Source organism: Dipodomys spectabilis, unplaced genomic scaffold, assembly GCF_019054845.1.
Source record: "Dipodomys spectabilis isolate Male_0828 unplaced genomic scaffold, ASM1905484v1 ptg000325l, whole genome shotgun sequence".
NCBI lineage: Eukaryota > Metazoa > Chordata > Mammalia > Rodentia > Heteromyidae > Dipodomys > Dipodomys spectabilis.
In genome coordinates, this window is record NW_024871002.1 from 288,804 (window position 1) to 358,256 (window position 69,453).

The window sequence follows — 69,453 nt, forward strand, 5'->3', positions numbered from 1 at the left end:
AAAGAAATGCCTCTGATAAATGCAGTCATGGTATTCAATATACACTATGTAAAGAATGAACTATGTAACTTGGGGGCAGGAATGGGAAGGAGAAACTGGGGGAAAGTGAAAGAAGAGGCAACATTGTTCAAGAAGCAATGTACTCATTACCTGATTTATGGAATTATAACCCTCTGTATAACAACTTAATAATAAAAAAAGAAATGCCTCTGATATTATGCTTCTGATGTTTATTTATTTGTTAAGCATTACATAGAATAATGCATAACCATTTAGCAAGAGCTGATGACTATAACTGAGTCATTTTTGCATCAATCAGGAAACTGCTTCCTTAATCAATGTTCTCCAAGCCCTGAAAAAGTTTAAAAAGGAGATTGTGAAAATGCTGTTCCTGTTAGATATATCATATTCTTTATTTCCAGTGTCATAGAACAATTTTTCTATTAGAGAAAATAATTTCATATCTCACGTTTCTCTAACAGAAACAATATGCAATTTAACTTAATTTTATAATCACTAAAGAATCTATAATGATTCCACTTTACATTTCTTAACATATTGCTTTGTACAAAAAGACCCTCCCCCACCACAATCAAAATTAAAGTCAAGCAACTATTTACCAGCTGGTCCCTTATACAAAGTTCCCTAAAAAAATCAGGAAAAAAATCTGTTTGACAAGGTAACTTCTAATAAGCTGGGCACCAGTGTCTCATGCCTATAATCCTAGCTACTCAGGAGGCTGAGATCTGAAGATCAAGGTTCAAAGCCAGTCCAGGCAGAAAAGTACCCATAAGATTCTTATCTTCTATTAGCTACTCAAAAACTAAAAGTGGAGCTGTGGCTCAAAGTGGGTAGAATGCTAGCCTTGTGCAAAAGAGCGCAGGGACAACACCCAGGCCCTGAATTCAAGCCCCACGACAAACACCCCCGGCTTCCCCCAAAAAAGCAACTGCCAATAAACAGTACACACTATTATTCTCATTCCATTTTTTTACAAATGGAAAAACAGAGGATCTAAAAATTACTTGCTTATATTGTGTTAAAACAAAAATCATTTCCTTAGGTTGGTAAGGAAGTAAAAGAGCCAGAATTCAAGTACAGAGACTAAATTTCATAACTTTTGCCCAGTAAGCACTACACACTACTCATTCATTCAAAAGGCCTACTGGGGCTGGGAAGGTGGCTCAGTGGTAGAGCGCTTGCCATGCATGCATGAGGCCCTGGGTTTGATTCCTCAGCACCACATAAGCAGGAAAAAAAAAGCTGGAAGTGGTGCTATGACTCAAGTGGTAGAGCGCTAGTCTTGAGCTGAAGAGCTGAGGGACAGTGCCCAGGCCCAGAGTTCAGGCCCTACGACTGGACCCAAAAAAAAAAACAAAAACAAAAAAGTTCACAATCAAAATACTTCAGAATCTACAATAGTGACGTTTCTTCCAGGTTATTAAAGTAAGTTTAGGGGTGACATTGTCCAAAAAGAAATGCACTCTTTATCTGACTTACGTCACTGTAAGTCCTCTGTACATTACCTTTATAATAACAATAAAAAAAATTTTTTAAAGTTTGGTACTGCAGGAAGAATCAACTTGAGAGGAGAAGTCTTTACATGCCAAGTGATTCTGATAGTTATGTGGGACTTTACTATGAGAAACACAGCTCTAGATAAGTATATGTGGTCATCCCCCATTATGTGCACAGGTATGTTCTAAAACTCCCAAAAGATATCTGTACCCATAGAGATTACCAAACCCTGTATGCACTATTTTTAACAATGGGTACTGAAATCACTGAAAGAAAAACTGCAACTAAGGGGTCTATTTAGTATCTGTGTTCATTAAATTTGGTTCTCAATGGCACTATGCTAAGAGACAAGTTACCTAGGCTGAACCTTTATAGTATTATTCATTCACTCTGACCCTCTGAATTCTCATCTGTAAAATATCTGCCATACACAAGACTTTTTGAAAACAATCCAGATTATAAAAAGAGCAACCACAAACCAAAAAGGAGGAAAAACCCCAAAACTAGAAAAGGTAAAGGAAGGCAAATATTTCACAAAATAAAAATACAAAAGATGGGGCTGGGAATCTGGCTTACTGGTAGAGTGCTTGCCTAGCATGCATGAAGCCCTGTATTTGATTCCTTAGTACCACATAAACATAAAAAGCCAGAAGTGGTGCTGTGGCTCAAGTGCTAGAATGCTTGTCTTGAGCAAAAGAAGCTCAGGGACAGTGCCCAGGCCCTGAATTCAAGCCTCAGGATTGGCAAAAAAAAAAAAAGAAAGAAAGAAAGGCATCATATATGTAAGGGTGCTCACTTCACTATCAGAAAATGAAAAGTAAGTACTATGAAAGCTGGGAAGGTGGTCGGTGGTAGAGTGCTTGCCTAGCATGCATGAGGCCCTGGGTTCAATTCCTCATCAACACATAAGCAGAAAAAGCAGAAAAAAAAGTACTGTATTATTTTTCCCAAGGCATCACCAGAGCCCACCATAATCCTGGTAGATAACAACCATCAGAGTCATCTTACCTTGGACACATAGTAACGGTTGACTCCAGAGACACGTCTATCTCTTTCCATTACAGCCCAGTGGTAAGGAAAATAGGTCATCCTTTTTTCCTTCAAATAGAAGACAAGTATTGCAGTTTATAAAGATGGCCTAGAAGTTGGATTTCACAACTTTCTTTCTTTCTTTCTTTTTCTTTCTTTCTTTTTGGTTGGTCGTGGGGCCTGAATTCTGGGCCTGGGCAGCACTGTCTCTCAGCTCTTTAGATCAAGGCTAGCACTCTACCACTTGAGCCACAGTGCCACTTCTGGCTTTTTCTGCTTATGTGGTGCTAAGGAATCAAACCCGGGGCCTCATGGATGCAAGGTAAGCATCTACCCCTGAACCACCTTCCCAGCCCAGGATTTTACGACTTTCAAGAAGTGACAAGCCAGATGTTGGTGGCTCATGCCTATACTCCTAGCTACTCAGGAGGCTGAAATCTGAGGATGGTAGCTTTATGCCAGCCCTGGGAGGAAAATCCATGAGAACGTTATCTCTAGTTAACCACCTCCCAACCAGAAGTGAGCACTAGCCTTGTGCAACAAGAGCTCAGGGTCAGTGTACAGGACCTGAATTCAAGCCTCAGGACCACTCCCCCTCCCAAAAAAAGATGACAAACTAGAAAAACAGAATCATCATCACTGTAATAAAAGCCAATACTAGACTAGAATAAAAGCCAATGTATAACCAAAATCTAACAAATAAAACTAGACCACTAAAATTTAGGATTAACTTTAAAAATCCTGGGGCTAAGCTTATGGCTCTGGGGTAGAGCACCTGCTTAGTAAGTGTGAGGCCTTGGGTTTAAACCCTAATACTGCCGAGAAAAAAAAAAATGTGGTAGCTGTCTTCTTACAGTTCTTATTTTTACAAACATCATTTTTTTTTCCTTTCTTGTGTTTTTTTTTGAACCTTTTAAAAAATTATTTTATTATGAAAATGCCCTATAGAGGGGCTACAATTACATGGGCAAGATAATGAGTACATTTCTTTTTTGTTGTCGGTCATGGGGCTTGAACTCTGGGTCTGCGCGCTGTCCCTCAGCTCTTCAGCTCAAGGCGAGCGCTCTACCACTTGAGCCACAGCGCCACTTCCGATTTTCTAGTTATTTATTGGAAATAAGAGTCTCACGCTGGCTTTGAACCGCGATCCTCAGATCTCAGCCTCCAGAGTAGCTAGGATTACAGGCGTGAGCCACCGGCACCCAGCTGTGAGTACATTTCTTATCAAGCATTGTAGCCTCCTGTTTTGTCTCCCCTTCCCATCCCTTCCCATCCTCCCCCCTGTCCCCCCCCCATTTTCTTGTGTTTTAATACGTGTAAATTGCTGCCTTTTGTGATCCTAAGGAACAATAAAGGTAGATTACACTGAAGAGCAATGCCAAATCCAAAAAGCAAACCAACGTAAAACTAGACCATAATGAGTGGAAAGGAAAAATCCTTCCGTGATTTCCCTACAGAATAAAGTAGGGGGAAAATTTAGGTGTGTGTGGAGGTATAGGAGAAATAGATGTAGTGTACACTTGTAATCCCAGCACTTGAGAGACTGAGACCATAAAATTTGCTAGCCCGGGCTAGGACCATAAGTCTAGAAAAGGGGAGGAGCTAAGGGTAGGAAAAAAAGGAAGAAACGTATAGACATGTAGATGTGAGAAATTAAAACCCAAGTCAACAATAACGGAGATCTGAGGTCAGAAGCAGCGACAAGATTCTCGTTGGCCTAGGAATTTGGACCTACGTCAAATCTACCGTTCCAGATTCCGAGTCGTTAGTCAGCTCGGCGCCCGGTCTTTCCAAGCCCCAAACTAGCTGTTTCTGGCTAAAGGATGTGGTTTCCTCCGGGCACCTTGGAGAGCGCCTGCGCAGCCGGTCGCCCCACCCCCACTACCGGCAGCGGAGTCGGCCCCGCGCCCGTAAACCGCCTTACCTTGCCTCCGTTACTGAACTTATGTATGTAAGAAGTGGACACTCCCGGAATGGCCAGGCACACGCCCATGATGAGCAGTCCCGGGACAATCTCGAACCACATCCCGGACCAGTTATTTAGATCCAAATCCTTTCCTCCAACGCCTTAAAGGTGACCGAACTACGGTTACCTTCTCCGCAAACCCCGCGACACCACGCGAGAGGGGCGGTGCCACGTACGTCTTCGCGAGAAGAGACGGGGGCCGCGAAGGCTCAAAAAGGTACTGTCGCTCGCGCAGCTGCACTCGCTTTCCGGCATTTCATAGATCAGCTTCTTTTCGCTCCGCTCTGATTTACGACAAAGCAGACGGCATTTAGGGAAGGGGCTCGGGGCCACCTTGCACTCCGCATCCGTTTCAAAGCTCTGAGAATCGCAAATGGCAGAGCAACTTTCACCAGGCAAGTCGACAGACCGGGTCTGTACCTTCCTTTTCAAAAAGCCGGTGCGGAAAGGAGCTGCAGGCCGCAGAAAGCGGCGGATCTGTGAGCCGGAACCCGGAGAAAGTAGCAGCAGCAGCGATGAAGGCAGCACTGTGGTTCGACCGGAGAAGAAGCGGGCGACCCACAATCCAATGATCCAGAAAACCCGGGGCAGCGGCAAACCCAAAGCAGCCTACGGTACACTAAGTAGCGAGGAAGAAGAGGAAAATGCGCCCGAGAGCCTCGGCGTGGTCTACAAGTCCACCCGCTCTGCGAAACCCGTGGGGCCAGAAGATATGGGAGCGACAGCTGTATACGAGCTGGACACAGAGAAGGAACGTGACGCACAGTCTATCTTTGAGCGTAGCCAGAAGATCCAGGAGGAGCTGAGGGGCAAGGAAGATGACAAGATCTATCGGGGAATCAATAACTACCAGAAATTCATGAAACCCAAGGATACATCCATGGGCAATGCCTCCTCCGGCATGGTGAGGAAGGGCCCCATCCGAGCGCCCGAGCACCTACGTGCCACGGTACGCTGGGATTACCAGCCCGACATCTGTAAAGACTACAAAGAGACTGGCTTCTGCGGCTTCGGAGATAGCTGCAAATTCCTCCACGACCGTTCAGATTACAAGCACGGGTGGCAGATCGAACGTGAGCTTGATGAGGGTCGCTATGGTATCTACGAGGACGAAAACTACGAAGTGGGAAGCGATGATGACGAAATACCATTCAAGTGTTTCATCTGTCGCCAGACCTTCCAAAACCCAGTTGTCACCAAGTGCAGGCATTATTTCTGCGAGAGCTGTGCACTGCAGCATTTCCGCACGACCCCACGCTGTTATGTCTGTGACCAGCAGACCAATGGCGTCTTCAATCCTGCCAAAGAATTGATTGCTAAACTGGGAAAACATCGAGCGACGGCGGAGGATGATGCTTCTGATTTCCCAGAAGACCCCGAGGAAGGTCCGATTCCCATCACTTAGGTTTAACATTATTCTCAAATGTCAAAATAAATATTTCGCTGTTCATTTTGGACTCCGTGTCCTTTCTGTTTTAGAAAACTAACAGAGAAGATAGGTAGTAATGGAGGGTCGTGGATTAAATGCTTCGAGGTGGGTGTTACCTGAATTTTAGTTTTGGGATAAATACTTGCTCTATGTTTATTTTTAGAAGCATCTTCCATAAATGATGAGGGTGGGAGAAGTTGGAGAAAAGAGCTAGTATATGTGTGAAGTAACGAATTCTCTCATGTAAGCAATAACTGAACCGTTTGGGTGTGAGTATGGGTGTGCACGCGTATGCTCCTACTGGAGCTTGAACTCGGCCTAGACGCTGTTCCTTGGCTTTTGTGCACAATGCTTGTGCTCTACCACTTGAGCCACACTTCCACTTACGACTTTTTGCTGATGATCAAACTGCGATCATCAGATATCAGCCTCCTGAGTACCTCGGATTACAGACGTGAGCCACCGGTGCCCAGCTCTGAACCTACTTTTTTTAATTAATTTACGGTATTGTTCTTATTAGAGGTGATGTGCAGAGGGATTACAATTACGAGTCAAGTAATGAGTATATTTCCTTTTGTACAGTATATATGTATATATATACACACACATATGTATGTTTATATGATAAGTCTTGAAGTTTAGGTGAATATTCTAAATTTGATAGGTTTTTATTTAATTTTATTTAAATTTTATTGTAGACATACAGAGAAGTTACAATTACATAAGTCAGGTAATGAGTACATTTCTTTTTGAACAGTGTTACCCCCTCACTTTCTCCCACTTTTTTCCTCCCAATCACCCCTCATGCAGTGTCTTCTGTCCCCTTGACTCTTTTTTTTTTTTTTTGTCGGTTGTGGGGCTTGAACTCTGGACTTGGGCATTGTCCCTGCACTAGCGCTCTACTTCTTGAGCCACTGGTTTACTGGAGACCAGAGTCTCATGGACTTTCCTGCTCAGGCTGGCTTTGAACCGTGCTCCTCAGATCTTAGCTTCCTGAGTAGCTAGGATTACAGGGAGCCACTGGCACCCAGCAAACCTATTTATTATATCACTTTGTTTAGCATAGTTTAAACTTCTTTACAGCATAATCTCTTTAAAATACATCTGACAGTAGAGGTGTGGCTCACTGGTAAATTGCTTCCTTAGCAAATATGAGACACTGAATACAAACTTCAGTACAGCCAAAAAATAAAATAAATAAATAAAAATAAGAAGCATCAGAGTCCAGGAGTTAGGTGATTGGAGGACAGGAGCCAACACCACAATGCATATGTAGAGAGTGGTCCTTGCTCTGTTTGGGGGTGGTCTTTGCTTTCTTTGAAGTACTTGTAGGGAATCCCCATTTCTATGGATGATAAAAGTGCTCTGTACTGTGCTGTGCAGTATAATAGCATCTTACCTTACATGGAGGTTGAGTGCAAGAAATGGGGCTAGAGGCTAAGGTTTTGAGTGTTCACAGTCCAGACTGAACTTTCGAACTTGAGGGGACAAAAGCTTATTTTATAATCCAGTGTCCATTTTGTAATCCATGGAACTAACACCATGTTCCAACAGACTCTTAATAGAGTGGTCCATACCCTCTTTTTAAAATTTTTTATTTTTTAATTTTTATTAATATTTTTTATTTTTTAATCTTATTGTTATAAAGGTGATGTACAGGGGGGTAACAGTTACATAAGTCAGGTAATGAGTATACTTTTTTTTTTTTTTGTCGATAGTGGGGCTTGAACTCTGGGCTTGGGGGCTGTCCCTCAGCTCTTCAGCTCAAGGCAAGCGCTCTACCACTTGAGCCAGAGTGCCACTTCTGGTTTTGTAGTGGTTTATTGGAGATAAGAGTCTCACAGACTTTCCTGCCCGCGCTGGCTTTGAGCTGTGATCCTCAGATCTCTGCCTCCTGAGTAGCTAGGATTACAGTGAGCCACCGGCGCCCGGCCAAGTATACTTCTTTTTGGACCCTTTCCCTTGCTCTCTCTCAGTTTTTCTCTTGTCCCCAAGACCCTCTTAAAGTTAGTCACTATTCCTAGTACTTGACATGTAGAAATATAATAAGACCAGGAGATTTAAGAAGGGAGATTGAGGACTGGGAATGTGGCTTAGTGGTAGAGTTTAGCATGCATGCAGCCCTGGGTTTGATTCCTCAGTATCACATACACAGAAAAAGCTGGAAGTGGTGCTGTGGCTCAAGTGGTTGGGTGCTAGCCTAGCAAAAGGAGTTCAGGGACACCCCAGGCCCTGAGTTCAAGCTCCGGGACTGCTAAATAATAATAATAATTAATAAATTTAAATGAACCACAGGAAAGTAAAATAGGCTTCATTGGGAATCAGGTATCAGCCATCAGGAGTGAGGAAGACCAACAGAGAGGGTGGATATGGTCCAAGTATTTTATATCCATATATGAAAACAGAGCAATGATGCCTGTTGAAATGTTTTAAGTAACAATGAGATGTACAAGTCGTTACGTCAAAAAACGAACTTTACAACTTTGGCGAGGGGGGGATGGGAAGGGATAGGAAGGAGAAACAAAGGAGGAAGCAATAACGCTTGATAAGAAATATACTCATTATCTTGCCCATATAATTGTAACTCCTGTACGGTATTTCTTTTTTTTGGGGGGGTCCGGTCGTGGGGCCTGAACTCTGGGCCTGGGCGCTGTCCCTCAGCTCTTCAGCTCAAGGCTAGCGCTCTACCACTTGAGCCACAGCACCACTTCCGGCTTTTTTCTTTTTGCTTATGTGGTGCTGAGGAATGGAACCCAGGGCCTCAGGCATGCAAGGCAAGCGCTCTACCACTGAGCCACCTTCCCAGCCCCCTGTACGGTATTTTCATAATAAAAAATTTTTTAAAAAGAAACGGGGAGGGCCAGGCACTGGTGGCTCATACCTGTAATCCTAGTTACTCAGGAGGATGAGATGTAAGGATTGCAGTTCAAAGCCAGCCCAGACAGGAAAATCCACGAAAGTCTTATCTCCAATTAACCACCAAAAAACTGGAATCGGCACTGTGGCTCAAGTTGTAGAGTGCTTGCCTTGAGCTTCTCCAGGAGAGAAATTGTAAAAATTAAGGCTCATATGTCTGTGTAGGTAGTTTAGGTGTTTTCTGCTTTTCTAGCATGTATTCCTAGCACTTGAGAGGCTGGAGCAGAAACATCTTCAGTTCAAGGACAGCTTGGCCTACACATCAAGACCCTGTTTTTTGTTTTTTAAAGATGTTCAGGTTACTAGCTTTCTGTTTATTTTCGTGTTTTCACTGATGGGGATGGTACCCAGGGCCTCATGCATGCTAGGCAAGTGTTCTATCACTGAGCTTCATCCCCAGCCTTCTTTTCCTTTAATTTGGTTTAATAAACACTTTTTAAATGGTGGTCTATTTTTTTTTTTGGGGGGGGGGGTCTGGTCGTGGGGCCTGAACTCTGGGCCTGGGCACTGTCCCTCAGCTCTTCAGCTCAAGGCTAGCGCTCTACCACTTGAGCCACAGCGCCACTTCCGGCGTTTTTCTTTTTGCGTATGTGGTGCTGAGGAATCGAACCCAGGGCCTCATGCATGCAAGGCAAGTGCTCTACCATGAGCCACCTTCCCAGCCCCAATGGTGGTCTATTATAACCAACTTTTTTTCTTTCTTTATTGGGATATAAATAGTGGTGGTGCTATATTTAATAATATCTGAAATTTGATGTAATGCAAATGCTTTCTCATTTGGGAAGATTTAAAAATGTAGGGCTGATATATTCATGTAAAATAATAGTTCACAATTTAAGCTGGGCACTGGTAGCTCACGCCTGTAATCCTAGCTATTCAGGAGGCTGAGATCTAAGGACTGCAGTTTGAACTAATCCCAGGCAGAAAAGTCTGTGAGACTCATCTCCAATTAACCATTCCAAAAACTGGAGCTGTGGCTCAAAGTGGTAGAGCACTAGCCTTGAGCACAAAAGCTCAGGGACAGCACCCAAGCCCTGAATTCAAGTCCCATGACCCATCATCAACAAGAACAAAAATTTACCAATTTGATTTGTACAAGTCAGTGAATTTCCACAAATGTGTGAGGACATTCAACTGCCACCAAAATTGTGACAAAGCACTTTTTAATCCATCATGGCCTGAAGTCTGGGCCTGGGCGCTCTCCCTGCACTCTTCAGCTCAAGGCTAGCACTCTACCACTTGAACCACAGTGCCATTTCTAGCTTTTTCTGCTGATGTGGTGCTGAGGAATCAAACCCAGGGCTTCATGCATACAAGGCAAGCATTCTACCACTGAGCCACCTTCTCAGCCCTGAATCTATTGCTTTTGCCTGTCTTGTCATTGTGTGATCATTGATTCACTTTCTATTACTATAGTTTTATGTTTTCTAGAGTCTCATATAAATGGAATCATAGAACATGTTTTCTGTCTGAGTTCTTTCATTTTCACTTATTTTCAGGTAGATATCATTGTTTTTGTTTTGTATTTGTGGGGGTGGGGGGGGAGACAGGAGGTGAGACAAGGTCTCACTAGCAGAGGCTAGTCTTGAACTCAAAATCCCCTGGAGTGCTGGAATTATAGGCATGAACCAGTATAACCACTACAGTTAAAAACGAAGTGAACTAGTGGTTCATTTGTATTGTTCATACTTATGACATGCATCATTAGTTCATTTTTATTGCATAATATTTCATTTGATATAGGTATCACATATTTTTTATAAAAAATTTTATTTTAGGGGCTGGGAAGGTGACTCATTGGTAGAGCGCTTGCCTTGCATGCATGAGGCCCTGGGTTTGATTCCTCAGTACCACATAAGCAAAAAGAAAAAAGCCAGAAGTGGCGCTGTGGCTCAAGTGGTAGAGTGCTAGCCTTGAGCTGAAGAGCTGAGGGACAGCGCCCAGGTCCAGAGTTCAGGCCCCACGACCGGAGCCCCCCCCAAAAAATTTATTTTATTGTAAAGATGTTGTCCAGAGGGGTTACAGTTACATGAGTAAAGCAATGAGTACATTCTTCCCTCCCTTGTTGTTATCCCACTATCCCTTCCCTCCCCCTGTGTCACATATTCTTTTCCACTCTCCTGTTGATGGGCATTTGAATGATCTCCAGTTTCAAGTAATTTATGTAAGTAATGTGCAATTGGCATTTTGTAAAATAGGAAGGATATTCCCAAGTAAACCAAAATGGGCTTGGTGTTTTTTCCCCCTTCCTATGGGGCACTAGTCCCAGAAGAGAATCCTTTCGCTTAGGAAAAAAGAAAGGATGATAAAAAAGGAAATCTCATATGTCTGGGTGATATGACATCTTTAAAATTAGTATCTTTGCCAGGCGCAGGTGGCACACACCTGTCATCCTAGCTACTCAGAAGGCAAAGATCTGAGGATCACGGTTCAAAGCCAGCCTGGGCAGGAAAGTGAGATTCTTCTCTCCACTTAACCACCAGAAAACTGAAAGTGGCGCTGTGGTTCAAGCAGTAGAGTGCTCACCTTGAACTAAAGAGCTCAGGGACAGCACCCAGGTCCAGAGTTCAAACCCCAGGACACCCTCCCCCAAAAAAGTAACTTGTATTTTGCCTGTGGATTCTGATCTAAACATGGAAAACTATGGTCTAATGCCTCTGAAGATACACTTTAGATTCAATTATAGAAAAGATCTCTCGGTGGCTTACACCTGTAATCCTGGCTACTCTGGAGGCCATGACCTGGAGGAAGGCAATTCAAGGCCAGGGCACACCAGGCACTGGTGGCTCATACCTGTAATCCTAGCCACTCAGGAGGCTGAGATCTGAGGATAGTGGTTTGAAGGCCACCTGGGAAAGTCCATTAGACTCTTATCTCCAATTAATCACAGAAAAAGACGAAAAAGCTGTGGCTCCAATGGTAGAGTGGTAGCCTTGAGCAAAAGAAGCTCAGGGACAGCGCCTGGGCAATGAATTCAAGCCCCAGGACCGGCAAAAAAATAAAAATAAAAAATAACAGAAATAAACCACCAGGGCAGGCAGGAAAGCCCAAAGGACTAACTCTAACTAGCAGGAAAGCTGAGCTGGATCAAGTAGTAGAGTGCATCCTTGAGCAAACAAACCAAGCAAACATGAAGGTCTGAGTCTAAGATCCTTGCCTGCACCAAAAAAGAAAGAAATAAATAAAATACCTCCCACTGCAGTAGTATAGTTTAATTGTTGAGCCAAGGGAATAATGAAGAGATCAACCTGGGCAAAGATGTGTGTGTGTGTGTGCGTGTGTGTGTGCGCGCGCGAACGCGAGAATGCGCGCGCGGGCACACACACACACACAATTTATTCTCCTAATGAGGCAAAATTTGTATAACACTGAGTTCATTTGAGGAAAACTAAATACATTGAAGTGACACTAACTTTTCCAAAGACACAATTAACTTAAAATATGGACGTTTAGAAATGTAGAATTCCTGCACTCTTGACTAGAAAAAAGACGCTTTGTATGCTGGGATGATTTGTAGTCCTCAGCAGAGTCTTTTCCAGTCAAGATGGCGGAGTTGCTAATGACGCGCTCAGGGGCGGGTCCCTGAGGGAGTTTGCGCCGCTAGGGGATTGGGCGGTGCGGGAATTCTGCAAACTGGGAGTACAGACCAGGTATTAAACCTTTCCAGTTAGTGAAGCTGGGCATCCTGAAATCTCGCGAGATCTCGGGGGACCCAATGGAACGTGGGGCTCAGCTTATCACTAGGAGCATTTGTTGGGGGCGGAGCTCCGGCGCGAGCTGCCAGAGAACCGGAGGTGCCCGGTTTAACGGCTGTCCACACTGAGCTGTCGCTCTGAGAAGCGTCGTAGTAGCCATGAAGGAAGACAAGGAGCACAGGCCCAAGGAGAAGCGAGTCACCCTGATAATGCCTCAGGGGGCCTCCGGCGGCGGCGGCGGCAGCAGCGGCAGCGGCGGCGGCGGCAGCGGCTGCGGCGGCGGCGGCGGGACTTCAGGGGAAGGTGGTAAAGGAGAAGATCGACAGGATCGCAATCGGGACAGGAAAGAAGCAATGAGCAAGGTACCTGGTGGGCAGATGGCCGGGGAGAGGGCGTGGAGAGCTCGCCGCTCTTTGTGGGGCCGGGTGAATGACTGGGAATGGGGTTATCCTCTTCCTTTCCTAGATTCTCTTTCTATCTGTGCCTCAATGAAAATTATTTCATCCGATCTCAAACGATCGCCCCCAAACGGGGGAGGATCCCCTCCCTGTCTAGGGTTAGGGTGAGGGAGACTGGGGGATTTCCAGACGTTACAGGGCTCAAACCCTCGGTTGAGATTGATGCGCCGGGAGATAAGCAGCGAGCGACTTGCTCAGCCCAGAATGAGGAATTCCGTTTAGTGCGAGTGGGACATTATAAAATAGTGAATGGACGGACACCTGGGAGTGGGTGGGAGTAGTTTGTAGTAGGAATATTATTGGACGCGAGTTGGGGGGGGGGGAGCGTGTAGAAGAATTATGGTCTGGACGGACAGATCGAGGCCATAGAATTTTCAGAGCAGTGGGTGAATTGAATTTCTTACCGGTTGCGGAGTTTGACCTCGGTCTTCCACACGTTTGGCTTGTTTACTTGCCTGGGGCTCTCTACGTGAGCCACAGCACTGACTGAAAAATATTTTTTGCCAGTCTTGGGCACTGTCCCTCAGCTTTTGTACTCAAAGCTAGCGCTCTATCACTTGAGCCACTTCTACCTTTTTTTTTTTTACATAAATTCTAATTTTTATCCCCCTTTTTTTTCCATATAAATGCTTTTTATTAAGAAACAAGTACTCCCCCAAGGTATAACCCCTGTTTTCACTGTATTTGATGTTGGTATAATTTGTGGAGGGGAAAGGAAAAAACAAATCGTTTAAATAGGGATACAGGCGGACCCATTGCAACAATGAGATGTTCAAGAGGTCATGTCGAAAACGAACTTTACAACTTTGGCGCGCGGGGGAGGGGGGGAGGATGGGAAGGGATGGTAGGGGAAACAAAGGAGGAGGCATCAGTGCTTGATAAGAAATGTGCTCATAAGCCGGGCGCTGGTGGCTCACGCCTGTAATCCTAGCTACTCAGGAGGCTGAGATCTGAGGATCGCGGTTCAAAGCCAGCCCGGGCAGGAGAGACCGTGAGACTCCTATCTCCAATAAACCACCAGAAAACCGGAAGTGGCGCTGTAGCTCAAGTGGTAGAGCGCTCGCCTTGAGCTGAAGAGCTGAGGGACAGCGCCCAGGCCCAGAGTTCAAGCCCCACGACCGACAAAAAAAAAAAAAAAAAAAAAAAGAAATGTGCTCATTACCTTGCTCATGTAATTGTAACCCCTCTGTACGGTATTTTCACAATTAAAAAAAAAGAAACAAATAGTAACATGAACAAATTGTGTAGTATAACCAGTTAGCAGCAAAGTGAATCCCAGAATCATCATTGTCTTTCTTCAGTCTTGGCAATGGAAATAGAAACTTTAATTTTTGTTTATTTCTTATTTCCATTTCTCGGACACATCTGGCTCTTTGATGGATAATTGGAGATAAGGGTCTCACCATGGGGGTTGGCTTCAAGTTGTGATCCTGAGATCTCAGCTGCCCCAGTAGCTAGGATTACAAGCACCAGCCACTAGTGCCCAACTTGGGTGAATGTTTTATATAGATTAAACTGAATGGGCAGGGTTTCTGTTTTAGGATTTGTTGGAAGTGGGAGTTACTACTGAATTGTGGCAGCTACAAAAGTCCAGCATTAGCCTGCTAGTTCCCTTAAAAAAATGGTAGAGTAATAGAAAATGACTCACCAACTTGGTGAACTCTGGGGCTTTGGGTAAAGAACAGAGATTTTTTTTCCCTGTCCCAGGAAGTTCTCATTTCTAAGAGTCTTATTGGAGGGGAATAAGTCACATTACTATTATGTTTGACTAGTTAAGAGCTTTCGTCTTCAGAAGAATGTAGGCTCCTAGGTTTATTTTTTTCCTCTATATTTTAAAGCCAATATTCTGAAACCACAATTCTTTGAGGTGACAGAAAATTGATTTGTACTCATTTTATTTTCCTTATTTGTTTCTTAAGGTGGTAATTCGAAGATTACCTCCCACTTTGACCAAGGAGCAGCTTCAGGAAAATCTTCAACCTATGCCTGAGCATGATTATTTTGAGTTTTTTTCTAATGATACTAGGTAAAAAAAAAAAAAAAAAAAAAAGTGTGTGTGTGTGTGTAATGTAAAAAGTCTCCTTCCTTTTATTCTACTATAATCCCTTTGATTTGTTGAGCTAGTCTCCTTTAGTGTGACCATATTTGTAATACAGCTGGACTCATGCAAATACATTTACCTAATTGCTTTCCTCTCTGCAGTCTCTATCCTCATATGTATGCCAGAGCATATATCAACTTTAAAAACCAAGAGGACATTATTTTATTCAGGGATCGCTTTGATGGTTATGTGTTCCTTGACAATAAAGGTGAGTATAACTAGAAGAGTAGTTTGTTACTTTTATGTTTAAGAGACTGTGTATCACAATGTTTGCTCCATGCCTTTGTAACTAAGTAGGTCTTCTAAAACTCCTAGGTAATAAAATGTACAATATGTTGGGTTTTTTTTTTTCATGTTTAGCTTGTTCTTTATTTTATAATTTTTAGTTTTTGCTGGTCCTGGGACTTAAACTCAGGGCCTGGTCCCTGAGCCTCTTTGTGCTCAAGGCTAGCAGTCTACCACTTGAGCCATAGTGCCACTTCTGGCTTTTTTGAGTAGTTTATTGGGATAAGAGTCTCATGGTGACTTTTCTGTCTGGGCTGGCTTCAAACTGCAATCCCCAGATCTCAGCCTCCTCAGTAGCTAAAGGGCTAGAGGCATGAGCCACTGGCTATTTATAAATAAAATTATTGTCATAATTGATGTACAGAGGGGTGACAGTTACTTAAGTCAGGTAAAGAGTACATTTCTTTTTAATTTTTGTTGTTGTTGGTGGTGGTGGTCATGGGGCTTGACCTCTGGGCCTGGGCACTATCCTTGAGCTCTTCAGCTCAAGGCCAGCATTCTACCACTTGAGCCATAATGCCACTTCTGGTTTTCTGGCGGTTAATTGGAGATAAGAATCTCTCAGACTTTCTTGCCTGGGCTGGCTTTGAACCGTGATCCTCAGATTTCAGTCTCCTGAATACTAGGATTGCAGGTGTGAGTCACTGGCACCTGGCTTCTTTTTAAAATTTTATTTAGTTATTTATTTTACCAGTCCTCGGGCTTGAACTTGGCCTGAGGGCACATTCCTAATGCTCAAGGCTAGCACTCTACTACTTGAGCCAGAGCACCACTTCCAGCTTTCTCTGTTTATGTGGTGCTGAGGAATCAAACCCAGGGCTTCATGCATGTTAGTCAAGCACACTACCACTAAGTCACATTCCCAGCCCTACATTTCTTTTTGAGCAATGTCACCTCTTCCCTCATTATCTAAAGCTACATTCCCAGCCAGTCTTGGGTATTTTTATTAAACCATTATTTCTTTAGTTTGTTAAACAATAAAATTGCCACTATTTTCTTCTTGTGTTACTTTTTTTTGGCCCTGGATTAGCTCTGCTCTTTTGATTATTTAGTTTCAGCAGCAATACCGATAATGCTTTAAACTTGTATGGCAGGTTTTAAATATTTGCTTCTCATTGTGCTTCAAGGGTATAATTATTTAATTCCTATCTTTTAAGCTAACAGTTCTCAGTTGGTATACTGTTTAACATTCTCACAATATCTAGATCTCCCATTATGTGTCTATAGTGAAAAACAATTTCTATTTTATTTACTTATTTTTGTCAGTCATGGGACTTGAACTCAGGGCCTGGGTGCCATCCTTGAGCTCTGTTGCTCAAGGCTAGCACTCTACACTTGAAGCCACAGCACCACTTCTGGTTTTCTGGTGGTTAATTGGAGATAAGAGTCTCAGAGACTTTCTTACCCAGGCTGGCTTCCAACTGTGATCCTCAGATCTCCACCCCCTGAGTAGCTAGGATTGCAGGCATGAGTCACCAGTGCCAGGCTAAAAATTTCTATTTTAACTCACTATTTAATATCTGCTGCCTGCAGTATTTAGCCAGAGAATGTCTGGTAGGTGTGCTTTTTTTGTTTTGGTTTGTTTTCTCAGTAATTAGTTCTGTGAGGTCAAAATTAACTCTTGGTTAGGGAGTGTGCCATTAAAAGCTAAAAGATTGCCAGCTGTTTGTCCAACTTTTGGGATGTCTAGGGATTGAGTGTAGGGCCTCTTGAATGTTATTTGCCCTCTACTACAGAGCTATACCTATAACCCCAGGTTTAGTTCCTCTCAAACCAGTTATTTTACTATTTCCACGTTTAAAATTCCAGTAGGTAGCAATGGTTTCCTAGTTACTAAGTCATAAAATCAGAGGTGTGTTTACTTTTTGCATTTTTTATCCCTTACACAATATAAGTAATCTTATTGATTTATTGCTTTTATTGTCTTGTTCTCCTAGACTTAACTATATTTTCAGTACTTTATGTCCTTATTAGGTAATGTTTAGACAACTACTATTTCTTAACGAACAAGATTTTTCATTTCTGTATAATCCAGTCTGTTGCCGTGTGTGTGTGTGTGTGTGTGTGTGTGTGTGTGTGTGTGTGTGTGTGTGTGTGTGTGTGTGTTGTTGTTGTTGTTGTTGTTGTTGTTGTTGTTGTTGTTGGGGAATTGGGCAAGAGTCTACTACTGAGCTGCATCCTTAGCTTAATTTTTTTTTTTTTTTTGGTGACAGTACCAAGCTTTAACTTGGGGCCTTGAATTCTCAGAATTTTTTTTAAGTCACAGCTGGTACTCTACCACTTGAACCAGGCCTCCATCCCAGCTTTTTTCAGTTTGGAAGTAGAATTTCATGGACTTTGCTTTCTGGGCAGGCTTCCAACTGAGATTCTCCAGGTCTCATCTTCCTTAGTAGCTAGGATTACAGGTTTGAGCCACCAGCACCCAGCCAAAATTCTTTTATTTTGCCAGTTCTGGGGCTTGAACTCAGGGCCTGAGCACTGTCCCTAATGCTCTTTTTGCTCAAGGCTAGCACTCTACCACTTGAGCTACAGCACCCCTTCCAGCTTTCTCTGTTTATGTGGTGCTAGCCAAGCATTCTACCTCTAAGCCACATTCTCAGCCCAAAATTAACTCTTTTAAATGTACAGTTTGGGATTAAAAAAAACATTCATAGTTGTGTAAACATCACCATAATCTAGTTTTATAATATCACCCCAAAGAGAATCCCATACTTTTTTTTTGGGGGGGGGGTCCGGTCGTGGGGCCTGAACTCTGGGCCTGGGCATTGTCCCTCAGCTCTTCAGCTCAAGGCTAGCGCTCTACCACCTGAGCCACAGCACCACTTCCGGCTTTTTTCTTTTTTCTTATGTGGTGCTGAGGAATCGAACCCAAGGCCTCAGGCATGCAAGGCAAGCGCTCTACCACTGAGCCACCTTCCCAGCCCTGAGAATCCCATACTTATTAGTTGTCACTTCCATTTTCCAGCTCCAACTCTGGGCTACCACTAATCACCTTTTATGTATTTCTTCAGATTAGCACATTCTAGATATTTTAGTCTTTTTGTTCTTTCAGGTTGTTGTTATTTTGTTTGTTTGGGTTTTTTGTAGCATTGTGTTTTGAACTCAGACAGAACCTTGTGCTGGGTTTTTGGTTGTTTTTTTTTTTTTTGTCAGTCTTGGGGCTTGAACTGTGGGTCTGGGCACGGTCCCTCAGCTCTACAGCTCAAGGCTAGTACTCTACCATTTGAGCTACAGCGCCACTTCTGCTTTTCTGGTGGTTGATTAGAGATAAGAGTCTCATAGACTTTCCTGCCCAGGCTGGCTATGAACTATGATCCTCAGGTCTCAGCCTCCTGAGTAGCAAGGATTACAGGCATGAGCCACCAGCACCTACCTCACTCTACCTTTTGAGTCCTTTTTTATTTTCAGATAGAGTCTTACATTTTCACCAGGGCTGGCCTTTTATGCCTTTTGCATAGCTGGGATGACAGGTACATGCCACCAGGCCCAGCTTATTGGTTGACATGAAAGTCTCACCATTTTTTTTGCCAAGGCTAGCCTTGATTTTCCATCCTTATGATTTCTACCTCCCAAGTAGCTGGGACTATAGGCATGAGCCACTGTGTCTGGCTATAATGTATTTATGAGAATTAACTTCTAGTATTTCTTTTCACAAAGTAAAATGTCAGGGCTAAGAATGTTTCTCAAGTGGAAGAGGGCCTTGCCTAGCAACCTCAAGACCCAGAGTTCAAACCCCAATAATATCATCTCTCTCACACACACACACATCACATTTTAGAAGTGGAATCTAAATTTAGAGTATGTTTCTTTCCTACCAAGCATTATTTATTGTTTGTTTAAAACAAGAGTCTGGTTCTGTTGTACAGGCAGGCCTCAATCTCTTAGATTCAGGCAATCATCCTGCCTCAGCCATTCCTGCAGTTAAGACTACAGGCATGTGCCACTTATATCAGCTTGCTGATAATCAGTGTGAGTGTAGAGCTCTTTAGAAACATGTTGACTATAGTTGTACCAGTATGATCTGTGCCATTTTGGAGACTCCATTCAATGATTGTTATCAGAAGTGTTGCTGTGGCTTGAAGTGGTAGAGCACTAGCCTTGAGCAAAAAGTTCAGGGTGTGTGCCCAGGTCCTGAGTTCAAGCTCCATGACCAATAAAAAAAGGTGGGGCAGACTGGGGGCAGATGGCTCACGCCTGTAATCCTAGCTACTCTGGAGGCTGAGATCTAAGGATCGAAGTTCAAAGCCAGCCTGGGCAGGAAAGTCCCGAGACTCTCATCTCCAATTAACCACTAGAAAATCAGAAGTGGCACTGTGGCTCAAGTGGTAGAGCGCTCACCTTGAGCTGAAGAGCTCAGGGACAGTGCCCAAGCCCAGAGTTCAAGCCCCACGACCTCCAAAAAAAAAAAAAGTTGGGGCAATCAAATGATTGTTACCTAAAGTAGCCTAAAAAACAGTAGTTTGACCCCCTGCTATCCACTACCAACATTTTCTTTGTTAAAGCAAGTGTGATTTTTTTTTTTTCTAAACAGGTCAGGAATATCCTGCTATAGTAGAATTTGCACCTTTTCAAAAAGCTGCAAAAAGGAAGACTAAGAAAAGAGATACCAAAGTTGGGACTATTGATGATGGTACAGTATAACTCTATTGCCATGTTTTTTTTTTTAATTTTTATTTATTTTTTATTGTGAAAATACTGTACAGAAGGGTTACAATTAGATGGGCAAGATAATGAGTATATTTCTTATCAAGCATTGTAGCCTCCTCCTTTGTTTCCCCTTCCCATCCCTTCCCAGCCTCCCCCAGCCCCATGTTTGTTTGTTTTTTTAAAAAAAATAATGCCTCTGTGAGAGCCAATTGGACCCTAGTATTGAATTTAGAAAATATTCTAAGGAAAGCTTTGCTTGATTATTAGAATGAAGGCATATTCCCTGAAAAGAGATCCTGCTTAATTAGCTAGTGGCATTTCATTCCTTTGCCACTGACTGTTGGATAGTAAATCTTCATGGGTTTATTGAGTAGAAAATGATGGGGGAAACCAGATGTTCCAAAGTATAACAATTGTTCCTTACCTTTGTTAGGATTATTTAGGTGATTTTTTTTTTTTAATTTCTATTCCCTTTCTAAAGGGAAGGTTTGAGCTGTGATGGAAAAATTCCCATACCCAAGTAATTTCAGATAAAGTAGTTGAATTGCCAAGTCCTATTTTCTAGGCTTTGAATATATAGTTAAATTAACTGCATACAGTATTTTGTCTGAACAGAAATACAGGAACAGAGAAACTGGAATAATTTGCATTAAGGTAAAACCAGCTCCAGATTTTGAAATCCCTGTAACATTATGTCTATTAACTGGTGTATAACTTTTGTTATATTGGAGAAGGATTTAGTCTCAACATTTGATATATTTTAGAATCACCTGGTTGAATTTCCATCACTTCTACAATGGCTATTTTATTAAACAATAAAGACCCATTAACACAGCTGGTTATTGTTGATATCACAGACTGAGATACAGAAGACTAGATCAGGTGACATATTCAACAACAAGCGACAGAACAACTCAGATGTATTTCCCTCTATTGACAGAAGTGTCTAGAAGAGATCTCCAGGGATTACCATTATCTCCAGTGCCACTTATCTAGGACTTCCCTCTGTCCCTTTATCTTGTGAAACAACCCATTTTGCAATGTTGAGTTTACTTAGAGTGAAGTGTACCCATATAGAAGTTGCTTGTTTGATGCAAGGAGATATGACAAAGTAAGCAGGACTCAAGAAAAAAAGGACCTCTACTCAATTTGTCGTATCATATCTAAATGACTCCATGCTCTTGACCACATATATGGTATATATATATATGTGTGTGCACATCTGAGCGAAGCTAGGAGGAAGACACAGAATCAGAGGGAAACGGGAAACAGACAACAGAGAGGCCTATCAGCTGCACTGGACATTGATGAAAATGAACTAAGCAACTCAAAGGCAGCAGTGGGAGGGAAGGAATGAGAGGGAAAGAGGGAACAGCTTACACTAAGCAAAAGGAAAGAAATGTACATATCACCTGATATGGAAGAAATAGCTGTATTGTCAAAGCTCGTAGAATTCACAAACATTATAGACCATGATAAGGACAATTTACCTTGTGAAGGTTAAAATATATGTGATTTTAAGAATCACTATCCCACAATACTGTGAAATCTCAATAAATCTCAATAAAAAAGTTATTAAACAAAGAAATTCCTTCTTTGCTATGCCTAATACTCTCTGAAAGTTTCATAGCTAGTCTTTTCAGTTCTTCATATGTGTGGCTCTCTATTAATAGAAGCAGGAACCTTTCCTTCCATCCTCCTTCACTCCCTTCCTAACTCTCCCTTCCCTTTTCTCCCTTCTTCTTCCCCTCCCCTTCTTTCTTCTTTCTTCCTTTCCCTCCTTTCTATTCCTTCCTTCCCTTTTTTACCTTTTCCTTCCTTACCCTCTGTCTTTTAATTCCTTCTTCCCTCCTTTCCTCCCTTATTTTCCCCTTCCTTCTTCCTCTTTCCCTTCCCTTTCCTCCATTCTTTCCTTTTCCTCCTTTCTTTCTCTTCATTTTTCCTTCCCTCCCTTCCTTTTCCTTCCCTTTCATCCATTCCTTTCCTCTGTTCTTTTCCTTCCCCTCCCTCTTTTCTTTCTTTTCTTCCCTTCTTTCTTTCCTCCCTCTCTCCCTCCCTACCTCCCCATCTCCCTCATCTGTGGTACTGGGGGTTGGAACCAAGAGCCTCTTGCATGCTAACTAAGCAGGTAGTCTACCCCTGAGCTATACCCTAGCCCTGGATCAATGGCTTGGTACTACTGGGGTTTGAACTCAGGGCCTTGTGCTTACTAGTCAGGTGCTCTACTGCTAAGTTTTGCCTTCAGCCCTGGAATGGTGACTGTTTTTTTGGGTCCGGACGTGGGGCCTGAACTCTGGGCCTGGGCACTGTCCCTCAGCTCTTCAGCTCAAGGCTAGTGCTCTACCACTTGAGCCACAGCGCCACTCCGGCTTTTTTCTTTTTGCTTATGTGGTGCTGAGGAATCAAACCCAGGGCCTCAGGCATGCAAGGCAAGCGCTCTACCACTGAGCCATTTCCCCAGCCCCTGGAATGGTGACTTTTAAAAAGAATCTATAACATCCTGTTAGATATCTTTTTTTTTCCTGTTAGATATCTTCTAATGTGTGATGACTCATTTTTTCCTAACCCTGTGTTAACATCAGACTCCCATAGTACATATCAATAATAAGAGTTTGAAGATTAAGTGACCAATTATGTCCAAAATAGTGTATCTTGTATGAGTGGCTTGTTTTGTTTCAGTCTCCTATGAAGTAAAAAAAAAAAAAAAGTACCTTCTTTGACAAATAAGTATCCTAGGTAATAGGTTTTTTTTTTTTTTTTTTTGTTTAAAGTCTCTTTTCTGGCTTCTTAAATGATTATTTAGATCCAGACTACAGAAAATTTTTGGAGAGTTATGCCACAGATGAGAAAATGACATCCACTCCAGAGACATTGCTAGAGGAAATAGAAGCCAAAAACAGAGAATTAATAGGTAAGTAGGCAAAGGAATTAGAGTGATAGCTTTATCAGAATACTTGTCTATCTCCTACTTCGCTCACTTTGTCAGCTCTTTGATCTTAAGGATGTCACCCCTTGTCTGATAGTTCCTTGTACTCAAAGATGCATATGATAATATGGTAATACAGGATTATGAGAATGCACTGATAAGATGGGATGAATTAGCCAGGTGCTAGTGGCTCATACCTGTAATCCTAGCTACTCAGGAGGCTGAGATCTGAGGATCCAGGTTCAGAGCCAGAAAAGCCAATAAACTACCCCCAAAAAGCCAGAAGTGGAGCTGTCTCAAGTGGTAGAGCACAAGCCCCAGCACTGGTACAAAAAAAACTTAAAAAGATGACTATGATGCTTATCACATTGCTTAGAATGTTGAAAATTAAATATATATATATATATATATTATATAGGGGGGGGGGAGAGAGTGTGTGTGTGTCATGGAGCTTGAACTCTGGGCCTGGGTGCTGTCCTTAAGCTCTTCAACTCAAGGCAAGCTCTCTACCACCTGAGCCACAGTGCCACTTACGGTTTTCTGGTGGTTAATTGGAGATGAGTCTCACAGACTTTCCTGCCTGGGCTGGCTTTGAACCATGATCCTCAGATCTAAGCCTCCTGAGTAGCTAGGATTACAGGTGGGAGCCACTGGTGCCAGCTTTAAATATTCTTTTAAAGCTTGAGTTTTGCCAGGCGCTGGTAGCTCACATCTGTAACCCTAGCTACTCAGGAGGCTGAGATCTGAGGATTGTGGTTTGAAGTCAGCCAAGGCAGAAAAACCCTTATGAAGCTTATCTCTTCATTAACCACAGTAAAAGCCAGAAGTGGTACCATGGCTCAAGTGGTAGAGCACTAGCCTCAAACAAAAAGGAGCACTGGGACGGTGCCCAGGACTGACCAAAAAAACCCAACAACTCAAATTTTGGCCAGGTGCTAGTGGCTCACACCTTTAATCCTAGCTACTCAGGAGATCTGAGGATTGTGGTTTGAAACCAGCTGAGTCAGGAAAGCCGGAGAGATGCTTGTCCAAATAACCACCAAAAAAGCCAGATGTGGAGCTGTGGCTTAAGTGTAGAGTGCTAGCTTTCAGCACAAAAGCTCATGGACAGCACCCAGGCCTTAAGTTCAAGCCCCAGGACCCACACCAAAAAATAAAAACCCAAACCTCAAATTTTATTAATGAATGTACTCAGTAAGCCCATATCTGGCAACTTCCTTAAAATAAATTTGCAGAAGTAGAAATATGAGGTCAAAAGATTGGATATAATAGGCCATTTCCCACAATTCCTTTACAGATGAACAAATTTACACTATTACTAGTAAAACAAAAGAATGTCCTTGTACTTAATTCTCACCAACTGGAAATTACTCCCCCAAACTATTTAATGGGAATTTCCTCACTTTTTTCAAAACTGTTTTCAGCATGTATTATTAAAATGGAATACTGTAAAACACTTACTTTGAATAATACCTTTGTGTACTTCTGCCTAAGGGGTGTAGTTTTCTGGTCTTGGGTGGGTGGCAGGGAATATCAGAAAATGGAATCCTTTTCAGGAGTTCCTAAGCATTATTAATAATCTGTTTATATTTATGTAGCCAAAAGAACAACGCCACTTTTGAGCTTTCTGAAAAACAAGCAGGTAAAATGTTCTGTTTTTACAGTTTTTGTAATTCTTTATTAATTCATTTTCTATTAGTATTATAAGAGCTTTGTGATCCTGTAGGAGAAATACCTGGGCTTTTTTCCCACAATTATTCTTTAAAGACTTGGTTCCTTAATCTCACTCTTTTGCCCTTTCCTTCAAGCTGGTTGTGGAACCAACAATTCACTGTGCAAACCTAGAGAGTCCTTTGTTTGTCCCAAAGACACTCTTTACCTTCTGAAAGCCTCAGGAAATATAGCAGGGCAACAGTGGAAGACTGATTCCAGAAAGTCCTAGACTTCACTCTCTTTCCTTTTCTGAGTGGGATAGGGGTTAAAGAGGTTGCAGAAAATAGGAAGAAAAATCCTGTTTAGTGGGTGTACACCATGCCTTTGGGATTAGTTATTTTTTTGTTGGTAATTATTTTATTTGTAAACTTGTATTGCTGTTTCTTTGTAGAGAATGAGAGAAGAGAAGAGGGAAGAAAGAAGGAGACGAGAAATAGAAAGAAAACGACAACGAGAAGAAGAAAGAAGGAAATGGAAAGAAGAAGAAAAACGGAAAAGGAAAGATATTGAAAAGCTAAAGAAGATAGAAAGAGTTCCAGAAAGAGAAAAAATAAAGGATGAACCAAAGATCAAGGTATGAAAATAATTGAAATTGACTGCATGTTGCTGAAAACTGCACATACCTATTACTTTATGCATGTACCTTGTGTTTTTGTAAATGAGATTTTTGTTTTGATTTTCTTTAGACAGAGGGAGTATACAAATAGAAATCTTTATTCTAGCAAGAGTCTTAATTATTTAAATTTGGGATTATTTAAAAGGATTTAAGTATTTTACATGATGTTACTGCTCAGTGCAGATATAGTTTTAATCATTGAAAATGTGTACTGCTTGGTTTATTAGTTTCTCAGTTGCTAGTAAATGAGGGCTTAAGGCAGGCTTGCGTGAAATGTGGGATTTAATTCAGCTTTTCCTTCATAACTGATACATGAAGTTGCCTCATCTGTTTGTTTTCCACTGTCTTCAGGTACACAGGTTTCTGTTACAAGCTGTGAATCAGAAAAATGTAAGGACCAAGTACATGATGATACAGAGCACCTAGTATCATGTCATACACACAGGTCTTAGCTAAAAAGTCCTTTTGGTGGTGGTGGTAGTTTTGACGCCTTCAGACTGACTTGGGTCTTCTGAAAAGCTGAGCTATTTTAAATTCTTAGCTTTATTTAAAAGGAGGCCCAAGTGACTTCCTGATGCTCTGCTGTGTACCCAGAATAAACAGCTAGAAGACAATCAGGTCTACCCTTTCTTATTTGCCTGTCCTAACTGGCTGCCTTGTGGGAGGACTAGGGATATATACCCTGCATAGTGTGCTCTTTCCTTCTCACATGACTCCCACATTATCTTCTTGCATCTAGCTTAGAATCTGTGAGCAACAGATTCTGATTAGCGCACTGCATGTAGGAAGAGGAAAACCTTGTAGGATGATCCCAACTTGGCTGCTTCCTGGGGAAATACTAATACTTAGTACCTCACAAAGTTAAAGATGGCTCCAAGGTCCCCTTTTACTCCTTGAAAATTCAGCAGTTTATGTGAGGGTTCCCAGAGCCTCTATGGGACTCATTATGGGTACTAAGGGATATAAGGGAGAGGGACATTTTCCATCCTGATTACTTCTAGTAATGTCTCTGTTCACCATACTACAAGCAATTTGACTTGCTATTCTTAATGATCAGCAAGGCAGAAAGTAGAACCAGCCATATTATTCATTCATTCATGTTCTTATTAGAATGATGAACATCTTGCCTTCAAATACAGATGTTCATTAGAGAAATAAGAACACTTTTCGATGAAACCTGCACATGTTCTCATTTTAACATTGGTGCCTTCTTTGTGTCCAGTATAGAGTCCCTCTTGCACTGGCTGTCTGTGTGCTGAAATACATCCTGCTTAAATCTCAATGCTTTTCCTTTTGCTTTGTAACTTGCATGATGCCTGATGAACTTGTATGATGCCTTTATTCTGAGACTTAAAAATTCTTCTACTTTGCCTAAGAGTCTCTCTGACTGTCCACTTAGTGGGGTATTCAAGCATTTATAGCAGTGATTTGACAATGGGATTTTTGAACATGTATATGGCATTAAGTAGATTTCCTATGCCATAGGGATGTTAATTCACCATTATGTTGTTTAAGGAATCAAATGTGAACTAATAATGTTATTCATCTCTAATGATAATTCTACCAATATAAATATGTTATTCTCAGACTCAAGGCAAAATTATTCCTGCAATGGATCTCTCCTTTGGTGACCAAGGTGTCATTCCAAGAACATACAAAGACAGTCCAACGGTAATGAGCTGCCTCGCGTTTTAAATTTGTGGGATATTTTCCCAAGAGTTATTTATCTAAAACATGCTGGTGTGCTAGAGAAGCATACTTGGAAGTATGCATTGGCTCACTTAAAGATTAACTTGTAGCCGTGCCTGGTGGTTCATACCTGTTATCCCAACACTTGGGAGGCAGAGGCAAGAAGATTATGATTTCCAAAGCCTGGGCTAGTGGACCAACTCTGGAACATACACACACAAATGCTGTCTCATTTAAATCCAAAGGAGTCTTGATCCTATTGCCACAGGTGATTAAATCACTTCCTTTGGGTAGATAGTAGTTTCATATTAGAGCATCTTTTTAGTATTTACTGTTCTCATGTACTAGTTGTTCACCTGAAAATGTAAGACTAACTACAGAGATAGGGGGCTTCTAGAGACTAAATGTTAAATATGTAGTTTATTATTTGTTAGAGTCAGAAGACACTGTTCTACTCTTCAAAATAAAATTAAACATATTTTCTTTAAAGCTGCTCAAGAAACCAGAAAAAGGAGATGAAAAGGAATTGGACAAAAGAGAAAAGCCTAAAAAATTAGACAAGGAGAATCTGAGTGATGACAGAGCCAGTGGGCAGAGTTGCATGCTGCCCAAACGACCTGAGAGTGAACTAAAAGATGAAAAGCCAAAGAGGTCAGTCAGTTGTAAAGGATTCTTGGGTGTGTTTGATTAGTATGTGCTACTTTTGATTTTATGTCCTGGATGTGTGCCTTAATCAAGACAGACTGTTTGCCTGTTGTGGTATAATTGGGAATCTGAAGCAGGAAGATTACCAGCTCAAGGCCAGCCTGGGCTACATAGTAAGACCCAGTTTTAAAAACGAGATAAACTGCTGGGCTCCCCATGGCTCATGCCTATAATCCTAGATACTTACAAGGTTGAGATCTGAAAATCATGGTTCGAAGCTCACCTGAGCAGGAAAGTCCTTGAACTCATCTGCAATTAAATACCAAAAAGGTGGAAGTGGAGTTGTAGCTCAAGTGGTAAAATGCTAGCCTTGTGCAACAAAGCTCACAGACAGTGCCCAGACTCTGAGTTCAAGCTCCAGGATCAGCACCAAAATAATAATAATAAATGAATAATAATAATAATAATAAATGAATAAACTGTAAGATGAGGGACTAGGAGGAAGAGTTCCAAATATTCTAGTATGTTAATTTGGGTGTATGACTTTTGACTTTTGTTTACTAAAACAGTAGTTTTTACTCTGCTCGTTGCAGTGGCTAAGTGAGTGGCACAGTGTTTCTGCATTTGTGGTCACATGATGTTCAAGGGGTCAGCTTTGTTCCTCTCACAGACTTGAAGAGGAGAGTTGCAGAGACTACAGGGACCGAGATTATGAACGAGAACAGGAGCGCATGCACCGAGAAAGAGAGAGACTGAAGCGTCAAGAAGAGGAGCGCCGTAGACAAAAGGAACGCTATGAGAAAGAGAAGTCTTTCAAAAGAAAAGAAGAAGAGCTTAGAAAAGAGAGAGAAGCACTTCGGGATAAAGGAAAGAAGGTTGAAAGTACTGAATCACTAAGCAGCTCAGAAAAAAACGAAAAGAAAGAGGAAGTGGTTAAGAGAGATCGGATAAGAAACAAGGTGCTGCTTTATGTTAAATTTGTTCATTTTCTTGGGGATTTTTTCCCTCTTTCTGCAAGTGTAAAGGGAAGGTCTAGATCACAATTTATTGTAAAAAATCTTAAGCTTGCTCACTGTCCTGCCTGCATTGATTTTCTCCATCCTTCTGTACTGAGACTTGAACCCAGGGTCTAGTAAGCATTCTCCTACTGAGCTATGTTCCCAATAGCTATTACAGAATTTTTAAAAGAGGAACTTGAAAAATCAACTGGCTTTTTTTTTTCTATCTTGGCTGGGTTCTTTTGTTGACTGTAGAATTTCAGGCATTTGTACCAGGCACCAGTGGCTCCATGCCTGTAATCCTAGCTACTCAGGAGGCTGAGATCTTAGGATCGAGTTTTGAAGCAGGAAAGTCTGTGAGACTCATATCTCCATTTAACCACAAAAAAACAGAAGTAGAGCTGTGGCTCAAATGGTAGAGCACTAGTCTTGAGCACAAAAGCTCAGGAACAGCACTCAGGCCCAGAGTTGAAGCCCCAGGACCCACACAAAATAAAGGAATTTCAGGCATTCACTAAAGTTGCAGGAGTAGACTGTGATATAATACACTCCCAGTCTCATCACCAGACTTGAATAATTATCAACTCATTACCAGCTTGCTTGCTTTCTGCTCTACTTTATCCCTACCTCTACTGGGTTATTCTCATGCAAATCCTGGATATACTTAAAAATATGAAGCATTTAATACTTAAATACTTCAATGATAGAAAGTCTCTGTTTTTGCTGGTTTCTCTCTTTTCTTTTGTAGTACTAAAGATTGAACCCAGTGTCTTTTCTTTCTGATTTTGGTGCCAGTACTTGGGCTTGAACTAAGTAGCTAAGTAGCCTTGTTGTCCTGTTTTGTTTTACTTCAGGATCGTCCAGCAATGCAGCTTTACCAACCAGGAGCTCGAAGCCGAAATCGACTTTGCCCTCCAGATGACAGCACCAAGTGTGGAGATCCAACAATAGAAAAAAAGCAGGAAAGTGCTATTAGCCATAGAAAAGAAGGAGGAGAAGAGTGATCAGTGTGAATGGTCAGAGGTGTCCTGACTGTTGAGGCAGCCAAAGACCATGTATTGAGCAATCCAGAAATGCCTTCAGGGCAAAGGAATGGAGAGCAAGGAAGAAAGGGGTCTTTGTGCTGATGGGGTACACTGAGGAGGAGTATGTTTTGTGTCAAAGCAGGAATCAGGTTGCAGGCTCAGAATTGTAAGTAAAATTGCATCGAGGTTTTTTTTTTCAGTTTCTACAAATTTTAAGTTTCAGAAAAAGGATGGTGAAGGCATGAATTGCAATTTTTAGGTGCAAAGTGTCAAGTGAGGATTTCATTTTGTAAGACTGTATGACACGAGGGAAAAAAAAAAAGCTGGTTTTGAAATCAACTGATGTTTTTAATCCTGGATTGAATTTTCTTAGTTCAAGTGGAACAGTTACTTTGAAGTCTCATTAGATCTAATTTATTGCGTTGTTGGTGATACCTGTTGCCTTTTCATTGTATAGAAGCAACAAGTGTGTAATTGTAGTACAAATACAGTGACTGATAAAACAAATTTTATTGATGTAAAATTTTAAATAAGTTATGTTTCGTCTGTATTCTAGGGTCCAAATATCTTAGCGTTAGTTTTGTTTACATAAATGAACTTAGCACCAATAGTATTTTTAAGCATCTCATTTCATCTTTAACATTTTTCTATTAATAGGTAAAATGTAGTCCTTGATTGGTTCTTGACAGTACAGTCTTTGTTTAATCTTAGGTCTTCTGATTTGAGTGCATACCCGTATCCAGGAAAAAAAAAAAAACTGCACCAGTATCTGTTCCTGTTAAATTGCAGTTTTTTGTTATAGCTTGTTTTATATTGTTGACAATAAATATGAACATCATTCAACTATGAAGCTAAGTGTATTTACTTTTCATATATCTGGGGTTGGAACAGCACTCTGGCCTCAAGCATGGTAAGCACATTCTCCATTACTGAGTTACACCACCAGCCCCATATTAGATGTGTTTAGTAGCCATTGGTATGTGTTTGTGCACACACACATGTGTGTACTGGTACTAGGGCTTGGATTCAGAGCCTAGACTCTCTCCCTTAGCTTTTTCCACTTAAGGCTGGCACTCTACCACTTGAGCCACAGCTCCACTTTAGGCTTTTTGGTAGTTAATTGGAAATAAGAGTCTCATGAACTTTTTTTTTTCTTGTCAGTCACAGGGCTTGAACTCTGAGCCTGGGCCCTGTCCCTGAGCTCTTTAGCTCAAGGCTAGCACTCAAGGGGTACCTTGAGCCACAGCACCATTTCTAGTTCTCTGGTGCTTTATTGGAGATAAGAGACTCACAGATGTTCCTGCCCAGGCTGGCTTTGAACCATGATCCTCAGATCTCAGCCTCCTGAATAGATAGGATTATAGGCAGGAGCCACCAGCACCTGGCTGAGAAGACTAATGTTTAAAAGTCAAAAAGGAAGCCAGGCACTGGTGGCTCATGCCTGTAATTATAGTAATGCTGGAGGCTGAGATCTAAGTCCATGATACTTTTTTAAGCTAGTCTTGAGGCTTGAACCCTAGGCCTGAGGGCTGTCCCTGAGTTTTGTTGGTGGTGGTGGTGGTGGTGGTGGTGGTGGTGGTGGTGGTCAGTCATGGGGCTTGAACTCTGGGCTTAGGCGCTTTCCCTGAGCTCTTCAGCTCAAAGCTAGTACTCTACCACTAGAACCACAGCAGCACTTCCACTTCTCCGGTGGATTGGAGATAAGAGTCTCACCCCTGCCTGGGCTGGCTTTGCACCATGATCCTTAGATCTCAGCCTCCAGGGTAGCTAAGATTACAGGCATGAGCCCCCAGGGCCCGGCTCCCTGAGCTTCTTTTGCTTAAGGCTAGTGCTCTACCACTTGAACCACAGCACCACTTCCTGCTTTTTCTGTTTATGTGGTACTGAGGCCTAGAACTCTAGGATTCATGTATGCTAGGATGCATTCTACCACTAAGACACATTCCTAGCTCCCATGAGACTCTAATCTCCAAAACCACCAGAAAACTGGAAGTAGCGCTGTGGTTTCAAAGTGGTAGAGCGCTACCCTTGAGCAAAAAGAGCTCAGGGACAGTGCTCAGGCCCTGAGTTCAAGCCCCATAACTGACCAAAGGATAAAAAAGAAAAGAAAGAAAAAAAAAAACCTCAAAATTGGGTGCCAGTGCTTCATACCTATAATCTTAGCTACTCAGGAAGCTGAGATATGAGGATCACTGTTCAAAGCAGGAAAGTCTGTGAGGTTCTTATCTCCAATTAACCACAAAAAGCCATAAGTGACTGTGTTGAAAATGAACTACAGGGACTGGGAAGGTGGCTCAGTGGTAGAGTGCTTACCTTGCACGCATGAGGCCCTGGATTCAATTCCTCAGCACCACATAAGCAGAAAAAGCTGGAAGTGGTGCTGTGGCTCAAGTAGTAGAGTGCTAGCCTTGAGCTGAAGAGCTCAGTGATAGAGCCCAGACCCAGAGTTCAAGACCCATGAATGACAAAAAAAAAAAACCTATAAAGAAAATTAACTATACAACTTGTGAGTGGGGAGAGGAGGAAAAAACTAGGGGTGAAATAAATGTGCTCCTTACCTGACTTATGCAAGCATAACCCTTCTCGACTATCACCTTTATAATTACAAAAAAATAAGCTATAAGTGGAGTTGTGGCTCAAGTGGTAGAATACTATCCTTGTGCAAAAAGAGCCCAGGGACAATATCTGTGTCCTGAGTTCAAGCTCCAGGACTGGTACAAAATAGAAAAGAAAACTCAAGAGACAGGATGAATTCCCAGGGGAAGTGATAACCACTAGTGTAGCTTTTTTGTAAAAGTGGGTGAAGTAGGAGCCCAGGAAGATGTCAGAGTTGGCCTTAGGAGAAAAAACACTTCTGTGTCTGCTTTCTATCAGGAGTTGGCACTGCTTGCGTCCTTGCCCATTTGGTTAGCAGCTAGGTGAAGTTGTTTGCAGCAGCTTAGCACCTTCCTCTTTTGTTCTACTTGCCTTGCCAGTCCAGCTCTGAGTAAAGCATGCTTCCCCACCTGAATACTCCGTTTCTTTTTCTTTTTAACTGTATTTTTTTTTGTCTTTTTTTTTTTTTTTTGGTACTGGGGATCGAACCCAGGACGTTGCACTTGCTAGGCAAGCGTTTTGCCACTGAACTACATCCCAGCCCACCTCCAAGTTTCTTCCACTTCTTCCTTCCTGTCCTGGGGCTTAAACTCAGGGCCTGGGCACTATCCCTGAGCCTCTTTGTGCTCAAGGCTAGTGCCCTATCACTTGAGCCACAGCACCACTTCCAGCCTTTTCTAAGTAGTTTATTGGAGATAAGAGTTGCATGGACTTTCCTGCTGGGGTTGGCTTTGAATGGTGATCCTCAGATCTCAGCCTTCTGAGTAGGTAGGATACAGGAGTGAGCCACCTGTGCCCAGCTCTTCCACTCCTTTATTCACTTGGCAAACAAGCATTTCCTAAGCACTTGCTATATATGTCAGGTCCTGGGGGTCAAGGACTCAAGTCCTTGTTCTCAGTGAACTCATGGTCTAATGTTGTCGAGAGAAATAGAAAGAATAAAAGCATGGGCTGGGAATGTGGCTTCATGGTAGAGTGCTTGCTTAGCATGAATGAAGCCCTGGGTTCAGTTCCTCAGTAACACACAGACAGAGAAAGCTGAAAGTGGCACTGTGGCTCAAATGGTAGAGTACTAGCCTTGAGCAAAAGAAGCTCAGCGACAGTGCCCAGGCCCTGAGTTCAAACCCAGGACTTGCAAAAAAAAAAAAGTGACACTATGCTTAAAAAAAAAAGTATGGGGCTGGGAAGGTGGCTCAGTGGTAGAGCGCTTGCCTTGCATGCCTGAGGCCCTGAGTTCGATTCCTCAGCACCACATAAGCAAAAAGAAAAAAGACGGAAGTGGCGCTGTGGTTCAAGTGGTAGAGTGCTAGCCTTGAGCTGAAGAGCTGAGGGACAGCGCCCAGGCCCAGAGTTCAGGCCCTACGACCGGGAAAAAAAAAAAAAGAAAGTATGGATGCTCGACAAGAAATGTACTCATTGCCTTACTTGTAACTGCTACAACCCCTCTGTACAGCATCTTTACAATAAAATAAAAAAAAATTTAAAAAGTATGGGAGCTGAGTGCTAGTGGCTCATGCCTATAATCCTAGCTACTCAGGAGGCTGAGATCTGAGGATCAGGGTTCAAAGCCAGCCTGGGCAGGAAAGTAGTCCATGAGACTCTTATGTCCAATTAACCACCAGAAAAGCAGAAGTGGTGCTGTGGCTCAAGTGGTAGAGCGATTGCCTTGAGCTGAAGAGCTGAAGGATAGCGCCCAGGCCCAGAGTTCAAGCCCTACAACCAAAAAAAAAAAGGAAAGTGGTTTTTTAGGAGTTTTCTTTGTTGTTGTTTTGTTTTTATTAGAAAAGCCAGGTACCAGTGGCTCTCAACTATAATCCTAGCTACTCACAAGGCTGAGATCTGAGGATCTGTGTTCAAAGACTGTAAGGTCCTCAGACCTCAGCCTCCTAAGTAGCCAGAATTACAGACATAAGCCACCAGTGCTGGGCTAATATTGGCTCTTGAATGAATAAAAATCCAAGTTAAGAGGCCTGCAATTGGGCTGGGAAGGTGGCTCAGTGGTAGAGCGCTTGCCTTGCATGCCTGAGGCCCTGGGTTCGATTCCTCAGCACCACATAAGCAAAAAGAAAAAAGCCGGAAGTGGCGCTCTAGCTCAAGTGGTAGAGTGCTAGCCTTGAGCTGAAGAGCTGAGGGACAGCGCCCAGGCCCAGAGTTCAGGCCCCACGACCGGACCCAAAAAAAAAAAAAAGAGGCCTGCAATCTCACTTCAATTAGATCAAGTTATGTATATGAAGAAGTTAGAAGTGTGGCTTGGTGGTACAGCACTTGTCTACCCTAGCTTGCAGCAGGCCTTAGGGTTCAGCATAGCTAAATAAATAAATAAATAAGGATAGTAGTCTAAATTTAAAAAATCGGAGTTAGCATAATAAAATTCTGTTAAAATGGTCATCACTAAGTTGATAATGGTAACTATTAAGTCAAAATGCATCATATGTGTTTTGTAGTATCTCTGTAGATTTAAAGTTCCAGCATCCATGGGCTGGGAAGGTGGCTCAGTGGTAGAGCGCCCTGGGTTCGATTCCTCAGCACTACATAAGAAAAAAGAAAAAAAGCCAGAAGTGGCGCTGTGGCTCAAGTGGTAGAGCGCTAGCCTTGAGTTCAGGCCCGCGACCGGAACCAAAAAAGTTCCAGCATCCAGTTGCTGAAGGAGAATATGAGACCGAATCTCGTTAGCGCTATCTCATAATCACCTGCCTTCATTTATTTATTTATTTTTGGTCGGTCGTGGGGCTTGAACTCTGGGATTGGGCACTGTCCCTGCATTCTTCAGCTCAAGGCAAAAGCCCTACCGCTTGAGCCACAGCACCACTTCCAGTTTTCTAGTGGTTTATTGGAGATAAGAGTCTCACGGGCTTTCCTGCGGGGGCTGGCTTTGAACCATGATCCTCAGATCTCAGCCTCCTGAATAGCTAGGATTACAAGCGTGAGCCACGGGCGCCCGGCTTTGCCTTTATTTTTTTTTGTACGTGACTGGGGCTTGAATTCTGGGCCTCAAGCTCTCCCAGAGCTTCTTTGCTGAAGGCTGGCCTTCCAGCACCACAGCCAGATCCCCACTTTCTGATTTTTTGTTAGTCAAATAGAGATAAGAGTTTCGAGGATTCTGTCTGCCTGGGGCTGGCTTGATAAGTTGATCCTCAGATCTCAGCCCAAGTATAGCTAGGATTGCAGGCATTAAGCCAATCATATTCAGCTTCAATTGTAATATAAGATAAAGCCATCCAAGATTTGAGGAGTTTTTTTTGGGTGGGGGTAGGAATGGTTTTATGTTTTGTTTTTTGGGTTTTTTTTTGGGTCCGGTCGTGGGGCCTGAACTCTGGGCCTGGGCGCTGTCTCTCAGCTCTTCAGCTCAAGGCTAGCGCTCTACCACTTGAACCACAGCGCCACTTCCATCTTTTTTCTTTTTGCTTATGTGGTGCTGAGGAATCGAACCCAGGGCCTCAGGCATGCAAGGCAAGCGCTCTACCACTGAGCCACCTTCCCAGCCCTGGGGGGGAGGGGAGATGGTTTTTGAGATGGGTTATATAGCTAAGATTGACTTTGAACTCAAGAACTTCCTGCTTTTTCATCCCTAGAATTTTGGGATTACAGGCCAGATCCACTATGCCCGGTTTATCTATGGTTTCTGTAACACCACTGTGGTATGTTGCCTACATCCTAAATAAAAAGGGTGAAACTTAATTTAGTGGAAATACAACTAATGGATTTTTCTTGTTCAAGTTTATAGTGTGAACTGTGTAGATGGACTTTTTTTTGACGGTCATGGGGTTTGAACTCTGGGCTTGGGCTCTATCCCTCAGATCTTCAGCTCAAGGCGAGCGCTCTACCACTTGAACCAAAGCACCACTTCCGGTTTTCTGGTGGTTAATTGCTTAGGAGTCTCACTCTCAGACTTTCCAGGTCCAGCAAGCCAGCGATCCTCAGACCGCAGACTCCTGAGTAATCTAGGATTACAGGTGTGAGCCACCTGAGTACAGCTTTAGATGAAGTCTTTATCTCAGATTTTAAAACCTTGCCTTGGGCTAGGTGCATGGCTTGCCTAGCAAGCCTGAGGCCGTAAATTCAAACCCCAGTACGGCCAAAAGGGAAAAAAAGTATCCTACAGGGAAAACAAAAACAAAGACACAACCCTGGCACAATATCTGAGATATCTGCAAAAATAAAAATACTCGTTTCTTAGTTTTTCCTTTTGCAGTGCTGGTGATGGAACCTAAGCTTTATTGTATACTAGCTCATCAAAAATTTCTGTCGTTAAGCTACTTCGTCAGCTCTAGTTTTGTTTCTAAAATGGGAAGGAAAAGATGAAAAAGGGTAATACTAACAAAAATACTAACGTCACAAGCTGGAGGCCAATCTGGGCTACATATTGAGTTTCTATTTAAAAAGGAGAGAAGGGCTAGAGAGAGGTTCCCTCAAGCGGCAGTGACGGCCTAGCAAGCTGCGAAGTCCAAGTTGAAACACTAGCACTACCACCCCAAACCTTCCAAAGAAAAAGTAAAGCTGTTTCCGCCAGCCACCTCCTCCCGGCCTGCCTAGCAGGGCGGGGCTTCCTCCTAAGCAAGGGTCAAAGTCGCCGGCGCATACAAGTGACGTAAGCACCCTACGAATTGGTCCCACCCATTCAGTGCCCCACTTCCCCAGCTTTCGGAAAGGCGTCCACTTTACCACTTATCACCGGTTGTGTACTCCACCCATGAAAACGGGGTCCTAGAATCCTGACAGGACCCGAGAACCTACTTACAGAGGTGAAGTCAAGAGAGGGTTCCCAACGGGCCTACGGAGGGCGCAGGCGCAGAGGATGGGGAGGTGCTGGACGCTGACTAGTGACGGTACCCATAAGCTCCACCTCCAGTTTCTAAACTGGTTCTTCCGGCGGCTTCTGGTCTTTTCAGCTTTTGTTCGCCATCGTGGTTACTGTGCCTTCCAGAGCTTCCCATCATGGTAAGTCTCATCTGCCTCCATCGGCCCCAAGGTCGCTCCCCGAGACCCGAGGCTTCCCCCGGCCCGCCGAGGCTGGCACGGAACATCAAAGGGCCCGAGCATTTTAAAGGGTTTTTCAAGAGAAGATAAAATTTCCCTTTTTAAGTCGCTGGCCTACCGGGAAGCAAGTGAGGGACGGGACAGGGCAGCATTGGCGCTGTGCATCCGCAGGGCTGTGTGAGAGCCACAATGCTTCCCTTCCACCCGATCCAGTTGATTCTGGGCCAGGAAGAGATCTAGGGACCACCCTGAGAAATTGTGTCCAAATCGCAAGCTGCCCTTAGCATGATGTGTACCAGGTAATGAGATGACAAGCTTAACCCTTTGTAGAGGTTTGACTAGGGGCTTTGGGCAAGGACATGGTGCGAACCTGAAGTAAATGTCAACAGCACAACGATTGCTTCCCTCTGACAGTTTACTCTGGTAGTAAATACTATGTAGTTGCTACCAAAGGGTTAGGCAATAGGCACAGAAATGTCTTTTTATATATAAAAAAAGAGGGCTGGGAAGGTGGCTCAGTGGTAGAGCGCTTGCCTCGCATGCATAAGGCCCTGAATTCGATTCCTCAGCACCACATAAACAGAAAAAGCTGGAAGTGGCGCTATGGCTCAGGTGGTAGAGTGTTAGCCTTGAGCTAAAGAGCTGAAGGACAGCTCCCAGGCCTACAGTTTAAGCCCCACAACTGGCAAAAAGTAAAAAAAAAGGTGAGCAAGTTTGGAGATTTTCTGAATGTCAAGGACTTTGCAGCACTTTTAATTATCCCGGCAAAGTCTCTTATTTTATGAAATATGGCACTGGAGTTCATTGGCTTGCAAGTAATTGGTTGTCCTGGTTAATCCTAGGTATGTTCTTTCCAGTTAAATCGAGTTCCCTGGCCCTATATTCATTCCAGCTGATCTGAACCTTTGGGTGAGGCAGGGTAGAGACAGAATGTGTCGCTGGAGCAGAACAGGCTTGGGTTTGATTCCTAGGGCTGCACATTATACTCTTGATTTTGTGCAGGTTGTTCAAGCTCCCTTGTTCTTTTGCTTAAATGATGGAAAATAAAGTGTCTGCTTCCGGAAGAGTTATGAGAACCAAAGGAGGCTGAGTAATTTAGTATTGAAGATTTTCTTGGCTGTACATCTCAATCAATGAAATATTTGTTAGACTTCAGAGTTTGTAGCTTTTGAATCCTTTGTACAGGCACTATTGTCACGCTATAAATGGGTTGTTTCTCCTGCAGTCTTCTCACAAGACTTTCAGAATCAAGCGGTTTCTGGCCAAGAAACAAAAGCAAAATCGCCCCATTCCCCAGTGGATTCGGATGAAAACTGGTAACAAAATCAGGTAAGACCCTTGAGCTGTGTTTGTTAAATTTACAGATTACTTTCTTTAGGGTTTACCCAATTGAAACTTAGACGTAATACAGTCAATCCTCTGCCATTCTGAAGTTCCCTGGTTTTTAATGGTCTTCCTTGGTTTGTACACCACATCCAGCCTCACACTTTGTGAACGTAGGGGTAGACACTGCTCCAGTCCTTACTAATTTCCTGGTTAAGTCTAAACTAGAGCTCTGGAAGACTTATTTTACCTCACTGTACATCCTGGTGAGAAGACCCAATTGGTTATCCTTTCTAAAGATTGGGAGAGTGACCTCTACTGGAGGAGTTGAATGTATGCATTTGGAAGAAAGTAGCTATGGGGGACCCTTCTCCCCAGCTCTTAGGACCAGGTAGGCCTTGAGGCAAAACCTTTATTTCCAAAGTACTTTGGGGGCTGCCTTTGCAGAATGAGCTTAGCAGGTAGAACCTTCTTTTATTTGGCTTAACTTTTGTCTTTTGGTGTTGGGAATCCAACCAAGGGCATTGCACTTGCCTAGCAAGTGCTTTGCCACTAATGAGAAGAGTTTTCTTTAGCTTTGAAGTTGTGCTTCTGAGATTAAAAAATGAAACATGGTGTAGTTAAGTAGAACACTGCTGTTGTCAATGTTAGCCACATGCATTTGGTTTTCTGTCGGCTATTTGGGGAACCAAGGTCTTGTACATGCTGAGTGCTGCACCATAGATCTACAACCCCTTAGCCCTTCTTTCAACTTGTAAAATGAATCAAAAGCAGGTTGCAATTACAGTACTTCCTTCATCTTGTGGAAGTATTGCCATTATCCTGCTGAAAGAAAAAACATGTTGATTGTTTCTGAATTTTGCCTTTCTGAAGGTAAAATCATAACAGCTTGACATGGACATTTAGCTTGTTTTAAGCTCTGCAAATCACTCATTCTGGAATAAATACGCAAGGAAGGTTTATTTGTTTTAAAGATAGTGTGTGAAGAATGTTGGCATCTGTATCAGTTCTGTTGAATCAAAAGTGGGTGAGGAGCTAGGCTATCTTTGTGATTTCTGGCTTCCTTCTGTGCAGATACAACTCCAAGAGAAGACACTGGAGAAGAACCAAGCTGGGTCTGTAAGGAATTGCTTCAGATGCCCACATATTTATGCTCTACCATGAACCAGTCAAGCTGAAACGTCAATACTGCCTGGACTGACAGTTGGGCATTTTTTAAATTGATTTTTCTTTGGTTATTTTAATAATGGGCACAGTAATAAACATGTAATAAACATTACATTTGAATCATCATATGTGGCTCTAGTTTTTAAACATCTCTGGTAGGTATGGATAAGAATTGGATGGGTTTTTTGTTGGTTGGGGGCCTGAACTCTGGGCCTGGGCTCTTCAGCGCAAGGCTAGCACTCTACCACTTGAGCCACAGCGCCACTTCTGGCTTTTTCTGCTTATGTGGTGCTGAGGAATCGAACCCAGGGCCTCATGCATGTGAGGCAAGCACTCACTGAGCCACCTTCCCAGCCCCAAGAATTGGAATTTTAATTTCCAGGAACCATAGTCTTGACTTCTTTCAAAACTCAGGAGCAAGCCATAGTTGGTAGCCATACACAAACAGATCTTGGAGAACAGTTTTGCAGATCCTGAGATCTCACCAGCACTTGGCTCCCTTCCCATTTGTTTGGAAGAGTATAAAATTACACCTCAAGACATTGCAAGGGAAGCAGAATCACAGGAAATCTGGCACTTGGTGTTCATGTCTTAGGTCCAATTCTGAATCAGCTATACTAACTATACCTGGCTACCACAGATGGATAAGGATTAATAAGGCCTATAAAGGACTTAAACCTATCTGAGTAGGTAGGGTTTTAAACATAAGCCGTAAGTTCTCACATGAGATACTTCCTCTGGCAATACTGGTGTTCAAACTCAGGGACTCCTTATGAGGCGGGCACTTGACCACTTGAGCCATATCCCCATCCTTAGGACATACCCTTTTTTTGATGGGGAATCCTGGAGCAAGCTTTTCTGCCTGGGCTTGCTTTGAACCATGATCCTCAGTCTCAGTAGCTAATATATGCATGAGCCTGGCTGACATACTTTATAAACGTTTTTTGTTACTGTAACAGTAGAGGGTTTACAGCTACATGTTAGGTAATAAGTACATTTCCTTTTGGACAGTGTCACCCCTCAGGACACACTTTTTTTGTCAGTCATAGGGCTTGAACTCAGGGCCTGGGCACTGTCCCTGAGCTGCTTTTGCTCAAGAATAGCACTCTACCACTTGAGACAGTACCACTTTCAGCTTTTTCTACTTATGTGGTACTGCGGAATTGAACCCAGGGCTTCATGCATGCTAAGCAAGCACTCTGCCACTAAGCCACGTTCCCAGCCCAGGACATAAACTTGACCAAAGATAAAAATCCTTGATTTGAGCTTCGAGCCAGTTAGAAGTCCAAGCTAATATTGAATGTTACTTCTTTGCTGAGACTTCTGACTACCATTTTGTATCTGGAGCCACTGGGCTGGCTTCAAACTGACTCAGATTTCAGCCTCCTGAATAGTAGCATAAGCCACTAGTGCTCAGCATTATTTTTTAAGACATGGGATTTTGCTATGTATCCCACTGTGGCTTAACTCTTGGGCTCAAGTGATTTTCTACCCTCAGCTTCCCAGGTGCTAAGATTATAGTCGTGTGTCATCATGCCTGGTTAAAACTGTTCAATTAGGGGCTGGGAAGGTAGCTCAGTGGTAGAGTGCTTGCCTTGCATGCATGAGGCCCTGGGTTCAATTCCTCAGCACCACAATAGCAGAAAAAGTCCAAAGTGGCACTGTGGCTCATATGGTACAGCACTAACCTTGAGCTGAAGAGCTAAGGGACAGCGCTTAGGCCCAGAGTTCAAGCCCCACAACCAGACCCCCCAAAAAAAAAAATCTTAATATGTTCATAAAGCTGGGCCCTGGTAGCTCATGCCTATAATCCTAGCTACTCATGAGTCAGAGGATCATGGTTGTAAGCCAACCCCAGAGGATCATGGTTGTAAGCCAACCCCAGAAGGAATGTCTTAAATTAATCGCCAGAAAACCACAATGCTATCCTTGAACAAAAGCATTCAGGGACAGCGCCTAAGCCCTGAGTTCAACCAGACATGGGGGGCTTACATCCAAATCCTAGTTACTCAGGAGGCTGAGATCTGAGGATCATGGTTGAAAGCCAGCCCACTCAAGAACTTCTGTGAGACTTATCTCCAATTAGCTACCCGAAAACAGGAAGTGACACTGTGGCTCAAAAACTCTCCATACACTGATAGAGAAAATATTCTGTCCAATTATAGCAAAACCTTTTGTGTTCAGGAAGCTCAATGAAAGGATTTTGAAATGCAAAATGAAAGCCGGGTGCCGGTGGCTTACACCTGTGATCCTAGCTACTCAGGAGGCTGAAATCTGAGGATGGCAGTTCAAATCTAGCCCAGGTAAGGAAAGTCCATGAGACTATTAACCAGCAGAAAACCGGAAGTGGCGCTACGGCTCAAAAGCCTTGAGCAAAAGAGCGAGACAGAGCCCATACCCAGAGTTCAAGCCCCACAGTCAAAAAAAAAAAAGAAGCCGGGCGCTGGTGGCTCACGCCTGTAATCCTAGCTACTCAGGAGGCTGAGATCTGAGGATCGCGGTTCAAAGCCAGCCCGGGCAGGAAAGACCGTGAGACTCCTATCTCCAATAAACCACCAGAAAACCGGAAGTGGCGCTGTAGCTCAAGTGGTAGAGCGCTCGCCTTGAGCTGAAGAGCTGAGGGACAGCACCCAGGCCCAGAGTTCAAGCCCCACGACCGACAAAAAAAAAAAAAAAAGAAAAGAAATGAAAATGAGAGCTGACCTGACTGAAACATTACACAATCACACATGCATACATATGTCACAACTTAATAGCAGCTCATTAATTGGTGTAATTTTGTTTGTAATGTGTCAGTTAAATAATTTAAAGTTTAATCAATCTAAAACACTTTTAAAAACCCTTTATGTGAGCTGGGAATGTGGCTTAGAGGTAGAGTACTTGCATAGCATTCATGAAGTACTGAGTTTGATTACTCAGTACCAGTTAAACAGAAAAAGCCAGAAGTGACGCTATGGATCAAGAGGTGGAGTGCTAGCCTTAAGCAAAAGAAGCTCAGGGATAGTGCCCAGGCCCTGAATTCAAACCCCCAGATTAGCAAAAAAAGAAAGAAAAGAGAAAAAAAGGAAAAAAAGAAAAGAAAAATCCTTTATGTGAATGCTTTGATGAACTGCATTGAAGGGAATAGAGTGATAAGGGAGCTCACAAAGCTTTGGAGGTAAGTTAGGCCTAAATTGACATCAAAAATCTTTCACTAAGCCAGGCCCTGGTGGCTCACACCTGTAATCCTAGCTACTCAGGAGACTGAGATCTGAGGATCCTGGTTCAAAGCCAGATCAGGCAGGAAAGTCCATGAGACTCTTATCTCCAATAAACCACTAGAAAACCGGAAGTGGCGCTGTGGCTCAAGCGTTAGAGCGCTCGCCTTGAGCTGAAGAGCGCTGGGACAGCACCCAAGCCCAGAGTTCAAGCCCCACCACTGACTAAAAAACAAAAACAAAAAAAACCTTTCACTAGCTGGGCACCAGTGGCTCACGCCTGTAACCCTAGCTACTCAAGAGGATGAGATCTGAAGATCGTGGTTCAAAGCCAGCCCAGGCAGAAAAGTCCCCATGAGACTCAACGCCAATTAACCATTCAAAAACTGGAAGTGGCTCTGTGGTGCTAGTGGTAGAGCGCCAGTCTTGAGCATAAAGCACAGGAACAGTCCAGGTCCTGAGTTCAAGCCTCACAATCTACCAAAAAACAAAACAAAACAAAAAACAACCTTTCACTTACTAGCTGGTTGGTCAGGGACTTGCTTAATCTCCCTGAGCAGGAGTAAAAGGGGAACTAATAATATTGTGCTATAGATTTGCTATGATACCAAAATGAGATAGTGTGTCAAAAGTGCTTAGCTGAGCTGGACTTGGTGGTGCTCACTTGTAATCCCAACCCTCTGAAGGCTGAATCAGGAAGATCATAAATTTGATGCCAGCTTGAATCATAAAATGTCTCAAAAAAAAAAAAGTAGGCCTAGCTTATCAGTACATGGTAGCAATTTGTCCTTAAAAATTCCTGAAACAAAGTTGTAAGTAATGTATTCCCTTTCCTTCCGTTTCTTTTTTATATTTTGATAATACAGGGGTTTGAAATCAGGACCTTAAACTTGCTACTGATGAACCACACCCTCCGCCTTTTTCACTTTAGCTGGTTTCTTTGTGTGTATGTGTGCTGGTCCTAGGGCTTAAATTCAAGGCCAAGGTGCTGTCCCTGAGCTTTGGTCTCAAGACTAGTGCTCTAACACTTTAAGCCACAGCTCCATTTCTGGCTTGTTGGTAGTAAACTGGAGATAAGAGTCTCACTGACCGCCGTGGCACTGGTGGCTCACGCCTGTAATCCTAGCTACTCAGGAGGCTGAGATCTGAGGATCGCGGTTCAAAGCCAGCCCGGGCAGAAGAGACCATGAAACTCCTATCTCCAATAAACCACCAGAAAATTGGAAGTGGCACTGTAGCTCAAGTGGTAGAGCGCTGCTTTGAGCTGAAGAGCTGAGGGACAGCGCCCAGGCCCAGAGTTCAAGCCCCACGACTGACAAAAAAAAAGAGTCTCACTGACCATGAGACCTATGTTTCTTTGGGCCTGGCTTACTTCACTTAATATAATTTTTTCCAAGCCTTTCCATTAATTTATGGAGGGGAAGGGGAAAAACAAATCGTTTAAATAGGGATACAGGTGGACCCATTGCAACAATGAGATGTACAAGTCGTTATATCTAAAACGAACTTTACAACTTGGTGGGGGGGGGGCGGGGAGGATTGGGTGGGGGTGGGGGGAGGATGGGAATGGATGGGAAGGGGAAACAAAGGAGGAGGCTACAATGCTTGATAAGAAATGAAGAGTCTCACTGACTTTCCTGACCCCCTTCTCCGTGGCTCTGAAATATGAACCTCAGATCTCTAGCTAGAATGACAGGTGTGAGCCCCCAGTATCCAGCGTACTTTAGTTCTTTTTTCCTTTTTCCTTTAGTTGAGACTGAGGCTCAAAATAGTATAGGTCCCCACTGTAAGATACATAAATATTTTTGTTTTTTGTTTTTTGTTTTTGTTCTGGTCGTGGGGCCTGAACTCTGGGCCTGGGCGCTGTCCCTCAGCTCTTCAGCTCAAGGCTAGCGCTCTACCACTTGAGCCACAGTGCCACTTTTTTTTCTTTTTGCTTATGTGGTGCTGAGGAATTGAACCCAGGGCCTCAGGCATGCAAGGCAAGCGCTCTACCACTGAGCCACCTTCCCAGCAAGATACATAAATATTTTAATCCTCAAAGTGACTTTCTTATGTGTTTGTTATATTCATATACATACATTTAGCATGCAATTGAGGAACCTCAAAATGACAATGCTTTATTCAAACAAAAGCTTTGTGTTGGGGTTGGAGGCATGGCTCAATTGGTAGAGTGCTAGTCAGTGAGCAAAACCATAAAGTACCAAGTTCGAGTCCCAGTCTTGGACCAAAATTAAAAAAAAAAAAGGAGAAATATCTTTGTACTTTTTTTTTTTTTTTTGTCGGTCGTGGGGCCTGAACTCTGGGCCTGGGCGCTGTCCCTCAGCTCCTCAGCTCACCACTTGAGCCATAGCACCACTTCCGGCTTTTTCTGCTTATGTGGTGCTGAGGAATCGAACCCAGGGCTTCATGCATGCAAGGCAAGCGCTCTACCACTGAGCCACCTTCCCAGCCCTACTTTTTTTTTTTTTCCAGTTGTGGGGCTTGAACTCTGAGCTTGGGTGCTTGTCCTTGAGCTCTTCAGCTCAAGGTGAGCACTCTACCCACTTAAGCCACAGCACCACTTCTGATTTTCTGATGGTTAATTGGAGATAAGAGTCTCATGGAGGGCTGGGAAGGTGGCTCAGTGGTAGAGCTCTTGCCTTGCATGCTCAAGGCCCTGGGTTCGATTCCTCAGCACCACATAAGCAAAAAGAAAAAAACCAGAAGTGGCGCTGTGGCTCAAGTGGTAGAGCGCTAGCCTTGAGCTGAAGAGCTGAGAGACAGCGCCCAGGCCCAGTGTTCAGGTCCCACGACCGGACCCCCCCCCAAAAAAAATACAAAGAGTCTCATGGACTTTCCTGCCCAGGCTGGTTTTTAACACAATTCTCAGATCTCAGCCTCCTGAGTAGCTAGGATTACAGACGTGAGCCACCAGCGCCTAGTAAAATCTTTGTACTTTAAAAGACAACTTTCTTGGTTGGGAATGTGGCTTAGCATTAGAGTGCTTGCCTAGCATGCATGAAGCCCTGGGTTCAATTCCTTAGCACCACATAAACAGTAAAAGCTGGAAGTGGCACTGTGACTCAAGTAGAAGCTCAGGGACAGTGCCCATGCCCTGAGTTCAAGCCTCAGGGTTGGCACCAAAAAAAAAAAGAAGACAACATTGTCTTGGCACCTTTTAAAATATCTTTTATTAGCACACACGTTAAATAAGTGAAGCTTCATTGTGACATTTCATGGCTCGGTCATTCTTTTTTTTTTTTTTTGGGTCCGGTCACGGGGCCTGAACTCTGGGCCTGGGCGCTGTCCCTCAGCTCTTCAGCTCAAGGCTAGCACTCTACCACTTGAGCCACAGCGCCACTTCCAGCTTTTTTCTTTTTGCTTATGTGGTGCTGAGGAATCGAACCCAGGGCCTTGAGCATGCAAGGCAAGCGCTCTACCACTGAGCCACCTTCCCAGCCCACAGTATATGTTCTTATCTGTAGCAGTGTAATTAGTTGTTCCAAATAACAATGTGAGCTCCAATTATCTAGAGATGAGAAACAAATTATCTCAAAACTTAGTGACCTAAAACAAAGCTTTGTGACCATCATCACTTTGTGGGTCAAGAACTTGGGAAATCCTTGGCTGTGTGTTTTGTTTCTAACCTAGTAGAGCCACAGGAGCAAGAGGACCCCCTTCCAGGATGGACCTCCTTCACATGCTGTTGGCTTTGCTGCTCCTTGGCCTTTTGCTATTGCTTTCTTTGTTAAGATGATAACAAAGTTTATTAGTAAAGAAACATGGAAGAGAAAGAGCAAATGGCACAGCTATGTCACAGGAAAACAACACTTCAGCCCATCTCAATATAATCTTGCACTGTGCGAATGTGTGCGCGCGCACTGCGCATGTACTCAGTTCCCATGTTCCCAAAAGCTGTTTCTGGACTGAGCGCTTAGGCTGGCAACTAACTTCCACTTCCTGTCTCATGCAACTGCCCTGAGATCACCACACTGTAAGAAGTTCAAGCCATGTACAGAAGTCTCAGAGGGTGAGACGCCATCCAATTCTCTCTATTTAACCCAAAGGCAATCTCTGTAAAGAGGAAAATGGTACAAGAGCGTGCACCATTGGCTCACACCTGGAATCCTAGCTATTCAGAGGCTGAGATCTGAGCATGGGGTTCAAAGCCAGCCTAGGCAGGAAAGTCCATGATCTCCAATTAACCAGCAAAAAGTCATAAGTAGAGCTGTGGTTCAAGTGGTAGAGTACCAGCCTTGAGCACAAAAGCTTAGGGCTAGTACCCAGGCCTGGAGTTCAAGCCCCAAGATGAGCACAAAGAAAAATGGTAATAATATTTTAAAAAGTGGTTCATGTTTTTAGTGTGGACTCCACAAATGATACAGCTGATCTTGTCCAGCTGGGGTTGTCCTTTTTGGCCACACTTAATTGGTCAAAGCAGTCACAGAGCCTATCCAGATCCATTGGAAAGAGTCATATACCCCATCTGTTAAAGAATGCATGGTCTGCTGCTGACCACCTATATGGTATATATGCGCACATCTGAGGGGAGCTAGAAGGAGGACACAGAATCAGAGGGAAACGGGAAAACACACAACAGAGGACCCATCAGCTGCACTGGACATGGATGAAAATGAACTAAGCAACTCACTTGCAGCAATGGGATGCAGGGAAAGAGGGAACAGCTGATACTAAGCCAAAGGAAAAAATGTACATATCCCCCAATGTGGAAGAAACAGCTGTATTGTCAAAGCTTATAGAAGTCACAAACTTTATAGACTACAATAATGACAATTTGCCCCATGAAGGTTAGAATGTGTTTGTGGCTTTAACTAAGTATCACTATCTCACAATACTATGAAATTTGTGAAATTTATGTAATCACTTAATCACAATAAAAAATTTTAAATAAAAGAATGCATAGTCAATTTTTAAATATTTTATTGTTATTATGAATGTGATGTACAGAGGGGTTACAGTTACATAAGTCCAGTAGAGTACCCTCCTTTCTTTCTTCCTTTCTTCCTTTCTTTCTTTTTCTTTCTTTCTTTCTCACTTTATCTTTTTTTTTTTTTTTTGACAGTCCTGGGGCTTGAACTCAGGGCTTAGACGCTGCCCCGAGCTTCTTTGCTCAAGGCTAGCACTCTACCACTTGGGCCACAGCTCCACTTCCAACCTTTTCTGAGTAGTTTAATGGAGATGAGAGTCTCATGGACTTTTTGCTTGGGCTGGCTCTGAACCATGATCCTCAGATCTCAGCCTCCTGAATAGCTGGAGTTACAGATGTGAGCCATCGTCACCTAGGAGTATATTTCTACAAAGAATGGAGGAGGAGGAGGAGCAGGGGGGGGGGAGGAGGAGGAGGAGGAGGAGGAGAGGAGGAGGAAAGGGAAAGGGAAAGGGAAAAGGAAGGGGAAAGGGAAGGGGAAGGAAGAGAAGAAGGAACAGCTGAGTGCCAGTGGCTCATACCTATAAGGTACTCAGGAAGCTGAGATCTGAGGATCATGGTTCAAAGCCAGTCCTGGTAGGAAAGTCCATAAGATTCTTTTCTCCAGTTAGCCACCAGAAAATAAGAAGTGGTGCTGTGGCTCAAAGTGGTAGAATGCTAGCCTTGAGCAAAAGAGTTCTTTTGGGACAATGTCACCCTTCCCTCCCTCCCTCTCTACCATTTTACATGGTCATTTTTAACCTATCACAGCATGAAGCAGGCTAGAGGGGAAAAAAGAAGGAGGAGGAGGAAGGGAGGGCGAGGAAGGGAGGAAGGAAGAAGGAAAAATGCAGTGTTTTTATTTTATTTGAATGAGGAAATGGGATTTGATGTCTGATAATGAGCCTGTAGTGCCACACATGTAACTCTCTAAATGAATGTCTCATATGGGTTTGTTTAGAAAAAAAATGCTTCTGTAGGATTCTTTCTTTCTTTATTAATTTATTTTGGTCGGTCATGGGGCCTGAACTGTGGGCTTGGGTACTGTCTCTCAGCATTTCAGCTCAAGGCTAGTGCTCTACCACTTGAACCCCAGCACTACTTCCAGCTTTTTCTGCTTATGTGGTGCTGAGAAATGGAATCCAGGGTCTCATGCATGCAAGGCAAGCACTCTACCACTGAACCACCTTCTCAGCCAAATAGGATTCTTTGAAAGGAGAAGATATGGAAACAGAAGGCAAATAAGCTACAAAAATGTAACTATTTGCTTGATAAGAAATGTACTCATTATCTTGCCCGTGTAATTGTAACCCTCTGTACAGTATTTTCACAATAAAAAAAGAAAAAATCTAACTATTCATTTGATGGAAAGGCAGCAACTCTAGATTGAAGGTCAACTGCCTGAAGCTCACAGTGCAGGATGTAGGGTACTGAGTGTTGGGTGCTGGACTGAGGAATGGCCTAGCAGAGTCCTGAAGGGTGATGAGCAGTTAGATTGAGTCAGAGGAGGGAGCTGGACTGCAGGGTAGAATGTGATGTCCAGAAAGTCCAATGAGACAGAGACAAAGTCCAGTCTAGAGAATGATAAAATGGGTGCGTATCAGTGGTTCACGCCTGTAGTTACTCTGGAGGCTGAAATCTGAGGATCAAGGTTCAAAGCCATCCTGGTCAGGAAACTCCAGGAGAGGGGCTGGGAATGTGGCTTAGTGGTAGAGTGCTTGCCTAGCATGCATGAAGCACTGGGTTCAATTCCTAAGTGCCACATAAACAGAAAAAGCCAGAAGTGGTGCTGTGGCTCAGGTAGTAGAGTGCTGTGGAAAGGGGGTGGGGTGGAGGGAGAAGATGCCACTAATGAGGGCTGAAACTGGAGGTGGGCCCAACAGATCACCCAGACCATTTCTCGTTCTTTTTTCCTTCCTTTCCATCCTCCCCTCCATCCCTTACTCCCTTCTTCCCTCCCTATCAGTCAGTGTTTAACAAGATAATTAGAATTTCGAGAAAATATTTTAAATTATTTGATTCAATTAAATAAATTATTGCAAAGTAGTGGCTTGTGTGATCTTGGTTTTCTGCCTAGGAAAATCAAAGCCCACCAGGCAGGCCCTCAGGCAAGGCAGACAGGCATGCAGATATAGGAGACCAGAGATAGAATTTCTTTCCTCAAGGAAACTTCAACTCTGCTCTGGAGGTTTCCCAACTGATTAAAATCAGTCACTTGAGATTATCTAGGAGCATTTTCTTTACTTAGAATGAAGTCATTATGAACCTGCCCTACAATTCCTAGGTTCCTATTTGATGGATAAACTGGGCTATAAAGCCTAGCCAAATTGGCATATATCAGAAAGACCATCATACTTGTGGTAGTGGGGCTTGAACTCATGGCCTCGGCACTGGCCCTGAGCTTTTTCTTTCCTTTTCTTTCTTTTTCTGTCAGTTATGGGGCTTGAACTCTGGGCCTGGACGCTGTCGCTCAGTTCTTCAGCTCAAGGAGAGAACTCTACCGCTTGAGCCACAGGGCCACTTCCGGTTTTCTAGTGGTTTATTGGAGATAAGAATCTCATGGACTTTCCTGCTGGGGCTGGCTTTGAACTGTGACTCTCAGATTTCAGCCTCCTGAGCAGCTAGAATTACAGGCATGAGCCACCAGTGCCCGGCAGCCCTGAGCTTTTTCTGCTGAAAGCTAATGCTCTACCACTTTGAGCCACAGCTCCACTTCTGATTTTCTGGTGATTAATTGGAGATAAGGGTCTCATGGAAATTTCTTGCCTGGGCTGGCTTTGAACCAAGATCCTCAGATCTCAGCCTCCTGAGTAGCTAGGATTACAGGCACCAACGCTCATTCTGACCAACCACAGTCTTGCCTCTCAGCATTTCCTTGTCTCATCAGGGTCCCTCCTCCAAAGGCAATTTGGCATCCCCAGCTTGTAACTCCACCCCCCTGGGAATCGGCTCTAATGCATTGATTTGCTATAAAGTGTGGAGTAAGTTTTCAGCCTTGGTCTAGAAAGAGTTCATCCCCTACAGTCAAGCCTCAATTTTACCTGGAAAACACAGGCTAGGCAATATCATATGGTGTGAAAATCTGTGGAGAAAGACTACAGAAAGCCATTTTTAAAACCTTAAGCTAGACTTTCTTTTCATTTCCAAAACAACAGGGCAGATGCTTGCTCCAGGAGCCCAAACTTGCTAAAGTTGATACTTGACTACACACTTTTCCTCCAAGGAAGGGACCATTTTTTTAAGGGTGTTTTGAATGCTCAGTGCCAACTCATCTTTTCCAAGCTTGGAGCCTAAAGAGGAATCTGCCGTGGGGTCAGGAGGCTCTGGCTGATGGCTTCCCTTAGCTCTTGCCTTTGAAAGTCTAAAGACAAGGTTGAGGGGCTGGGAAGGTGGCTCAGTGTAGAGTGCTCATCTTGCATGCATGAGGCCCTGTGTTCCATTCCTCAGCACTACGTAAGCAGAAAAAGCCAGAAGTGTTGCTGTGGTTCAAGTGGTAGAGCACTCCCCTTGAGCTGAAGAGCTGAGGGACAGTGCCCAGGCCCTGAGTTCAAGTTTCAGGGGGGAAAAGAAGGAAATGCCATAAGACGCTGTATAAATATATGTTTAAGTTATAGTTCCTAGAGACCTGGCTGGGCCTGGCTGAAGACTGCAATAGGAATTTGCTTCATTTCACAGATGAGAAGAAGTGAATTAGTTATTAAGGGGAAGATAGGTAGGGAAGTTTCCAGGGCAAAACAGACCCATGAGAGGTGGAAAACTTCATAGGTGGGCTCAGGGTGGCATTTCTGAGCTGTTCTCTACTGACTCAGTTTCTCCCTAGCATTTGAGGGGTAAGTGACACAAATCTATTGCAAGGACTACCAGAGCCTCCACAGATACAGAGCTATTTTTGTTGTTGTTCCTGGGGGCTTGGGCACTGTCCTTGAGCTCTTTGGCTTAAGGCTAGCTTTGAGTCACAGTACCACCTCCAGTTTTTGAGTGGTTAATTGGAGATAAGAGTCTCATGAGTACTTTTCTGCCCTGGCTGGCTTTGAACTGGGATCCTCACATCTCAGCCTCTTGAGTAAATAGGATTACAGGCCTGAGTCACTGGATCCTGGGTGATAGTGCTTTTTGAAAATCCAACCCAGGCCAGGTGCTGGCCTGCAATCCTAGCTACTCAGGAGGCTGAGATCCAAGGATCTCATTTCAAAGCAAGGGCAGGAAAGGCTGTGAGACTCTTCCTCTTCCCCCTCCCTCTCCCCCTCCCCAGACTCTATCTCCAATAAACCACTCAGACAACCGGAAGTGGCACTGTGGCTCAGGCACTAGAGCACAAGCCTTGAGCTGAAGAGCTGAGGGACAGCATCCAGGCCCAGAGTTCAAGCCCCACAACTGACCCCAAAAAAAATTGAAAATCCAGCTTGGGCAGTGGTAGCTTATGCCTGTAATCCTAACTATTCAGGAGGCTGAGATCTGAGGATCATGGTTCAAAGCCAGTCCAGGCAAGAAAGTCCATGAGACTCTTATCTCCAATAAAACCACCACAAAACTGGAAGTGGCGCTGTGGCTCAAGTGGTAGAGTGCTAGAGCTAAGGGACATCACCCAGGCCCAGAGTTCAAGTCCCACAACCAACAACAACAACAAAATTCCACTATTCTTTAAGGAAGCATGGATTTCTAGCCACCAATTGTGTTTCCCTCCTTTGAGGCTAAGTCAAGCCTCCCCATATTTTGTTTAATTCAGTTTCTGAATGGGAGGCATTGTCCAAAATATCACTTGTCTATTGGTCTTTATTTTAAACAATGTAGATGAGGAAATTTTTTATCTTGGGGAAAAGTCAGTGGATGTAACTCTTTCCGTGTGTCTCATTGGGAGGCACAAGTTACTAAATATCAGAAATGGAAATTTGTAAGTTTGTTTAACCACTCCTAAAGCCTCGCTCCATGCCAACTTCTGAAAGATGAGACTCAGGTGCAAGGCCAGACCTGGGTGTCAAACAAGTTAGGACACAGGTGAAGTGTGTACTCAGAGCCAATGTGAAAGGAGCTCCTTCTAGTGCTCAGCTCTGGCTGTTTTGGGAATGAGGCCCAGAGCCTGTCAGGACTCCTGAGCTTGTGGTCATGGACTGGCCACACTTGCCTGCAAACATATGTAATTTGTCCCTCTGTGGTTAATAAAACTAATGCACTGAAAGGATAGCTTTGTAAGAGAGAAAAAAATCCACTTTATTTAATATACATAAGAAGTCATCTGTGACACATTTGACTAGGCATAGGACAGATCTGTGTAGTTTCAGGCTCAGGTAGCCAGTGGGTGCCTGTGAGCAGAAAGGGGGAAGACTGGTTAAGGGCAGAATTCGCAAGCAGTTAAGACATTTGTTCAGCACCAATGGGTTAGTGATATCTTAGTGTTCTATGAATGTTTATTAATCAATATAGCACTTTGTCTCCCCAGAAATGTGTTCTGCAACGTCACATTTCCCCCTCCCAAGGAAAATCACAATCCCTGCTCCTAACTCAGTCTTGTAGCCAAGCCAGTTTGGTACTTGGCATCTCTCGGTTAGCAAAGTCCTTCTCAGTCCTTTCAAGGGATGGCAGCCGGAGAAGTGGGACAGGTACCTGGTTCTTGAATGGTTGCTCTGTGCATCCATACCCAATCAGAGGTACCGCTCCATCTGTACCTCAACACAACCTTAAGATAAACGCCTGATCAATCGTGTCGCAGCCCCCTCTGTGCAATCCAGCCTTAGTTTTTCTCAGCGATCCTGGAAGAAAGGGAACAAATGGCGTAAAAATCTATTCATATACGTCTCCTGGCTGCCTGTGGTCTTCTTTTTTTTGGACGTAGTTGTCGGTGCCATCGATGCTGTCGGTGCCGCTGCTGCCGTCGCCTCTGCCTCGGTCTCTGTGTCCGCCACCGCTCTAGTCGACGTCGATGCTGCAGGCATGCTCAGGGTTCGTTTGAGCATCCACCCCGATGTAGTATTGCTGCTGTTGTGGCCGGCGTTGTGATCACGCTTCTTTTCTTGTTCGGTCTCCCAATCCTCGGCCCCCGACAGCTCCCGAAGCTTCTGAGGGGCGTCAGGCCGCAAGTAGTGGCAGGCTCGGTGGCCACTATGGTCACGGCGCGTGGGGTCAGCACCTAGGGCGCCTACCAGCACTTTGATGACCATGTCGTGGCCCTGCAGAGCCGCCAGGTGGAGCGGTGTGAAGCCACCGCTGCCGGTAGCGCTCACGTCAAGCGGCAGTCCCTGGCGTTTGGCAAAATCATATACCAAAATCATTTCTTCGTGGTAGCCGTGTTTGGCCAGCCAGTGCAGCAAGGTGTAGCCGGTGATCGGATCGCCCCGCAGCAGCAGCCGGGGCTCAGCCTCCAGCAGCTCCTGCAGCACTTCAAAACGACCCTCGGCGGCTGCCAGGATCCACGCGTGCTCTCGCGGCTCCAGCAACAATCCGCCACCACTAGAGCCGTTCAGCCCACCAGACCCACGCGGGGATGGCTCCTTCGCGTGCCCCACCGATAGCCACCTGGAGGGAGCAGCCATCCTCTGCAGCCCCAGCAGTTCTCGTAGTGTTTCTCGCCGGCGCGCGAAGCTGGCTCCGGGAAGCATCAGTGAACCCTGAAAGGAGGACTCCCGGGAAACAGCGGCGGCGTGGCCCCAGTACCTGCCCAGGGTAGTGGTGTTCCCTAAGGACGGACGGAGTTGCGGAGCGCCCCGCAGGCTCCTAGGAGTTGGCTTGAGCAAGGTCTTGGACTCCGAGTTCGCGGAGGCTCCGGACTGGGCCATGGTCTTGGTGGCTGTCACCAGCGTGGTTCCAGTGCCTAGCGATCGTTGGCCTTCCCGAGCCCCATCGGGACAGGAACTGGCGCTGGCGGTGGGGAAGGAAGACGCTCGAGTAACTTAGGCTCCTAGGGAGGGAGCTGAAGAGGACGTGCACGGGAGTAAATTAGGGGAGGGGCCTGGCGAGGGCGAACAGGGGGTGGAGGGGTGGAGGGGGGCTTGATGGAATGGGAGGTTCAGCCAAAACCTCAAAGCCGATTCCAGCTGCTGCGACTGAGAGACCACCGGTACTCCCACGTCCGGCACCTCGGGCGGCTCCGCCCCAAACGGCCAGGTGAGCTTGGAAGCCCCGCCCACCGCCTGGCGCTGACAGCCGGGAGACGGCGAGGGGGTTGGGCCGAGGTTACCCTGGCCACGGGGGATCTCAGCATCCCAGCGGCTGCTGGGCAGCCCAGACTCTAGGGTGCCTCCCCCACACCCCCTACAGTCCTCGCGGGGCTGAGACTGCGCTGGGCTTCCAACCGAAACCTCATTCTGCGAGCGCGATCTTTGAGCTCCGAGGCGCTCGCTCCCCACCCCCTTCCTTCGGGTTTCCCTCTTATCTCTTTAGGAATCGTCCTGCACTTTGGCCTCCAACAGCCTTTGTCCCGCTCTTAGCTTTCACACGGGCAATCTGGCCGTCCCTAGTGACTCAGGCTCCACTGCGCTTTCCTTTGAGTGACCTTGATCCTTTCCTCAGCACCCGGTGGCTGTTCGGGGATCCTTACAGAAACACTCCAGACCAACGGCCACGCCAGAGCCTGAGCCTGTCCAGCTAAATAGGAACGGGCTGGGCTATTCCTCTGCTCCTCTGCTGGGGGCCGCTCTATTCTCTGCTGCCTTGGTGTGCTTATTAGCCAAGTTTGGCTTGAAAAAGTAGCTACAGGTGAATCCAAGCTAGGTAATTGATCTTTGCTCTCACCTTTTTTTTTTTTTTTGCCGATCGTAGGGCTTGGATTGAGTTTTGTAAAAGTTAATTTTTGTGTGTGTGTTGTCATTGTTTTTGCGGAAGGCTAGCACTTTACCACTTTGAGCCACAGTGCCACTTCCGGCTTTTTTTTTTTCAGCTTATGTGGTGCTGAGGAATCGAACCCAGGGCCTCATGCATGCAAGGCAAGCACTCTACCACTGAGCCACCTTTCCAGCCCTCTTGTTTGTTTTTTAACGCAGTTATTACCCGGTGCCAGTGGCTAATACCAGTAATCCTTCCTACTCAGGAGGTGGACATCTGAGGATCACAGTTCAAAACCAGCCCCAGCAGGAAAATCCATAAGACTCTTATCTCCAATTACTCACCAAGATGCCAGAACTGAACCTGTGGCTCCAGTGGTAGAGCACTAGCCTTGTGTACAAAAGCTCAGGGCCAGTGCCCAGGACCTGAGTTCAAGCCCCAGAACCAACACACACACACACACACAACACAGAGGGAAGTTGTATCTTTTTACCCTAAACACAAGCCTTTTTGTTGTTCTCTTGTTTCAAAAAATGGAAATTTTCACCACCTCTTTACTGAGTTTGGTTTAGGGGCATCAGGAGGCCATAGAAGGCTCTAGAATTAGGAACAAAGTAATGATGAAGGTTTTATTCAAATAATTCTGCAAAAGGGAGAGGCAAAAACCCAGGAGAGTGAACCAGCAGTCTAGACCACAGAATGGTGCCTCATAGCACACCAGCCCACTGGACCCAGCAGTGGCACCTGTAATGCAAGGTGGCAAGATTTTTTTTCTCCTTGGTTCTCAAATTGTGAGCATTCCTTCACAACAGTCACTATGTGCCAGATGTGCTTTATATACGCTAACTCATTTAATCCTCCTGGTGACCTTAACAACTAAGTGTAACTCAGTTTGCAGAGAGGTTAGACCACTTCCCCAAGGTCACCTAGCAGGAAGTGGCAGAGCAGGTCTTGGTGATACAGTAGCCTTTGTTCTGGCAGAGAAGGACTGACCTTCAAGCCAGGTTTGCCAACTGCAAATCATACACAAGCCCCAAATTGCAGCCAAACAGATGCCTTAACTAGAAAGTATCTCAGACTTACCCTTGTCTAGTTGAACAGTCTCCCTCCTTTGTGTTAAGTGCAATTCTTTTTTTCTCAAAGGCCACCTTGTTTGCTATGGCTGTGGCTCAACAGGTAGAGTGCTTGCTTTCCTAACAAGTGTGAATCCTTAAGTTCAAACCCCAGTACTGCCCTTCCCTTCTCCCCCCCCCCCAAAAAAAAAGCTGGATGCCAGTGGTTCAAGCCTATAATCCTATAATCCTAGTTACTTGGGAGAGTAAAATTGGGAGGATCGAGTTTCAAGGCCACCTCCAACAGAAAAGTTCAAGAGACCCCCTTCTCAATGGAGAGCTAGGTGTGGCATTGTTGCCTGTTGTATTAACTCCAGGGAAGCCTAAAATAGGCCAGTCAGGATCTAGGAATGCACCAAGATAGGAAGCAAGATCCTGTCTTAAAGACAACTAGAAGCTAGGTGCTGGTGGCTAATGCCTATAATCCTAGCTACTTTGGAGGCAAGATCTGAGGATCACAGTTCAAAGCCAGCCTGGGTGGGAAAGCCCACGAGACTCTTATCTCCAATTAACTACTAAAATCCAGAAATGGAGCTGTAGCTCAAGTGGTAGAATGCTGACCTTGAGTGAAGAAGCTCAGGGACAGTGCTCCGGCCCTATGTTTAAACCCCAGGACTGTCACATACACACACACACACACACATACACACACACAAAACAAACAACTAGGGCAAAAAAAGAAGTGGGAGTATGGCTGAGCAGTGGAGTACCTACCTATCAATCATTAAGGGCCTGAGTTCAAAACTCCACTACCACCCAAAATAAAAGATAATAAAGATCATACTTAGTATTCTACCTGCTCTAGTCAACTTCCTATTTAGTCCAGCCAGATTGGACTTAATAATTCTTGGATAACTATATCATACCCCTTTGTGTACCTACTACATGCAAAATAAATAGTTTTTACTTTATTCTGGTATGGTAGCCTAAGAAAATTAATAAGTGTGTATGTGAGTGTGGACGTATGTTTGTGTGTCTCCATGCCAAATTTCATATCCCTACTCTAGACCAAATTTCTAGGACCCTAAAAGCAACTCATTGAGTTGGCCAGTTGATAAAATTAAAGGAAAGCCAGGCATCAGTGGCTCATGCCTGTAATCTTAGCTACTCAGGAGGCTGAGATCTGAAGATCATGGTTCAAAGCTAGGCTGGGCAGGAAAGTCTATGGGATTCTATCTCTATTTAACTACCAGAAAACCAGAAGTGGCGCTGTGGCTCAAAGTGGTAGAGTGCTAGCCTTGAGCGAAAGAGCACAGGGACAATGCCCAGGCCCTGAGTTCCAGCCCCACAACTGAAAAAAAAAATAGAAAAGAAAACTGATTATGTGGCATCTTCCTTGAGCCCAGTAGCCAAAACTCCCTTGTGGTCTTTGTGGACTCCTGAGAGACCCGGCCCAGGTCCAGAGTAGGCCCCCAAATTTCAGGCTTTCATTTTCAAAATGAGCCTTGACTGACAAGCAGCTACTTCCGTTACTTGGGAAACTCCCCTCCACAACCCCAAATCTATAAACACAAAACCACACACAGGCACACACACTTGTAGAATATGAAAACAGCTGCAGCAATCTTTTCTTTAAATCACAATGCCAGCATGGAGAAGGCAGGATGGAAGAATACTTGCACTACGTAGTTTGTTCATCGCTAAATAGACAACCCTTCCTATCATCATTAATAGTGTCTCTGGTTCCAGTTGAGTGAGTGCAAAGGCAGCTAGCAGCCTGGTCAGTGCCGTACAGGTACCCTTGCTTCATTTTGTTGCCAGAGACCAAAACCATGTTGGCTCCCTGGAAACCTGTTTCATCATTCCTTAGCAAGTATTTTCTTTTCTTTTCTTTTTTTTTTTTTTTTTGGGTCCGGTCGTGGGGCCTGAACTCTGGGCCTGGGGGCTGTCCCTCAGCTCTTCAGCTCAAGGCTAGCACTCTACCACTTGAGCCACAACGCCACTTCCGGCTTTTTTCTTTTTGCTTATGTGGTGCTGAGGAATCGAACCCAGGGCCTCAGGCATGCAAGGCAAGCGCTCTACCACTGAGCCAACTTCCTAGCCCTCCTTAGCACGTATTTTCTACTATAGGTCACCAGCTGCGTGCGCGCGCGCACACACACACACACACACACACACACACACACACACACACACACACACACACACACACACACACACATCTCTATTTTGGTAGGCAGTGTCTCTGGCATTTGATACCAGGCAGTGAAGTAGGAGTGGAAAACAGAAAGAACGGTAGCAACTCACATCTAACATGCCAGCTATTTGAAGTATCTCTTCCTTTTCTTCTTGTGCTCCTTCTCCTCTCTTCTTTTCTGCTTCCTTTTCATCTCTACTTTCTCCTCCTTCCTGAGCTTCTTTCACTCAAGGCTTGTGCTCTAACACTTAAGCCACAGCACCACTTCCAGTTTTCTGATGGTCAATTGGAGATGAGAGTCTCACAGTTTTTCCTACTCAGGCTGGCTCCAACCACAATCGTCAGACCTCAGGTATGAGCCACTGGCACCCAGCTAAAAGATTTTTTGTTTTAGATTGATGTCTTGCTATATAACTCAGGCTGGCTTTGAATGTCCTGCCTCAATGTCCTGAATGCCGGGATTACAGGTGCACACCACCATGTCAAGCTCTGTATGATTTGTATATATATGTGTGTTTATGCGTGTGTGCATGCCAGTCCTGAACTTAAACTCAGGGCCAAGGTGCTGTCCCTGAACTTTTGCTCACGGTTAGTGTTCTACCACTTAAGCCACAGCTCCACTTTCAGCTTTGGTGGTCATGGAGCTTGAACTCAGGGCCTGGGTACTGTCCTTGAGTTTTTTCCCTCAAGGCCAGCACTCTACCACTTTGAGCCACAAAGCTGTTAGCCCAATAGCCTCCTCTCTCACAGCTTAGCATGCTCTTTCCCTAGGCAACACTAGGCCCATGTGGTAAGGCAGTAAATGATTAGCCTTCACCCTCATCACCTGAGAGAACACTCCTTTGGGATAGCTACAACCATATAAGGCAGCAAGATCTCCTAAACATCACAGGTCATTTAGGTCACCTGAGAGGGCACTCCTTTGAGACAGCTATAACCATTTAAAGCAGCAAGATTCCCCAAATTTCAGAGGTTATAAAAATCACTTGAGGGGCTGGGAAGGTGGCTCAGTGGTAGAGCGCTTGCCTTGCATGCCTGAGGCCCTGGGTTCGATTCCTCAGCACCATATAAGCAGGAAAAAAAAGCCGGAAGTGGTGCTGTGGCTCAAGTGGTAGAGCGCTAGCCTTGAGCTGAAGAGCTGAGGGACAGCGCCCAGGCCCAGAGTTCAGGCCCCACGACGGGGACCCCCCCCCCCAAAAAAAAGTCACTTGAGATAATATCCAGGCACTACTTGTCTCTTGTCAGTCCCTTTACTGGCAATAAGCCTTTTCTTTGTTCTTTGTACCTGGATGTCTGCACAACAAATGCCAGTTTTCTGGTGTTTAATTAGAGACAAGAGTCTTACTGACTTCTCTGCCTGGGCTGGCTTCAAACTGCAATCTCAACCTCCAGAGTAAGTAGGATTACAGGCATGAGCTACTAGCACTTAGATCCATATGGTCCAATGAGAGATAAAGCTCTTTGCTACAATGTAGGATTCTAAGTGTGTGTATGAATGTGTGTGCATGTGTATGAATGTGTGTATGAATGTGTGTGTGTGTGTAAACGTGTGCGCGCCAGAGCAGATGTTTATGTTGAGGGAAAAGGGGTAGACATTGCCAGATGTCATGTCTCTGGTTGTCATCTTTCCTTTCCTAAGACCTTATATGAGATTTCATTTTGAATATGTTTCCTTAGACTATAAAACAAGTTAAATTTTGTGAGCGCTTTAATAATTCTTTACAAGTACTTTGGGATTACCCTACACATGCATAGTCCTTCAGTAAAATCTGATGTAACCATTACAAACAAGTTACTTTCAACTTATTTTGAGAGGTGGGTAATCTTGGAATACTGGAAGATGGCTGGACCAAGCAGATACAGGTATGAACCCTGTGACTAGATTTGCTCAAAATGCCTGCCGTTGGGCAGGGATGAAGGAAAAAAATTTTTTTAGGTTTCAGAGGAAGAAAAAAACTTGCCTAAGATTCAAGCTGGGACCATTTAACTGCAGCCCAGTGATCAAACCTGGGCCCTGAAGCATGACGAGAAAAAATTTCCATTACACGATTTATAAATACCATGATTGAAAGATTGCCATGTTCTGGAAAAGACAAAAAGTATTACCACGTGGAGACACATGAGGGCGCTCTAACCAATTATGGATTGAGGAAAAACCAGAAACAACCCCTCTTCCCCCCTCCATTCCCCCAACCCTTACCCTCCGCCTCCCACCCTCCTTTCCTAATTCAGCCTGGGAGAAAACTGTCTTTGCAGGCTATTTGTGAATATAATTCAGGCTGTAACTTGCATTGGGTTTACCCTCGCCCTGGCCAGTAAGTAGCTGTGATGAAGAAGGTAGTTACATTAGAGACTGTGGTGAAAAGCTCCGGAAAATTTGGAGAGAGGGAAGGTAGTGAGTGGTAAAAAGTATAGCTTACCTAGAACAAGCAAGATCTTAGTTTTGACCCCCAGCACTCACACTTGACTTTTTGCTCTATCACTGGAGCCACACCTCCACTTCCAGATTTTTTTTTAATATGTGTAGGTCCTAGGGCTTGAACTCAGGTCCTGCGCACTTCTCTCTGAGCTTTGTGGCTTAAGGCTTGCCCTCTACCATTTGAGCTACAGCTTCACTTCCAGCTTGAACTTGGAACCTTGGTCACTGTCCCTGAGCTCTTTTGCTCAGGGCTAGCACTTTACCACTTTGAGTTACAGCTCTACTTCCAGTTTTTTGGTGATTAATTGGAGATGAGTCTCACAAACTTTCCTGCCCAGGCTGGCTTTGAATTGTGACCCTCAGATCTCATCCTTCTGAGTAGCTAGGATTATAGGTGTGAACCACTGGCTGGCACCTGTTCAACTAATATATTCTAATTTTTTATCTTTTTTTTTTTGTCAGTCATGGGGCCTGAACTCTGGGACTGGGCGCTGTCCCTCAGCTCTTCAGCTCAAGGCTAGTGCTCTACCACTTGAGCCACAGTGCCAATTCTGAGGTTTTCTGCTTATGTGGTGCTAAGGAATCAAACCCAGGGTCTCATGCATGTGAGGCAAGCTCTCTACCACTGAGCCACCTTCCCAGCCCCTAATTTTAAAATCTTTAGCTGGGTGCTTGCGGCTCATACCTGTGATAATAGCTACAGAGGAGTTTGAGATCTGAGGATGGTCATTTGAAGCCAGCCAAGGTAGGAAAGTCCATAAGACTTAGCTCCTATTAATCATCAAAAAGCTGGAAGTGAAGCTGTAGCTCAAGTCCCTGGGCTTTTCTGCTCAAGACTAGTGCTGTACCACTTTGAGGCACAGCTCCACTTTTGGCTCTTTTATACTTTCTGGGATCTCTTTGACTCTTTGACCTTTGAGGTTTGTATCCAATTCACACACTAAGCTGAAGGAGGTTAAGTGTCCTGCCCAGAGCCACATGGCTGAAAAGTGTAACTACAGGGGGCAGGGACAGCTCTCAGCAAAATTGTACAAGTGAATGTTGTGCTTGATAGCTTCAGCCTTTCATTGGTGACATTCAAGCATCCCATTTCCCAAATTGCCCGGTATCCCACTTGCTAATAATAATAACAACAGCTACTTACTGTGTATTGCACACTTAGGTGTGCGGCAGGCTCTGGCCTCAGCATTGCGTATGCATTATGGGACTCAAATGTTCATAGCAGTATTACTCGGAATAGCCAGAAAATAGTGTTCATTGCTATAATTTGACTGAGTCTGTGGAGAGTTCCTGTGTTGGAATGTTCAGCTGTCAAAAGTGGCAGTGCTGGGAGGCGGGGCATAGTGAGATCTATTCTGGTAATGGAGGAGGCACTCGTAAATGGACTCATGGCTTTTTCCAATGGACTGGATTTATTGGCCTGGTTGGTAGTGAGTTCTTTGTGTGTGCTCATGCGTGTGTGCCAGTACTGAGGCTTGAACTCAGGGCTTTCCTCCTGGCTTTTTTTGCTCCAAGACTGTCACTCTACTACTTGAGCCTCTCTTCTACTTCCAACTTTTTGGTGGATCAGACTCCCACAGACTTTTCTACTCCAACTGGCTTTGAACAACAATCCTCATATCTCAGCCTCTTAAGTAGCTAGGATTATAGGCGTGGCCCATCAATACCCAGTTGGTAGTGAGTTCTAATTCTCAACAGACTGGATGAGTTACCTCGGGAGTGAGTTGTTACAAAACAAAGCAAAGCTGCTCATGACTTTGACAACCACTTACTCTCCGTTTCCCACCTTGAGTTGATGCCACACAAGGTCCTCATCAAAAGCAGGTACTATCAATATTTCAGTGTTTTATAATGTCAAAATGCTGAGTGAGGAGTGTCCCTCAGTGGTAGAATACTTGCTTAGTAATACAAAGCCCTGGGTTTCATTCCTCAACACCAAAAAAAATATATTGGCTGGGCGTACTGTGTCCTGAGTCTCCCCCGTATTTTTTTTTCAGTCATGGGTCTTGATCTCTGGGCCTTGGCACTGTCCCTGGGCTCTTCAGCTCAAGGTTAGCGCTCTACCACTTGAGCCACAGCGCCACCTCCAGTTTTCTGGTGTTTTTTTTTTTTTTTGGGGGGGGGGAGGTGTCTAGTCGTGGGGCCTGAACTCTGGCCTGGGCACTGTCCCTCAGCTCTTCAGCTCAAGGCTAGCACTCTACCACTTGTGAGCCACAGTGCCCCTTCCGGCTTTTTTCCCCCCCTGCTTATGTGGTGCTGAGGAATCGAACTCAGGGCCTCATGCATGCAAGGCAAGCGCTCTACCACTGAGCCACCTTCCCAGCCCTTTTCTGGTGGTTAATTGGAGATAAGAGTCTCAAGGATGTGCCTGCCCAGGCTGGCTTTGAACTGTAAACCTCAGATCTCAGCCTCCTGAGTAGATAGGATTACAGCCTTGAGTCTCCCTTTTCAATCCTTCCACCTACCCAATCCTGGCAATTATGCAAAGGCTTTTTGAGGAGATTCAGGTGGGAAACAATCACCTCTCGTAAATGTAGCCAGTTGTTCTTACAACAAGCAGCATTCAAGCCGGGCGCTGGTGGCTCACGCCTGTAATCCTAGCTACTTAGGAGGCTGAGATCTGAGGATCGCGGTTCAAAGCCAGCCCGGGCAGGAGAGACCGTGAGACTCCTATCTCCAATAAACCACCAGAAAACCGGAAGTGGCGCTGTAGCTCAAGTGGTAGAGCGCTCGCCTTGAGCTGAAGAGCTGAGGGACAGCGCCCAGGCCCAGAGTTCAAGCCCCACGACCGACAAAAAAAAAAAACAAGCAGCATTCTCATTGTGGTTTTAACAGAATGTGTAGCAATCCTTCCCCAAATTCTACATTTGTAAGACTGTTAACTGTGTGTGTGTGTGTGTGTGTGTGTGTGTGTGTGTGTGTGTGTGTGTGTGTGTGTGTGTGTGTTGGGGAGTGCTCTAGGGGGCTGGGAAGGTGGCTCAGTGGTAGAGCGTTTGCCTTGCATGCTTGAAGCCTTGGGTTCAATTCCTCAGCACCACATAAGCAGGAAAAAAAAGCCGGAAGTGGCGCTGTGGCTCAAGTGGTAGAGCACTAGCTTGAGGTGAAGAGCTGAGGGACAGTGCCCAGGTCCAGCGTTCAGGCCCCATGACCGACAAAAAAAAAACAACTAGTGCTCTACCACTTGAGCTACAGCTCTCTACTTCTGGCTTTTTTGGTGGTGAATTGGAGTTAAGTTTCATGGACTTCCCTGCCTGGACTGGCTTCAAATTGCAGTCCTCAGATCTCAGCCTCCTGGGTAACTAGGATTACAGGTGTGAGCTAATGGAGTCAAGCTCATTCACAAGTTTTGTGGGGTTTTTTTTTGTTTTTTGTTTTTTGTCAGTTGTGGGATTTGAACTCAGGGCCTGGATGCTTTCCCTGAGCTTTTTCACTCAAGGCTAGTGCTCTACAACTTTGAGCCACAACTCCACTTCTGGTTTTCTGGCACCTGGCTTTCATTCACAAGTTTTTAAGTGTGTAAGTATGGGAGGTTCTCTAGCTATACAAATTATATCATTTGGGGCCACAAAACCATGAAAAAGGAAATACTCATTTTCCAAATGTTCTCTGTAAGAACTGAATTTCCTTCCTGAGCGGTGACTTTTCATGGTTATAATATCACTTTTCCTTTGAAGACACAAAATGTTTATTATAATTTTTTAAGAGCAGTGACTGCAGAGCACGGGTGGCTCACGCCTGTAATCCCACCTTCTCAGGAGGCTGAGATATGAGAGTCATGGTTCAAAGCCACCCTGGACAGGAAAGTCCGTGGGCCTTTTATCTCCAATAAACCATCAGAAAACTGGAAGTGACACTGTGGCTCAAGTGGTAGAGTGCTAGTCTTGAGCACAAAAGCTCAGGAACAGTGCCTAGGCTTTGAGTTTAAGTCCCATTACTGACAAAAAAAAAAAAAAAAAAAAAAATCACCTGACTACCGCAGGACATGACTGAAAAGGTCTGGAAATGTTGTTTTGTGGTGCTGAAGATGTAACTCAGGCCCTCAGCTATGCTAAGGGAGTGCTGCATGCCCAGACCTGGTCCTGCCAGTCAATTTTAAGTGCTTATCTATATCTTTTTGGAAAACTCTTTTCAGAACTTATGAAATAGAATACTCTAGATTGACTCTAGTGCTGGGTGTGGTAGTACAAGGTTGCAATCTCAGATGCTTGGGAAGTTAGAAGGATCACAAGCTCAAGGTCAGCTTGAGCAATTTTGCTATCCTCCACCTCAAAATAAAATTTTATTTTTTTGGGGGGGGGTCCTTTTGTGGGGCCTGAACTCTGGGCCTGGGCGCTGTCCCTCAGCTCTTCAGCTCAAGGCTAGTGCTCTACCACTTGAGCCACAGAGCCACTTCTGGCTTTTTTCTTTTTGCTTATGTGGTGCTGAGGAATCGAACCCAGGGCCTCAGGCATGCAAGGCAAGCGCTCTACCACTGAGCCACCTTCCCAGCCCCTCAAAATAAAATTTTAAAGAAGGGTTAGAGGCTGGGTATTGGCTCATGCTAGAATTACACTTGTAATCCTAACTACTTAGGAGGCTGAAATCTGAGGATCGCAGTTTGGAGACAGCCCTGGCAGAAAAGTCCCTGTAATATTTTTATCTCCAATAAAGTACTCAGAAAAGCCAGAAGTGGTGCTGTGGCTCAAGTGGTAGAGCGCTATTCTTGAGCACAAAGAGGCTGAGGGACAGTGCCCAGGCCCTGAGTTCAAGCCTCAGTTCCAGCAAAAAAAAAAAAAAAAAAAGAGGGGGGTTTAGAGCTGGGTGCCAGTGGCTCATACCTATAATTCTCAATACTCAGGAAGCTGAATTCTGAGGATCACAGTTTGAAGCCAGGCAGTCTATGAGACTCTTATCTCGAATTTACTACCAAAAAGCTGGAAGTGGAGCTGTGGCTCAAGTGGTAGAGTGCTAATAATGAGCAAAAGACACTCAGAGACAATGCCTAGGCCCTGAGATTAAGCCCCAGGACTGGCACACGTGCTCTCTCTCTCTCTCACACACACACACACACACACACACACACACACACACACACACACACACAAAGAGACGGGGTGGGTTAGAGATGAACTTACATGGGAAAACAATTGGTTAGTATATATAAAGCCTTGGGTTCCATCCCTAGTATTTGTTGTTTTTTTATTAAAAAGAGATTTTACTCTACTCTATATTAAAAGTCCTTTTTTGGGCTGGGAAGGTGGCTCAATGGTAGAGCGCTTGCCTTGCATGCATGAGGCCCTGGGTTCGATTCCTCAGCACCACATAAACAAAAAGAAAAAAGCCGGAAGTGGCGCTGTGGCTCAAGTGGTAGAGCGCTAGCCTTGAGCTGAAGAGCTGAGGGACAGTGCCCAGGCTTAGAGTTCAGGCCCCACGACGGGACCAAAAAAAAAAAAAAAAAGTCCTTTTTTGTCAGTAGTGGGGCTTGAACTAAGGGTTTAGGCACTGTATCTGAGCTCAAGGTTAGTGCTCTACCACTTTGAGGCACAGCTCCATCTCCAGTTTTCTGGTGGTTAATTGGAGATAAAGTCTCACAGGGCTGGGAATGTGGCTTACTGCTAGAGTGCTTGCCTAGCATGCATGAAAGCCCTGGGTTTGATTCCTCAGTATCACATAAACAGAAAAAGCCAGAAGTGGCTCTTTGGCTCAAGTGGTAGAGTGCTAGCCTTGAGCAAAAGAAGCTCAAGTGCCCAGGCCCTGAGTTCAAGCCTCAGGAAAGAAAGAATGAAAAGAAAGAAAGAGAGGAAGGAAGGAAGGAAGGAAGGGGAAGGGAAGGGAAGAAAGGAAGGAAGGAAAGAAGGAAGGAAGGAAGGAAGGAAGGAAGGAAGGAAGGAAGGAAGGAAGGAAGAAAGGGAGGAAGGAAGGAAGGAAGAAAGAAAGAAAAAAAGAAAAAAAGAAAGAAAGGAAAAGAAAATCTTGGGCTTTTCTACCTGGATTAAATTTGAGCCATGATCCTCAGATCTCAGCCTCCTAAATAGCTAGGAATACAGGCATGAACCACCAGCACACAGATGAAAGTCTTTTCCTTTTGTAAAATTTACAGTGCTAGGGATGAAATGCAGGGTCTCCTGCAATGCTAGGCAAGATCTCTACCATTGAGCTACATCCCTAGCTTTTTTTTAATCTTTCACTCCACTTTCTTTAATGTTAATAACTTACATAACCACAATACACTGCCCAAACCCAGGATCGGTTTACATATTGGTATATAGTCTCTAAATGAATTAGCATTGATTTATATTAGTTTTTCCATTAATGTCAGGCTCCTAGTCCAAGATGCAATCTAGGATCCCACGTTGGATTTAACTATTACAGCTCCTTAGTCTCCTTCAACCTGTAGCAGTTCCTCTGTTTTTTCAAGTACTTTTTTTTTTTTTTTTGCCAGTCTTGGGGCTTGAACTCTGGTCCTGGGTGCTGTCCCTCAGCTTCCGAAGGGTAGGGCTCTTTTACTTGAGCCACATTACCACTTCCTTTTCAAGTACTTTTTTCAAATTCTTTATTGTGATTGTGATTACATAATTTCCCAAATTTCACAGTATTGTGGGATAGTGATGCTTAGTTAAAGTCATAAACATTCTAACTTTCATGGGGCAAGTTGTCTATTGTGGTCTATAACATTTATGAGTTCTATGAGCTTTGCAGTACAGTTATTTCTTCCGCATTGGGTGATATGTACATTTCTTTTGTTTTGCATAGCATCAGCTGTTCCCTCTTTCCCACTTGTTCCCTCCCTCCCATCTCTTCCATTGCATTGCTTAGTTCATTTTGGTCAATGTCCAATACAGCTGATGGGTCCCACTGTTGTATGTTTTTCCTTGATTCCCTCTAGTTCTGTGTTGTCCTCCTGGTTTCCCTCCGGTGTACACATATATACCATACATGTGATCAGCAGCATGGAGTTATTTAGTAGTGATTTGACCAGATGAGTGGAAGTTCTTTGTTTCTTAAGCCTTGTTAATTTTGTCATATCACCTTACGTTTTGGATTTACATCCACTTATCAGAGAGACCATGTGCCATTGTCTCTTTGCTCTTAGCTTACCTCACTCAACATGATTTCTTTTTTTTTTTTTTGGGGGGGGGGTCCAGTCGTGGGGCCTGAACTCTGGGCCTGGGCACTGTCCCTCAGCTCTTCAGCTCAAGGCTAGCACTCTACCACTCGAGCCACAACGCCACTTCCGGCTTTTTTCTTTTTGCTTATGTGGTGCTGAGGAATCGAACCCAGGGCCTTGAGCATGCAAGGCAAGCGCTCTACCACTGAGCCACCTTCCCAGCCCAACATGATTTCTTCTAGCTCCATCCATTTCCCTGCAAATGCCATTTGTCCTTTCTAATGACTGCATAATATTCCATTGTGTATAGATACCACCATTTTTGGATCCATTCATCTGTGGTGGGACATCTGGGTTGTGTTCATATCCTGACTATTGTGAACAGTGCTGTAATGAACATGGAGGTGCATGTGTCCTTGTATACTGGTTTCCTGTTGTTCAGGATAGATGCCTAGAAGTGGTATGGCTGCATTCCTAGCTTTTCTGAGACAGGGTCTCGCTGTGTAGCTCAGGTTAGCCCAGCACTTACTGTGATAGCCAGGCTATCTTTGAAGTCTTTTTCTTTTTAAAGCCAAGCTTGAATTCAGGGCTTTATGGTTGCTCAGCTTACTTGCTCAGAGCTAGCACTCTACCACTTGAGTCATGGACTCAGCCCAGCATTTTGCTGGTCAATTGAAAATAGAATCTTGCAGACTTTTCTTCCTAAGGCTACCTTCAGGTTGCAATCCTTGGATCCTTTTGAGGTGCCCAGCTGGCTTTGAACTTTTAACCCTCTTATTCTAGGCTTCTAAGTATTGGAATTCACCGCCAGAGTTGGTAAAAAGTACTGCTTTCTTACCATTAACAACATCAGTGAATCCTATAGCACTTTGCAAGTTTTAGCCTTCAATATTTTTACTGAAAGTGCTCATCATTTTTCTCAGTGTACATATTGAAATCCATTTCTCCTTTTGAAAAAAAAACAACACCCACAGAACAGCTCTTTGTCAGTATAAAATTCTGCATTTCTAGCTTTTCTATACTTAAAAAAATAAGCTAAGCATTTTCTGATCATAATAAATATCTTTTCTTTTCCATTTTCTTCGCCCATACAAACTTCTTTCAGGCATTACTGAAATA

General features: G+C 44.2%; 5 protein-coding genes and 1 non-coding gene across 7 annotated transcripts; 4 read left to right on the forward strand and 2 right to left on the reverse strand.

Annotated features, from left to right (window-relative positions):
* Nucleotides 1–210: 210 nt before the first annotated feature.
* Ndufa1 (NADH:ubiquinone oxidoreductase subunit A1) lies at nucleotides 211–4,672 on the reverse strand. Its single transcript, XM_042702504.1, has 3 exons — nucleotides 4,472–4,672; nucleotides 2,527–2,616; nucleotides 211–352 (listed from the first exon to the last, which is right to left on the reverse strand). The coding sequence occupies exons 1-3, from the start codon at nucleotides 4,571–4,573 to the stop codon at nucleotides 332–334; spliced, it is 213 nt and encodes a 70-aa protein (XP_042558438.1). The 5' UTR covers nucleotides 4,574–4,672; the 3' UTR covers nucleotides 211–331.
* A 78-nt stretch (nucleotides 4,673–4,750) lies between these two features.
* On the forward strand, nucleotides 4,751–5,963 carry Rnf113a (ring finger protein 113A). Its single transcript, XM_042702503.1, has one exon. It carries the CDS (start codon nucleotides 4,887–4,889, stop codon nucleotides 5,916–5,918), a length of 1,032 nt encoding a protein of 343 aa, XP_042558437.1. The 5' UTR covers nucleotides 4,751–4,886; the 3' UTR covers nucleotides 5,919–5,963.
* Nucleotides 5,964–12,606: 6,643 nt separating this feature from the next.
* Upf3b (UPF3B regulator of nonsense mediated mRNA decay) lies at nucleotides 12,607–30,506 on the forward strand. 2 transcript variants are annotated; one of them, XM_042702493.1, is made up of 12 exons: nucleotides 12,607–12,795; nucleotides 12,835–12,915; nucleotides 14,931–15,037; nucleotides 15,214–15,320; nucleotides 19,929–20,027; nucleotides 22,848–22,955; nucleotides 24,569–24,612; nucleotides 25,075–25,257; nucleotides 25,651–25,689; nucleotides 27,479–27,639; nucleotides 28,304–28,592; nucleotides 29,486–30,506. In XM_042702493.1, exons 1-12 carry the CDS (start codon nucleotides 12,712–12,714, stop codon nucleotides 29,633–29,635), a joined length of 1,452 nt encoding a protein of 483 aa, XP_042558427.1. In that variant the 5' UTR covers nucleotides 12,607–12,711; the 3' UTR covers nucleotides 29,636–30,506. The 2 variants fall into 2 exon arrangements, with proteins under 2 accessions (XP_042558427.1, XP_042558428.1); XM_042702494.1 differs by having other exon boundaries at nucleotides 12,608–12,779; nucleotides 12,828–12,915.
* A 6,571-nt stretch (nucleotides 30,507–37,077) lies between these two features.
* Rpl39 (ribosomal protein L39) lies at nucleotides 37,078–39,830 on the forward strand. The gene is made up of 3 exons (XM_042702488.1): nucleotides 37,078–37,189; nucleotides 38,454–38,557; nucleotides 39,626–39,830. The coding sequence occupies exons 1-3, from the start codon at nucleotides 37,187–37,189 to the stop codon at nucleotides 39,672–39,674; spliced, it is 156 nt and encodes a 51-aa protein (XP_042558422.1). The 5' UTR covers nucleotides 37,078–37,186; the 3' UTR covers nucleotides 39,675–39,830.
* On the forward strand, nucleotides 39,319–39,455 carry LOC122128240. The gene has a single exon (XR_006151390.1). It is a non-coding gene; the product is annotated as a small nucleolar RNA SNORA69 (small nucleolar RNA).
* Nucleotides 39,831–53,562: 13,732 nt separating the features above from the next.
* Nucleotides 53,563–54,594, reverse strand: Sowahd (sosondowah ankyrin repeat domain family member D). The gene has a single exon (XM_042702505.1). The coding sequence runs from the start codon at nucleotides 54,592–54,594 to the stop codon at nucleotides 53,563–53,565; it is 1,032 nt and encodes a 343-aa protein (XP_042558439.1).
* Between the last annotated feature and the right edge of the window lie 14,859 nt (nucleotides 54,595–69,453).

Bases quoted from the DNA above. Each gene is read 5' to 3' on its own strand.
- Rpl39 (XM_042702488.1), top strand. The intron at 38,558-39,625 runs GTAAGACCCTTG...CCTTCTGTGCAG, and splicing joins AAAACTGGTAACAAAATCAG to ATACAACTCCAAGAGAAGAC.
- Sowahd (XM_042702505.1), bottom strand. From the start codon at position 54,594: ATGGCCCAGTCCGGAGCCTCCGCGAACTCGGAGTCCAAGACCTTGCTC.
- Rnf113a (XM_042702503.1), top strand. From the start codon at position 4,887: ATGGCAGAGCAACTTTCACCAGGCAAGTCGACAGACCGGGTCTGTACC.
- Ndufa1 (XM_042702504.1), bottom strand. From the start codon at position 4,573: ATGTGGTTCGAGATTGTCCCGGGACTGCTCATCATGGGCGTGTGCCTG. The intron at 2,617-4,471 runs GTAAGGCGGTTT...TTCTATTTGAAG, and splicing joins AGTTCAGTAACGGAGGCAAG to GAAAAAAGGATGACCTATTT. The intron at 353-2,526 runs GTAAGATGACTC...AAACTTTTTCAG, and splicing joins ACCGTTACTATGTGTCCAAG to GGCTTGGAGAACATTGATTA.
- Upf3b (XM_042702493.1), top strand. From the start codon at position 12,712: ATGAAGGAAGACAAGGAGCACAGGCCCAAGGAGAAGCGAGTCACCCTG. The intron at 24,613-25,074 runs GTAAAATGTTCT...GTTTCTTTGTAG, and splicing joins GCTTTCTGAAAAACAAGCAG to AGAATGAGAGAAGAGAAGAG. The intron at 25,690-27,478 runs GTAAGGACCAAG...TTTTCTTTAAAG, and splicing joins AAGCTGTGAATCAGAAAAAT to CTGCTCAAGAAACCAGAAAA.